The 69,164-nt window shown below is 44.8% G+C and overlaps 8 protein-coding genes across 14 annotated transcripts in view; 5 read left to right on the top strand and 3 right to left on the bottom strand.

The window, feature by feature from the left end:
- The first annotated feature begins 3,473 nt into the window (after positions 1–3,473).
- Positions 3,474–5,435, top strand: LOC133888730 (uncharacterized). Of its 2 annotated transcripts, XM_062329073.1 has the most exons (2): positions 3,474–4,955; positions 5,057–5,435. In XM_062329073.1, the coding sequence occupies exons 1-2, from the start codon at positions 3,572–3,574 to the stop codon at positions 5,158–5,160; spliced, it is 1,488 nt and encodes a 495-aa protein (XP_062185057.1). In that variant the 5' UTR covers positions 3,474–3,571; the 3' UTR covers positions 5,161–5,435. The 2 variants fall into 2 exon arrangements, with proteins under 2 accessions (XP_062185057.1, XP_062185056.1); XM_062329072.1 differs by having other exon boundaries at positions 3,474–5,435.
- A 1,672-nt stretch (positions 5,436–7,107) lies between these two features.
- Positions 7,108–8,339, top strand: LOC133889169 (RING-H2 finger protein ATL43-like). Its single transcript, XM_062329643.1, has one exon. It carries the CDS (start codon positions 7,292–7,294, stop codon positions 8,135–8,137), a length of 846 nt encoding a protein of 281 aa, XP_062185627.1. The 5' UTR covers positions 7,108–7,291; the 3' UTR covers positions 8,138–8,339.
- An 844-nt stretch (positions 8,340–9,183) lies between these two features.
- LOC133888356 (ribulose bisphosphate carboxylase/oxygenase activase, chloroplastic) lies at positions 9,184–14,333 on the top strand. 2 transcript variants are annotated; one of them, XM_062328563.1, is made up of 12 exons: positions 9,184–9,607; positions 9,759–9,844; positions 9,944–9,953; positions 10,528–10,590; positions 10,681–10,794; positions 11,383–11,444; positions 11,875–11,929; positions 12,212–12,413; positions 12,679–12,785; positions 13,213–13,268; positions 13,755–13,847; positions 14,035–14,333. In XM_062328563.1, exons 1-12 carry the CDS (start codon positions 9,265–9,267, stop codon positions 14,140–14,142), a joined length of 1,299 nt encoding a protein of 432 aa, XP_062184547.1. In that variant the 5' UTR covers positions 9,184–9,264; the 3' UTR covers positions 14,143–14,333. The 2 variants fall into 2 exon arrangements, with proteins under 2 accessions (XP_062184547.1, XP_062184548.1); XM_062328564.1 differs by lacking the exons at positions 9,759–9,844; positions 9,944–9,953.
- Positions 14,334–20,723: 6,390 nt separating this feature from the next.
- On the bottom strand, positions 20,724–23,484 carry LOC133887898 (uncharacterized). Its single transcript, XM_062327914.1, has 2 exons — positions 22,890–23,484; positions 20,724–22,777 (listed from the first exon to the last, which is right to left on the bottom strand). The coding sequence occupies exon 2, from the start codon at positions 22,409–22,411 to the stop codon at positions 21,200–21,202; it is 1,212 nt and encodes a 403-aa protein (XP_062183898.1). The 5' UTR covers positions 22,412–22,777; positions 22,890–23,484; the 3' UTR covers positions 20,724–21,199.
- Positions 23,485–24,527: 1,043 nt separating this feature from the next.
- On the bottom strand, positions 24,528–30,438 carry LOC133887897 (putative glucose-6-phosphate 1-epimerase). Its single transcript, XM_062327913.1, has 9 exons — positions 30,071–30,438; positions 27,504–27,578; positions 26,839–26,895; positions 26,598–26,758; positions 26,299–26,439; positions 25,955–26,057; positions 25,767–25,866; positions 25,400–25,660; positions 24,528–24,873 (listed from the first exon to the last, which is right to left on the bottom strand). Exons 1-8 carry the CDS (start codon positions 30,197–30,199, stop codon positions 25,422–25,424), a joined length of 1,005 nt encoding a protein of 334 aa, XP_062183897.1. The 5' UTR covers positions 30,200–30,438; the 3' UTR covers positions 24,528–24,873; positions 25,400–25,421.
- Positions 30,439–37,823: 7,385 nt separating this feature from the next.
- Positions 37,824–40,905, bottom strand: LOC133889342 (triacylglycerol lipase OBL1-like). Of its 3 annotated transcripts, none has more exons than XM_062329864.1 (6): positions 40,388–40,900; positions 40,106–40,299; positions 39,991–40,024; positions 39,655–39,905; positions 39,207–39,575; positions 37,824–38,360 (listed from the first exon to the last, which is right to left on the bottom strand). In XM_062329864.1, the coding sequence occupies exons 1-6, from the start codon at positions 40,665–40,667 to the stop codon at positions 38,109–38,111; spliced, it is 1,380 nt and encodes a 459-aa protein (XP_062185848.1). In that variant the 5' UTR covers positions 40,668–40,900; the 3' UTR covers positions 37,824–38,108. The 3 variants fall into 3 exon arrangements, with proteins under 3 accessions (XP_062185848.1, XP_062185850.1, XP_062185849.1); XM_062329866.1 differs by lacking the exon at positions 37,824–38,360 and adding an exon at positions 38,734–39,078 and having other exon boundaries at positions 40,388–40,905; XM_062329865.1 differs by lacking the exon at positions 37,824–38,360 and adding an exon at positions 38,734–39,070 and having other exon boundaries at positions 40,388–40,905.
- A 2,856-nt stretch (positions 40,906–43,761) lies between these two features.
- Positions 43,762–46,195, top strand: LOC133887780 (farnesyl pyrophosphate synthase-like). Of its 3 annotated transcripts, none has more exons than XM_062327759.1 (5): positions 43,762–44,203; positions 45,043–45,087; positions 45,329–45,418; positions 45,533–45,604; positions 45,847–46,195. In XM_062327759.1, the coding sequence occupies exons 1-5, from the start codon at positions 43,799–43,801 to the stop codon at positions 45,973–45,975; spliced, it is 741 nt and encodes a 246-aa protein (XP_062183743.1). In that variant the 5' UTR covers positions 43,762–43,798; the 3' UTR covers positions 45,976–46,195. The 3 variants fall into 3 exon arrangements, with proteins under 3 accessions (XP_062183743.1, XP_062183742.1, XP_062183744.1); XM_062327758.1 differs by having other exon boundaries at positions 45,043–45,159; XM_062327760.1 differs by lacking the exon at positions 45,043–45,087.
- A 19,202-nt stretch (positions 46,196–65,397) lies between these two features.
- Positions 65,398–69,164, top strand: part of LOC133887795 (peroxidase 16-like) — a 4,076-nt gene continuing 309 nt past the window's right edge. The window contains exons 1-4 of the mRNA XM_062327778.1: positions 65,398–66,182; positions 66,265–66,462; positions 67,526–67,691; positions 68,876–69,164. The exon at positions 68,876–69,164 is cut by the window's right edge and continues 309 nt beyond it. Of these exons, the coding sequence (XP_062183762.1) occupies positions 65,946–66,182; positions 66,265–66,462; positions 67,526–67,691; positions 68,876–69,164 (890 nt within the window). The 5' untranslated portion in view covers positions 65,398–65,945. The remainder of the gene's footprint in view (positions 66,183–66,264; positions 66,463–67,525; positions 67,692–68,875) is intronic.

Genomic DNA, 69,164 nt, shown 5'->3' with positions numbered 1-69,164 from the left:
CGTGATCTTGGATCAATACTAGGTCTTCCCGTGCCCGCTTCCTGTGTTATCCATCCCTTCCTTTTATACACACGCCGACCTCGACTTACCCCAAATGGGAAAGAGGGGGCGCGAGTTCCAAGACGCCACGGAGAAAGACGTCATCATTCCCTCCGGGCGAAGTGACAGGGGCGGTGGAAAAAATACGGCGCACATCCGACCACCCGCCACTGTGGACGTCCTGGCGCCGTTGAGAGGGCCCACCGGGCGGCCACAGAGGCACCCGGTGCGCCCACCCTATCTTGTTCTTCTGTCAGGGCAGGGCGGCAGGCGGAACGCTTTGGTCCTGGCAACGTTATCCCGAAATACCCCGGATGATACGGGACGGGACCCGTGCAATTAATGGACCCACGCCCCTCTGTCAAAGCATGACAGGGACTGACACTGCGGCGTGGGCAGTTGGGAATGTCAGGATGTCAGGATGTCAGGCCGCGCATGCCCATTAAATGCGGCTTCGGACTTTTAACTGGTTGACACCTCGCCGATGGATCCTTCCGGGTTGTCGGGACGTCGGGTGATCTTGCGCGAACCTTCGGGGAACCGAGTGCTCGGGGGCTGCCACGTGCAGCCCCGAGCACTCTCTCCCGAGCACTTCTGTAGGATCTTCGGGGAACCGAGTCCTCGGGGGCCGCCACGTGCAGCCCCGAGCACTCTCTCCCGAGAACTTGAGTAGATCCTTCGGATAACCGAGTGCTCGGGGGCTGCCACGTGCAGCCCCGAGCACTCTCTCCCGAGCACTTGAGTAGATCCTTCGGGGAACCGAGTGTTCGGGGGCCGCCACGTGCAGCCCCGAGCACTCTCTCCCGAGCACTTTAGTAGATCCGTCGGGGAACCGAGTGCTCGGGGGCCGCCACGTGCCGCCCCGAGCACTCTCTCCCGAGCACTTGGCTGTTCGGCCCATCGGGGGACTATGGTACTCGGGGCCGAGCGGGCATCTCCCCGAGCACTTTCTTCCCGGTACTTGGACTCTGTGGGTCATCGGGGAACTGGGGTGCTCGGGGACCAGAGGCTGTGACCCCGAGCACCTTCTCCCGAAACTTAGATTTTCCTCATCCTGCAGGGGGGACCTCGCGGGATGGTGACACGTGGCGGACGGCCGGTCTGGTCTCGGGACTCAGGGACCCCCGGTTCCTGATACACCGACAATGGCATATCGATAAAGTCAAGTGAAAGGGGATGCCATTGCAAGTGAAAAGATGGTCTGATGGATCAGGAGCGTGAGAGACTTGCTGGCAGTCAAAAATCACAAGATGGAGGATACTCGTCATCATCGGGGCGCTTGAGAAGCGTGCTAGGATTTTATGATTTGGTCTCAAAATCGTGAGAGGATTGGAATAGTACGTAGCACTATTATGAAGCTTGCGTCAAGGCAAAGCTAAGTCGTAAAAGACATCGTGGCCGGTCGATGAATAGAGAAAAAATTTGACTAAAATATCCTTGACGGTAGGTAGAATTGTATTACAAGATAGGGATATTTTAGAAACAAGCTAGAAAACTTGGAGTCAAGTTTACTAGACCTATAAATAGAGAGGTAAGGCAGGAGAGGATGTATAAGTCATTTGAGCTTATTGTACCACCCATATAAGAGCATTGTGCTAGGGTTTTAATAGAGATGATGATTAGTGCTTAGTATATGTAATAGTTGAGAGTTTTAAGAGAAATTTTTTTATAATATGTCTAAAATATAGTTGACATCTCTGAGTAATGAAGTTTATTTTATTTTATACGTTTAAATTTTCCTCCTTCTAGTTTCACTCTCTTATTTCTCTTGCCTTGTGTGCAAGTTTTTTCTTTCCGATTTTTATTTTTGTTTTGATTTTTGATTAAAATTTTAGCATTTTGTAAGGTCATTCTTCTTGTTGTTAGAGACATACAATTCGTATATACACGCTTATGTGACGTAGTTTTGAATTCACTTGTCTTTATACAATCGACTTAAAGAGTTTCGTTTTTTGTTGTTCATTTTTTCTTGTTACTTTGCTAGTTATGATTTTTTGAGTGCTAAGACATATTGATTGATTTTAAATAGAACTTATGTTTTATATATCATCCGTATAGTCGTGTTATCTTGATTTTTTTATGTCAAATTTTTCTTGATTTTTGCTTCAACTTAAATTTTAAGGTACGTTAGAATCTAAATAGAAAAATATTATCAATTTAAATAAAAATATTAAAGAGTTTATTAGTGGTCCTTGAGGATCTTCCTGTCCAGCAACGCCGGCTTCATCGGCGCCGGGATGGACTGCTCGCTCTTTATGATCAGCATCAGCACGATCTCCCGACATCGCCGGCCGCTGGTTCGGGTACGGCTGCACGCACAACAGAATTATCTGGCACAACTGCTGGACCTCCTTCTCGTCGAACCCGTTGGCCTGCACCTTCGGGTCAACGAGCTCGAGGATCTTGGACTGTTCGTAGAGCCTCCACGCCCACCGACTACCGCGCGCGCATCTCCCTGCTTCTTCGCCTAGGCCTACTCCTGTCTGTGGATGGCGAGCGAGCAAGCGACGGGGGCAGAGGGGAGGCTTCCAATGCCGAGTAATCGGTTTCTCCGAGGGAGGGAGCCCGCGTGGCGTGTGAGTGTCCGGTCCGATCCGTCGTCGGGTTGGAGCGGGCCGGCGCTGGCACTGCCGGCCGCGCGAGCTAGCTACTGGCCTTCTGCTAGCTTGCGAGCAAGGAGCAAACTTGCGAATAGATTAGTCGGGCGGGCAATTTTCCTGGGCGACAGCGACGTGGCGAAGCTCATTTTTAACTGTAGATTTTGTCGCGGAACACGTCCCCGGATTGACTCCGACTGGTCGGCGCCCAGCGGCTACTGCATGACGCGGGAGGAGTGCGTGCACGGGATGTGGCAGACGGACGGATAGGGGCCGGCACGGTGACGACTGAGCGACGCGGCGTTTGCGACGGCGGGCAAGGTTTGTGCGGCGGTGTCAAAACGCAGACTGGGTAATGGGCCGTCGTTCTCGCCGAGGTCGTCCAAATGGGCTTTTGCGATGCTGCGATGGTGGCCCAGTTCCATCGGACCATGCAAGGGGCATCTCGCCGTGGTCCGGGACCTTCTTCCGGCCCTCTTCCTCATCGCCTCTGGTCTTTCGTCACACCATTCCTAACCATTTTTTTATTTTATTCTATTGTTTTTATTTTTCTTTATCTATAACAGTTTTTATTTAAAGGGATTCATAAAAGAAAAAAGAGAATTTCGTTCTGAAAGAAATGAATTTAAAAATCTTTTTGTAAAAAAAATTATAAAGAGAAACTATTAAAATGTTGAAGAAAATGAAAATCGAATATGATGGACATGATATCGGGGGACGCATGTGGGAGCCAGTTGGGCCTCCGCTGCAACTGCGAATAAAGACCATTAGATTCTTAGATTGACGATCCACAACGAATCCCTCTCCAACGCAGCAGCCTGTCAGACAGACTCAAACCCCGACCGGAAAAAGCAAAAAATCGCAAGGGCATTTCAAACACCGAACGAATCCCTCTCCACGGATCAAATCAAACGCTAGGGTTTCCACCTTTCCCCATGGCCGCCGCCGCCTCCGCCGAGGCCACCGCCATCGCGCGGCGCCTGGCCTCCTGCAACGCCGGCGCCCGGGAGCGCGCGGTCCGGTACCTCCTCTCCGACTTCCTGCCCGCCTACGCGCCGCGCCTCTCCGCCTCCGACCTCCTCAAGCTCTGGAAGGGTATCTTCTTCTGCTTCTGGCACGCCGACAAGCCGCCCTACCAGTCTTCCGTCGCCACGCGCCTCGCCTCCGCCGTCTCGGCCGCGCCCTCACCCGACGCTGGCGCCGCCTTCCTCGCCGCATACCTCTCCACCCTCCGCCGGGAGTGGGCCCACATCGACGTCCACCGCCTCGACAAGTTCTACCTCCTCAACCGCCGGTTCCTCCACCACACCTTCCTCCTCCTCAGCGCCAACTCTTTCGCCCCCGACATCACCTCCCAGATCATATCCATCCTATCAGATAATGCGCTGCTCCCGGAAGCCGACAACGTCGCCGCCGGCTCCTCCCGAGGCCTAGGGTACCATGTCGCCGAGGCGTTTCTTGACGAGCTCTTGCCTGTGCTCCCGGTGAGCTTGCAGACAATGGGCACACTGTTGGCTCCGTTCTTCACTGTCTTGGAGAAGTCGTCCGATCGGGTGATGGTGAATAAGGTCAAGGCTGGCATATTTGAGAGGTTTCTAGAGAGTGGCAAGCAGTTGCTTGAGATGGTGAAGAAAGGGGATGCGGCGGAGAAGGGGAGTGCTGAGGAGAAGCTCGGGAAAGTTGGGCTGTTGTTTGGATTTGGCAAGAGGTTCCTGGATATTGGGGCGAAGGCAGAGACGGTGCAAGCGAACCGTAAGGTGGTGTTTGGGTTGAGAGATGCATTTGTGAAGGTCGAAAAGGGGTTGCAGCTGTCTGCTCTTGAGATTCCCATGACAGAGTTTGAGGCTACTGAGGTGCAAGTGGTGGCGAATGCGGATTGTGACATGGATTTGGGTGAGGCAAAGGTGGAAAAGAAGAAGAAAAAGGCCAAGAAGGCTGAATTGGTTGAAGGTGAGAAGGAGCGGGGCAAGGCTCTGAAGCGTGAGAAGAAGGTAAAGAAGGACAAGAAGGAGAAGAAGAAAAAGAAGAAAGTGGAGGTTGCTGATGGAGGGGATGTCGTGGAGCAGAGTGTAGATGCTCTTGCAGAGGACCAGCAGGTAGGTGGTGGTACTGATGGCATTACATTTGACGAGAAATTAATGTCCAATCTTCAGAAGCAGTTTGAGAAGGCTGCCGCAGAAGCTGGGATGGTCAGTGGAGGCAACAGCTCAAGTGCTTCACCAGCGACGCCGGTCAATGGGAAATTGGCAAAAAAGAGGAAGCGGTCAAAATCTGCAGATAGGTTGTCCGAAGCTTTAGACGGGGATGATGGCAGCGAAGGTAATGTTCTAACCCATGACGGAGAGAAGAGTGGTAAGAAAGTGAGGTTCTCGATGAAGAACAATATAGTTTGGAAACCTCACAATCCTTTGCCACCGCAGTGTTTGAGGCTGCCACCATCTGCTACTCCAAGAGGAAGTGCACTAAAAAAGGGAGTTCAGCCTGGGCCCATAAAAGAAACCCCCACGCCATTGAAGAAGGCTAAGCCAAAAGCAAAATCTGCGAAGAAGATCTTGAAGAAGAAACCTTCGTCTGCTGTGAAGCACTTGCGGAAGTTGCAAAGCTTCTCAGCATGAACTCGTTAATGTATGACACCATGATGGTCGTACATTTGTGTCTTTTAAGTTCTGTTTTATCATTACATAATTCTTGTTCACTTTGTAGGTTAGTCTTATACTGTGTTGACTTTGCTGCCATTTAATATTTGATGGATTGTTTAATGATGTGTTTTGTGATAAATGCAACCTGATAATCTTGTGATGATCGCTATGATAATAGCAGTAGCTCTTATGATTTCTCAAGTGACACGATGGACCGTTTTCTGCTCTTAACATCCATCTTGCTACCACGTTTGCAGCCTAGCATACTGTAGGGGTCTGTAAATATTAGTTGCTTCCTATAAACTGAATGCACATGGCATAGTGTTAGTGATGAAGTAATGCATATGCTTTTCAGTGATGAGATGTTCCCTTTGATGAACCTATACTTAAGGCCATTGGTGTGTGTCATGAAGAAATCCATATGAATAGCCCTCGATATGTTTCTGTTTCAACTGTTCTGTTTGGTATGGCTGTTGAGATTTTGTGGTTAGTAATTAAATTACCTTCTTAGATATATACGGTCTGGAACATTGCTACTACTACTGATAGGTTTTTTAGATTTGGTGCAATTTAAGGGTAAATTGCATAAAATTTATCCTGCATTTAGAATTCTCCAGTAGATAAAGATACAGGTTGTTTAATAGTTTGTTCAACTGTCCTGGCCTATGTCTCCACAGCTTTGGTAATTGACATATAAAACCTCCTGTACTGTGGAAATTTATAGCAGATAAATTACTTGTGGGTTGTAGTCAGTTTTTTTATTGGATAATACCGTGTATCTTTATGGTGCTTTAATTTACCTTCTGGCCTAACTTTGTTATTTTGTTCAACTCCTATGAGCCCAGGATGTACCTATATAAAGTCTTGCAGTTCGCAAGCTTCTTTTAAAATTTAGTGACTAAACTATCTCGGTTTACTTTTATCTGCTGAGCGATTTGATAATTGTATTGTGCTAAAAACCCTTCGCTGAAATTTTAATAATATTGCGTCAAGTTACTTCGTTCCTGTTTGCTGAACTCTCTATCGGTAATGAATCGAACTGTGTGCAGTGTGCCCGTGTGCCTGTATCTGTATTTTGCACCTGCACTGAAAGAATTTTGTTCAGGAACCGCAACAGGTCCAGTAGCTCCGTTATTGTTCTGCTTCCTCCACTTCCCGAAACATGAGACCCTGCACGACAACTTTGCTAATTTTGTCGGTGCTAAACTGGTAATGCTGCTAGCATTTGAGCTCACTGCAACAGCAGCAACAACAATGCCTTCATCGCCCGCTGGGCTGACGGTAGCCACGCGCGTTTCTCTGTTGTTAATTGTTCACGCCACGGCGTGCCGGCGAGGCGGTTCAAGAACCTAGCCGCGATGCTGCGCTGGGTATGCCTGAAAGACGCGTGCGCCACTGGCTTCCCGGCTGCGGCGGGAACTGGAGGTGGCACAGCCAGCGCCTGGGCACCGCCGGGCTGCAGAAGCTCTGGTGGTCTGGATCACATGATCAGACTACGACAACTCTGCAAGCGCAAGGACAGGCACCCCAATGGCAAATGGCTTCCTCTCCCGAATCTTGACCGTCGTGATAGAGGCGTCATGATTAATTTGGTTGGCTGCTATACTAGGAAAATTCTTCTCTCGTGCCTGTACCCATCCATCATTGAAAACCACAGCACGACAAGTGCGATTCACATCAGCTGTGAATTATGATTGTGATGCATGTATTATGACTTGAACTATTGACTCCACCATTCCTCCAAACTTGAGTAATGAATTGCATAAAACAATCTGAAATCGAAAAACATTAACAAAAAATTGCCCCGATCAAAGATAGCTTCCTGCCTTCCTCTATCTTAAGCCGTACTATATCTAAGAGGGAAGCCCCGGCTTACCTCCTGCTTTTCATTCCACCCCATCCCAGCTCGCCAGCTCGTCTCGTCACGAACGCCGCCTATATTTCATTCCCACGCCTTGCAATGCAAATCTTTTTCCACGAACAGATCAATGGAGTGCCGTCCCTGACCGAGACAGGATGACCCCGTCGTTGGCACCCTCCCCGCCGGCGCCGTTGTCTGCGCACCACGACATGCGCTCGCCGAGGGTGGCGCCACCCCCATTGCCTCCGCCGCTGGCCGTGGATGTGGCCGTCATCGTGGGCGTCCTCACGGCCGTGCTCCTGGGCCTCTTCCTCTTCCTCATCTACGCCAAGCACTGCAAGCACCGCGCTGGCCCCGGCGGCGGGCTCGGCGTGCCCGGGCTTGGACTCGGGTTCGCGTCCTCCTCGTGCGAGCGGTGCCGCTCCGGGCTGAGCAGCTCCGTGCTGGGCGCGCTCCCGGCCGTCCGGTTCGGCGACATGGGCGCCGCGGCGGCGGGCCGCGCGACCGAGTGCGCAGTGTGCCTGGTCGCGTTCGACGCGGCCGAGCTTCTCTGTGTCCTGCCCTGGTGCCGGCACGCGTTCCACGCGGAGTGCGTCGACACGTGGCTGCAGGAGCATTCAACGTGCCCGGTCTGCCGCCGGCGCGTGGGCAAGGAGGGCGTCTCCGTCGCGCTCCCCGAGCTGGAGCTGACAACACGTCTGGACGCCGGCGAGGGCTCCGGTGACCCGGCTCCAGTCACAGGGAGGGTGCCCGGCCGGCACTCGGCCGGCGAGGCCGAGGTGCAGGTAGTTGTGCACCGGCCGTGTGACCAGCCGAGAGAGCGGTGGTCGACGGACGGCTTGGTGGATCGGGTCGCGTATCTCAAGGCGGCGGGGCATCGGCGGGACATGCTCTTTCTAGCAGAGAGCGCGCACGGATCGCGTGGCTCCCGCGGCATTATCGCGCGCCTCGCGCCACACTGTCTAGCTAGCTCGACGCTGCATTTATCTGCTCCTCCTTGATCTTGCATTACTGCTTGTGTACAGAGAACGTTCTTGGGCAAGCTCTTTGATAGCTAGGCTGATGCTCGTTCATCGATCGCGTGCATGTTTATACTAGACTAGTCGGTGACAACGTCGGTAGGATACGAAACAGCCATAGGGTAAATAATGGAAAATGCGTGTAATCTTGATGTGCCAATGATATCATGTAGACCACTGATGGTTGAGGTCTCGATACAGAAATTGCAAGTTTTTTTTTTTTGTGTGTGTGTGTGGTCAAGAACGCTTTGGTCCTGCGATATAGCGATGGCAAATGAGGAATGATCCATCGCTCGAACCAGCTGAATTGCGTGCCTGTAGATTGTGTGATGATTCTTGTTTCTTCAAACTTTTATCAGTCATCAACATAGCTAGCTACTCCCCTCTCTGATCGACAAGCATCCTAAAATTAGAAAAATGAAAGACAATTATAACTGCAAATGTAACTATGCTAAGGGTCTGTTGGTATAACTTTAACTCTAATTTTTTTTGAAAGTTAGTCATCTCTACCTCTATTTTTTTTTTGAGTTGGAGCTAGGAACATATTGATGGTTTTTTAGCCACATTATTTTTATTGTAGACTAAAAACAAATATTTAAACTATATTATTTCATCCTACAAACTCAAAATCATACGTGGATCTCGGAGTTAGAGTACTAATTAAATAGGTCTTAAGACCTTGTTTGATGGCTCCTAGTTTGATCTTAGATATGATGTTTGTAGGTGAATATAAAGTGATTTAAGTATACATTTTTAATATAGAATGTAAAAAAGATGACTTACCAAAACACCTCAATATATACTTAATTTCAGCTCAGGAATTTCAAGAGCTACGGATATCTTGCTCTAAGAATTCTAAAAACTCTACTAAACAAATCCTAATTCTTCTGCTCCAAACATTTTGACGACAAAAATCATTCTTCAAACATGTGAATTATGATGATAAGATATATACATTATACGGTTGATGATTAATTTTGTATTTGAGGTGTTCCTGAACGACCGTTACAGATAAGGCCCTCAGTGTCGTACGAGCCCCACCAAGCCTCCCAACGGCCGCCGATCACACAAACACACCGCAGAGCGGCACCGGGCGACCACCCCCCGCCATGGCCACCACCTCCCTCGCCTGCTCCTCCCAGCACCACCACCCCCTCCTATTCCGCTCCCGTCCGAACCCTAACCCCACCTTTAGAACCCCGAATCGAGGCCGCCTCCCGCCCCTCCGGTGCTCGTCCGCCTCATCCTCTTCTCAGTCGGCCAGCGGCGGCGAGGAGGACGAATCAGCGCGGCGGCGGCTATCGAAGCAGTCCTCGTGGGAGGCGACGGACGCGGAGGGGGACGACTACCTCTACCGCCTCGGGAAGGAGGCTGACAACATGAATATCGCCGTCGGCGCCCGTGCAGGCATCGTCGACGACCTCTTCGTCGGGAATTTCCTCGGCAAAGACTGTACGCACTCCGCAGCCCGATAGGCTCACTCCACTCCAACAAAACGTTGTGATTTATAAATCCTGATAGCTAAATGTGATAAGAACAATGCTTGGAATTGGCTTGCTTGATAGTAATAAAAAAAGAGGAACTTTCTGCAATGTGGTTGTAGCGGATATCGTATTCGATTACCGGCAGAAGGCAACAAGAACATTTCAGTACCTGCAAGGGGATTACTACATCGCGCCCCTCTTCCTTGTGAGTTTATTTTTAGTTCATATAGTTGTTTTATTTTTATCTGTTCCTTCTTATATCAGACTGGCAAATATTTGACACTGCAGATTCATTTTATTGTAGGATAAAGTTGGTAAGCATTCTCATGTGAAAAGGAACTCAGCAAATATTCTTGCCATAAGGTATCACAATAACAGCTAACAAAAAGTTTTTTTTCACTTGCATCGGTAAATTTGCACCTATACATACAGTGGCTATTGGAGTGTTCTTTTAGATATGAAACGTGAAAGTGAAAAACTGCAGAAGGTGTATCTATTGAGTTGTCACACCATTTTACTTTTGCTCTTGTACCTAGATGCAGTAATTACTGTATGTGATTCTACTGAGAAATGTTACATGGGAATGATCTGCATAAACCATCCGAATCATTAGACTGAATATGTTTTAGTCAAATAACATATATGCTGCCATCTGCATATGAAATATGAGTTAGTAGGATGCTGTGTGCATATGTTAATAGATAATATTTTTTCTAAACTCATCCTTTATTACATTCTGGGTGTTGAGAGTCAATTTTTTCGAAGTACAAAAACACCATATGTTAATTCTTCAGGATACAGGGGAAGCTGTGGCGTGCTTGACATATTTCTTGATCTTTTTCTCCAGGTTCACATACTAAGGTCTAAAGGACTGTTTGTTGTTTGCAGCATGCCACATTGTAAAGAACTACATTGCACACCTTCTTGATATCAAGATTCCCCTTATACTTGGTAGAATATCCTACTTTTATTTCCGTATCTGAATGTTGATAAATAAGTACTCTATAACTGTAAACGAGACTGATTGACTGCACTATGCAGGGATCTGGGGCGGAAAAGGCCAAGGAAAAACATTCCAAACTGAACTTATTTTTAGAGCAATGGATGTTGAGCCGGTTATTATGTCTGCTGGAGAACTAGAATCCGAAAGAGCAGGTTAAGAAGCACTTGAACTATATATGCCTAAATATTTTATTATTCTGCTATAATTTGCCAAACTGCTGTTCAGGTGCAACTGACTTTGTTATTTTTTCGTGCTCATATGTATTCCAAACGTTGAAAAACCTATTTCATGTTTTCTTTCCTTCATAAACAAAGAAAAATTTGATGCTGGGAATACTTGACATCAAAGGCCTACAGCCTGTAGCATTACGATCCTCTAGGTAACAAGGTTGTACCTTAGTTGCATGTACTGTTCAGTACATATAAAGGCTCTGTTATATTTGACTCAAGTTCGACTAGTTGAGAAAGATGAACTCCCAAAATAGTTCTTTGACTTTTCTTCTGTTAATCCCCATCTTCATGTGGATAAAGTTCGGTATTGTTCAGAACTACCAATTTTAGGAATATGCTCGAGAAAGGTCTGCTCATATTAGTTATGAAGGAAAAATAGTCGCCATTATGTTTCACAAAAAATCATGGAAATAGCAGCGATTGATTGTTCTTTCACATTCGCTATGGTTGCATGGTCTGAGAATGTAGCTGTTTGTTGGTTGCTCAGGTGTCTGTCTGCCCTGTTTACAGGAGAACCAGGGAGGCTAATACGTGACCGATACAGAACTGCCTCCCAAGTAATTCAAAACCAAGTAAGAAGGAGTTTGCAGCTACTCGGTCTCAGATATGAGCATTTCATATTCAGGTTTCTCATTTCTGAATAGTGAGCGTGAAAGAAAACAGTGTTTCCATTTTGCATACTTACAAGTTCAATCACAGAAGTAATTCATCTGCATACATTGGAGAAACGTTATTTAATCATATGGGATTCTTGAGTATGTTAGACTATCTTATTGACTTCTATGAAATAATTTCAAAATTTTGACATGGTAACAGTGTTCCTGAATTACCCTAAGTTGGTGCACTTTTAGTCTTCCGTATTCAGGATTGTGTTCTGAATACTACAGTGTCCATAGTGATTCTGCTCCTGGAGATGTTACCAGACTAAAGATGCAGTGAATTTCGTTCATTTTTCTTTTCATTACAAGCCACACAATTTTCACAAGGTTTTGGATGATACAGGGGAAACTGAGTTGTTTGATGATCAACGACCTAGATGCTGGTGTTGGAAGATTTGGTGGGTTATTTTCCTAACATATTTATTTGTTTATGGTATTGCGGATTGTGCTGAAGGGAGATTTGTTCAAGAGCTTGACAGTTTGGTTTGTTATTTTATCAGTTCTGAGCCATTTGGCAAGCATTATTTGCAAGGATCAAACCCTAATTTATGTATATTCTATGAATATTTTCTTGTTTAGATCAAGAGTATATACAGTCCTTGAATCTTCTTTGAGTTTGCTGTTCAAGCATATAGTTGTTGGAAACAAAGTTAATTGCTATGTGTCTCTCTTGTTGCCAGGAAACACGCAGATGACGGTCAATAATCAAATAGTTGCTGGAACTTTGATGAATTTGGCAGATAATCCTACCAGGGTGAGCATCGGCCAGAAATGGAGAGAATCTGATATTACGCACAGAGTGCCAATAATAGTAACTGGAAATGATTTTTCAACTCTATATGCCCCTTTGATTCGTGATGGGAGAATGGAAAAATTCTACTGGTATGTTTGTCCTTCTATCTGAAGCAATTCTGTAAAATGATGCACTACCAACTGAAACTTCTGGACTGGAGTATGTCTATTTCTTTCAAGCCTTGCATATTGTTTGGTGTTCACTTGTTTTCTTGACACTGACATTTTGTACAGTACAAAATGTTAAGGTGCTGATTTCATGAGACAACTTTTTTCCTTTTTCTGGTAATTGATCATTTACAATTTTGTTTTGCTTATTTGCAACAAATAATGACAATCATTTGTGGCTTAACAGGCAGCCTGACCGTGAAGATATAGTTAATATTGTTCACGGCATGTATACAAAGGATGGGTTATCTGTTGAGGAAGTATCAAGAATTGTAGACACATTTCCAAACCAAGGTATTTATTTCACCATAATTGGTACTTCCATTTTGTAGTCTGTGAAACTTGTGTGGTTTCTGGATGGTACAGTACAAAAGTTATCTGTGTATTATGCTGTCAGAATACAATTCTTGCTCATTGCAAAGATGCTGCTTAGGATTTGATGCATACAACTCTAGTTTCAGCTTTACATTTGAGTGACATGTTTGCATGAAACTTTGAGTGATTGGTGTCTAACTTCATCAGTAAATGTTTTATTTCTATTTGGTTATCCATGAGCTATAGCAAAATTATCTAAAGATGAGCAATATAAAAAAATTGGTACTGTTGGAAAACTGGACTTCGCAGTTTGCATGTAAATGCATACAATATAGTAGCCCAAGCTAATAAGCAGTCCACTTTTATGTTGAATCATTTATTCAAGAACTAAATGAACTTTCTGCAGCTCTGGACTTTTATGGAGCTTTGAGATCCAGGACATATGATCAGGCTATCTTGAAGGTACTTATTTTTCTAATTTAAAAAGGGGTTCTCTTCAAAGAAAAATTGGTGCAGCCTTTTTTTTCTTTGAAAGAAATCGGCAGGAGCTCTGCTTCAGTTCAGCACCCAAATCAAAAGGCTATTGTCCAGATGCAGATTTTGAAAATTTTGTTGAGACAAAGTCTAAGGTCCTGTTTGTTTCCTGCTTCTGTTTCTACTTCTACTGCTGCCAGAAGCCAGAACAAATAGGGTTCTGGAGAAGTGGTTTCTGGAGAAATCAGAAGACTGCTTCTGATAAAAATAAATTAAAGTTGGGAAGCTTGCTGAGAGACGTTTTTTTAGAAGCTATATGCTGAAAAGCTAAAAATTTGTTGTAGAAGTCAACAATCTATTTTCAAAAGTAGCTTTTCAGACAAGACAAAAGCACAGCTTTTCAGAAAAATCTAAAAACAGAAAACTAAACAAACAAACCCTAAGTAACATATCATTGTTTCACTTGCACTGCAGTGGGTCGATGAAATTGGTGGACATGAACAGCTAAGTGAAAAGCTTCTTAAGCAAAAGAAAGGAGAGAAGCTTCCAACATTTATACCCCCCAAGGTATTCAAATTTCCAAGCACCAAATCTGGCCTGCATATATAGCCTAGTAGAATTTCAGCAAGTTAGTTATGTCTGTCATTGATTCTAGCAGTTCTTCAGTAGTAAAATAGTTGAACTGGTTATTCTTTCATCCACTTTGAGAAACCAGTACTATGACTAACACCCTGATATCACTTTTTTCGATCAGCAAACACTAGAAGCATTGATCGAGTCAGGGCACTCGTTGGTGAGGGAGCAAGAGTTAATAATGAACTCAAAATTGTCAAAAGAATACATGAAGAACTTAGATGATTAGTTCAAAATACAAAAGTGTAACTTCTTTTCAATTTGGAGCAATGCGTACACCATCCATTTTGCTTCAGTTGCATGTGCAAGTATATAACTGTACAAAAAGCACATGAAAGATATATCTGGGGATTTTTTTTTTCTTGTATGTTAATTGCAGATGTAGCTACATAATAAATATATCCGAACGTTAGAAAAAAGGTGTAATTTCTCCTCTTTTCTTGTTTGCTTCCAACCACTGGAGTCCGTGCGATGCTTCGGTTTGAGAAATCTCCCAGATATTGTGGTTCAGATATGTACTACTGAACGGATGCATATCGACGTCTTCTCATCATTGTCAAAAGTCGTCCGGTTTACTTTTTTAAAACTGAACTGATAGACTTGTGAACTGTGGCACAAACTGGTCCATATATGGAGCGAAAGCGTCCAAAGAACACCACAAATGATGAATCCCTCTACCTAAATTATACGGTGAAAGAGCAATACAATGCCATTCCCAGTGGTATATGTAGGATTATATGAATATCTATACGTTTCAACAAATATGAATATCGTGTATCTTAATGTCATCCTCCTCCACGTCTGTAGATTATGTGAATACCTTGTTACGTGTCAACAAATATGAATATCTTGTGTGACATGAGGTGTTTCCTTCCTTCTAGATATCTGGGTAAAGGTGTGGTTAACAAAGAAAAAAAAGAGGAAATTGCCCTTATACTATTATGAAGATTTGCATCATGTGTAACAAGAAATATATGCGATTTTCAAAGATTTTTCTTTGTTAACCACATTTTTTTAAAAGATTTTCTCAAAAAAGGGGAAATTGCCACTGTACCAATCTAATTAGAAAAAAGGTCGCGCTCTCTTTGCTTGTAGAAGAGGGAGACAAACAGGTTAATCCATCATAAATTGCCACTATAACAGAAGCATTCTGACGTCTTGGAGCATTTGGATAGTGAGAAATGATTGTATTTTTAATAAGGTTGATCTCACGATTGCAGTATGCCGAACAAAGTTCATTCATGATTTTACCTTAGTTATCCATAAAGCTAAACCGAAATACATCCCTAGAATATCAGAATGGCTAGTTTCCTTGTAATTTGTTGTATTTTTTTTCCTTCCAATTTTCCTTTTCCCTTTTTGCCTTTTATATACAGTGGTGCTTTCCTTTTTTTTAATATATGCTAATTAGTAGGGTGGTGCCCCTCCTATTCTTTAAAAAAATCCATCACAAACTGGCGATCCATGGGATTGCTTAGCTTAATCAAGTTTGATGGAGGTAGAGACGATGAGTCATGAGCCTCGAGAGGGGCGTATTAGGACATGTATAATGCAAGGATGTTTAAATAGATGTTTAAAGAGAGAGAATGATGCCATATCACGAAGTATTTTCATAAGAGCCTTAAGCTGCTATGAAAAGATCTATTTAATAGATGCTTAGCAGCTTGAGAAACGCAAGAGACCGTTTAAAGCGTTCATTCATCCCAATGCACTTTTCATGCTAATCACGATAATTGACGGTGGAAACCGCTCACTTCGCCAAAAAAACTCGTTTCACGCATTATATTTGTTTTAGGCGTCGAACGCCTCAGCAAGCGGCGACGCGCTCGCGAGTGCCCAAGCTAAGTTCCACCGTGGCAAAAAAACTGACACAACTGCCTTGAAGCGTCTGCCAGGTACCAGCGTTGTGCATGGCCTAAGGAATGGGCGCCTGCGCCGGCCCCGAGGCGACGTGTAAGGTATCCAACAAGGTAGGTGGCATCACCCGGGTACATATAAGCCGGCCCCTTCTGTTCACAGTCCCTCTCCTCCCGCTCTCTCTTTCTCTCTCTCTAAGAATGTATACAGTCGCCGTCGCCGGAGATTGTACAGCGGGACATATGGAGTGGTGGCTTAAGGCGGTCGTCGTGCCGGTGAAGCGCGCGTGGATCGTCGTCACCGCCCGGCTGCGTCGCAAGGAAGATGGTACTAGATCTTCATCATTCACACACCACCATATGCAGATTAAACCTTGCGATTTCTGATCGATTTGCGATTTATCTATAGGCCTAGTTTATGTGCGTAGCTCATTTGATCGCTGAAATATATGCGCGAGCAATCGTTGAACTAGTTCAGATCCATTTCTTGTCTGGTCCAGCGTTAAATAGAGCATTATTTCAGGAAGATTGCAATGTAGAAAAGTTTCGGAGCATCTCAGTTTGCTCGTTCCGTGATTAGCAAGAACCACCCGCGCGTTTCTTCACCTTAAACACACGTCACATATATTTAAAACTGATCATGCGTGCATGCATAGTATAGTGAAGAGAGGATATACACAGCATGATGCATGCGTACGTACGTGGCCGTCGTTTTCTTTCCGTGCTACAGGACAAGCAATGCAAGCTTCATATAAGATCACTACGCATGCACCGCGTGGAAGTCTGTAAGGTTTTATTTTTTGTGTGTACGTGGCTGCATGTCGGGCGTCGTACATCTCACTTGGTTCGATAATCTATATCACAGCAATGCACTCTATCCTTTTATCTAGCAAATTTAAACTCTAATGGTAGAGTCACATCCTCACGTTTGCATCACCATATCAAGAGGTAACTCCCGGTCATGAATTAATTGACTTTTATTGTCTCTGTGCGCCTCCCCTCGATTGTCTTGCTCCTTTAGGATCCTGGCTTTTCTTCAAACATTCGTTTGCTTGAATTGCTAGTAGTGCATGTTACGAAAATATAGCTACAGCTGAACAAATTTCTCGATAACCAGCAGGTCCTATATCGAGAGAAGCCCACCAATATATATATAGTAGTTGCTGGCTTGCCGCCAAGTACAAACCTCTGCCTGTCGGTTTATGTTGCAGCATCATGGCCTACCTACTACTATACTCTTTGCATTGTAAAGTCCTATTATTATATATATATATATATATATATATATATATATATATCCACGTCACTATAGCTAGTATAAAGATATTCATAGAGCGGGTTCTAACCGTATAATTGCATTTTTTACGAATATAGAGAGTTAGATAAATAAATGACTTTTTAATAAAAATATACATAAGAATAAAACTGTAATACTCCTTAATACTGACAAACAAACACACTCCAAGTTTTGTGCTAGATCGTCTAGGATACGTGGATACATGTGCCTCTCATGATTCTGTATAGCCCGTACAGATGTCAACCTAGGGGACAGTAGTTAAGCAATTGGCTTCCAGTACGTTCGGTCGAGTGATTGATTAGTCTTATGAGCCGGCCAACGTCACACCCACACCCGTGCATGCATAGTTTACTAAGTGGGTCATATTTTTATAAATATTAGATGCAATAGGTAAATAGCTAAAATATATCATATGTTAATAAGTCTTTTCGGTGTGAAATTGTGTGGCACGTACCGGCCAAACATTCACACTGAATAACCGATACTGTACTGATACCGTAGCACTAGTACCGATACCGTTTTGATTTTATTGTGTCACATGTACTGTAACGGTACTGTATCACTAAATCTGTACTGTCAATTTTTAATCTAACGGATCTCAGCGAGAGCAAAGTCACGATATTTAAGTCAGAGGAGCTGGTTCCTATGCGCTGGCGCTGCTGATTGAGCGCGGAGGCCATGGGCTATTGCAGCTTTGTCACGTGAGGAGCGAATATAGTTTCTGCTAGCTATATATAGCTCTGTGCCTTCCTTTGTCAGATCCGAATGTAAATATTTACAGTTTCAGTTTTTAAGAAAGAAGAGACCAGTTTTGATGTGCCTTTTGGGTATAATCAGAACTACATGCGACATGCCATCCCGCTCAGGCAGCCTTACAGGCACCAGAAAACAACGAAATCTATTCAGCTCAGGATGACCATCGACCACCGCTGACCGATCTCATCTCCAGTGGACGCCCGTCCCAGCAAGAACACGCAACAAAACTTAATTATCAATATGAATGATGAAAATACCCAGAAAAAGTACTAATATTGCATCGTTAATGATATTAGTGAGATCTAGAACAGAGAATTTTTTGGGGAGGGACAGGAAGGTCAGACGGTCTGAATTTTGGTTCAAACTTGGACTAGTAGTTTGGTTAACACAGAAAAACGTATATTCTTTGAGCAGCAACTCTACATCAATTCCCACAGATTTGGCTCATATAAAAATATAACAGCGGATACAGAACATCATAGACTTATAAACACTTCCATCGACAACAGAGGATTGCAAAAGGTGACCCACATGTTCGATTAGTTCTCTATTTCCTGGGGGATGCAACATTATAAGACTAGGTGTACAAAACATTCAATCTTTTGAACTTTTTAGCAAAATGCCTCATTCTAGCTCTAAATTTTTATTTTTCTAAAAATTCACAGCATCACAAACAAAATAATTTACAAGCTGTTTTGTTAGACAAGCATCTCAGAATAACTAGGGCCCTCATAAGGCCATATCCAAAACTTATAATCTAGGTTAGTCATTGCATCATTGCCATATTATAAGAAATCAATCTCTTTTCCTCTTAGATATCTTTAATCTAGAAACATCACATAAAAATATCAAAATTAAATAATTTTGGCCACTCCATGTTTCTGGTGGCTTTTGTTTCACTTTAACTGCAAGTCTTCTAAGTTGTTTGCTAGGTGTGTGTGTTACTCTTTACTGCCGTGATCACACTACTTGCTCTATGGCAGTTGCTTAAACGGATATAGTTGTTAGTATTTGGAGGTGCTGTTTCCCCATTCCTTCTTAAGGATGTATGAGTAGACTTATTTTAGCTATACAGTATGTGAGAGGTTGGCTTGTTGGCGTCAATTGAGTGAATTTTGGAAGTGGTAGTTGTATGGAGTTAGTTGAAATGATTCGAGTTACAACCAAATTATTCTTTTGAGCTACATTTTGACTATTTGCGCATATCGTGAGTATTTTGTGAAAGTGCTTGGTGTACATATGTACACTAATGTCCTTTGATAGGTTCACCCTTGGTATCAGGAACTTGGGTTGAAAGTATTCCATATCTTGCTTTACAAGTGAGGATTGGATGATTCTGTCTTTCAGTGGTCATTCAAATGTTGTATTGTCTAAGAATTATAAATCAAATCACTACTGGACTTTTAATGTACTATTGTGTAGAGAATCTATACAGAGTTTTATCATAATTGGTTTCGTCTAAATTACTATGTGTTTATTTGGTTCACCCAAGGCTACATGTTTATATTGATAAGATTATTTTTAGATGTTTCGAAATTGGTATCGTTTGGTGTTATGTAGACTATGATGCCAGATTTTATACTATGGTTAAGTTCTGATAGAACATATATGTATGGAATATAAAAATAAGACAAGAACCCTTTGATGCTTCTATTCGCTCGACTTGGAGCACTGAACTCATCGACATCGTGGTTCCACGTGTGTGCAGTAGTGCACTTGGGCCAACAACCAATGAGAAGGAGGAAGTCGGCACAATAAGAGAAGGGTGGGAAGGAGACCACAACCTCCTTGGGAACTTGGGATGATGTGGGCAATTTAGCGAGTTTGTGCTGAAATATATGCCATCTGGCTCAATTACATGTTTATGCATGAATTATACCTACTAACCGTGAATGCTTATGCAAAAAATATTGGATGTACATCTGTACACGTATATCCCTGTACTAGGTTCGCCCCTGCTAATGGCAATAACCTTGAATTTACTGGATTTGCACGCCAACGAGGTCGATGACTAATTTGATGGTCATTCCTACCTTTTTTCCCTGCACATGCCGATCAAACAAATGAAGCTGAAGACAGGCATGGAAATGAGTAGCAAAATCTGTTACATGACTTCCAGGCTTACTGCTACTTGTCTGAAAAGAGAGCTCAGAAACCACCGAACACTGAAAAGAGCTTAGTTAGACATTTCAAATTGCATTAAAGGTTGCTCAAATATTGTTTCCCCTTCACAAGTATCCCTGCAGATTAAAGACAAATCCTTTTCACAAATGTGGGACCTTCCTGATAAAAAGAAAAGGAAATAGCCAGAATGCCCCAGGCTCCCAGCAACGAACCTAATCGGCAGTCCTACACATCATATTAAAACACCAGAAGAGAAGGTTGAACAATAGCACATCGAAAGCATCAAAAGTATCCCGTGTTCTGGTCAAACCAGAATGTATTGGACTACCAGTAAGCCTCTTCACATTGCAGACGTAAAATTCAGGGAGACTACAGAGTTCAGACGGCTCATGTAGTAACGCAGTCATCATCTAGTGTCCTCCCCTACTTTAGATAGAGGAAAAGATAAGTTCAGATACAACATACATGCAGTGCGTAACTATGAACATAGAAAAAAATGCTTCTCTCAGCCTTATAATATCACCATACATCCTTAATCCTTTCCAAAAGAAAATATGAAACCTGTTCAAAAGAAAAACTTTTCTTCAAAATAAAAGTTCGATAAAAGAAAGCATCAAGTACCACAGTTTTCAAAAGGGTATCCATCTATTTCAGACAAGTGAAGATCAGAATCACAGCTCTCTCTCTCTTTTATCTGGGGTCCCAAAGACAGACATGTGCACATCCAGGGAGAAAGGTAAAATATTAGAGATATAAAATATCACTTTCAAAACACAGTTACAAAAAGAATTGAATAAACATTCAAGATTCCTGAAATTAGTACTGAAGATACCTAGAAAAAATTGCAATCAATAATGTACATCCTGACCTAGAAACTTACAGAACATTTTCCTATAAGTTACAAGACAGCACTTGCATTTTGCTGTCTACAGTCCCCTTTATGCCAGATGTTACATAGAATTTGGGACTTTTTGGATGTAACACTATCCACCTCGTAAGTGCTAATGAGGCCTAAGCTAACGGACAGACGATGTTTTCCTTTATTGGGGCATCATTTATCAGGACAAAAAAAATGGCTTTCTTTCACTACAAATCTGACTGTTGAACCTGAAAGCAGAATTCTGCCTTGATCCCAAATGTGCATCTCCTGTGATGTGCCTGCATTATTGCCACTTCAAGCTCAAATGTACATCGGATGGGCACCAAGAAGCACATTGGTACAAAACTTCATGTGAAGTAGAAAGCACCATCTGTCAGTCATTTTCCTCTGAAGAACATAGACATATCTTCTCGAGAAGGACTGGCCAGTCCTCCCCAAGCTGTTGAGGGTTTAGCTGCATAGCTACCTTGAAATCATTGATGGAGACCAAGTGGTTACTTCTGATCTCATTTGTGGCTCCTGATGGTCCGCTGCCTGATTGCATGTTAACATGATTTGCCAACCAGACACCATTAATCTGCTTTCCATAAGCTTGCTGCTTGTATGGTGTCCCTTTCCTTGCATCCCTCTGAACACTAGCTCCTATTAACTCAACAGACGACCTAATCAGGTTCTTCAAGTACTTGTCCAGACCACTATTCAGAAGCTCAGCACAATCCATTGTGAGGCCCGCTAAGCCCAGTGTTTCTGCTGTTTTCTCCATCCGCCTATGCAGCAGCTCACTGCTGAACAGCCCACCATGCTCAAGACAGCTGTTAAAGTGATCCTCACCTGCGCTTATTGTTGGTGGTGGCAATTTCCTTGCCCCACCCACACTTGCTGAACAGTAAGGAATTCCGAGAGGAGCCCGTACAGGACTTTTCAGCATTTCCGCAGAACGATCTGCACCGCTGCTCATACTTCTTCGCCGCAAGAGCATATTATCAGGTGGCAACTTCTCCACACGGGGGCGCTTTGCCAACGGCTCTGCAGGTTCACATTGTTCAAAATGCACCGATCTCTTCAACTCAAGTGAACTTAGAGAACCATTCTCAGCAGCTGCAGAAACACCATGAGTAACCTTGATGTGATTGACAGCAGCCTCCACCCTACCATTTGAACCCATGTTATATAACAACCTGGCATCCCCATTGCAAGTATTGAACACTTCAGCAGCCTGAGAAACCTTCTTTGCCGATGCTACCACAGGCCTCCCCACATCTGCTGATGGAGGCGGGCACTTTGCCTGGTAGACATTGTAGAGAATTGAGCGGGTTAGCCGGTTGTGCAGCTGGAGGTTCTCCCGCCCCAGTGTCTGCAGGCACAGCTTGTCAAAGTCTGGCTTGCTGAGCCTCTGCGACAAGTAGCCATTCAAGTAGCCAAAGTACAGTCGCGAACGGTCTGGACCAAGCCGCTTCTCTATCTGAGCCTTCAACACCCGGAGATCAATACGGCCATTCTGCTGCTGCTGCTGCTGCTGGGGCAGTGGTGGCTGCTGCCGCTGCTGTGCGGCCACTGGCCAGGCCTCCTCCCTTATAGTTTCCATTCAATTACCACCACAGCGAACCCAATGTCTTATTCAGACTGGAGAAACCACCAATTGTGGATAGCACACCGTACCCAGCTCGGATCAAACCATTAGGGCTTGCGCCGCTTCCTGCAGAGCGTGAGCCCGTACCCCAATCCCCAGCTCGCCGGCCATGGAGGGGATCTCATCTCCACTGGCGCCACACCAATTTCCGCGAAATCAAGGAGCCGCCCCGGGAGAGGTGCAGCAGGCCTAAATCAAGCATAGTGGCTGGGGCTGGGCGAGCCAGTTGGATTACCGGCCCAAACCCTAGAGCAATGGAAGCATGATCCCGACCCCGCCGAGCTCCTACCGCCTGGATCTCCGGCGAGGATGACAACGCACCTGGACGTACCGAATCAAATCTGAGAAACAGCAGGAATTGAGCTGACCTCCGAGGGGAGCAATTGGGATTGGTGGAACCGGGTCGGGGACCAGACGAAGAAGAATTGCGCACCCGCTGCTCAGAGGCCGCCGGGGTCTCTCGGCGGGAGGGCGGGCGGTTCCGCGGCGTTGCTCGGGCGCGCGGCGAGGCTGCTGCTGCTGCTGCTGCTGCTTCGTGGGTGGGATGGGCTCGCTCGTGGCTGCTTCGCTCCTTGCTTCTTCGTGTTCCTCTCGGCTTGGGCTCTCTCAGTTTTTTTTCCTTTTCCTTTTTTGGTTTCTACTTGGAGGGTTTTTTTCGGCCGTTGAATCGGATTTGATCGCGCAGGGGAGCCGAAAGGAGAAGGGGAGGGTGGGAGTGGACACCTGCTCGGCGTCAGCGAAGAGGCCTTTTGCTTCGCGGCCTCTGTCCCCGGTACGAAGTGTCATCTGATTCTGCTTCTCATCATTTGATGATCCTGATTCTGGCTGTAGCATCATCATGTGACGAAATCTTGGTTTTCCTGTTTGATTCATTCGAGAACTCATGGGCTCTCGAGCTGAGATGGATTGCACCTTGTTAGTTCAAGTATCAAAATATGATCACAGAGGAGTCTTCTCCGGAAATTCTATAGGCGCATTACAACAACACTGTCTCATCAACAATAGTCATTACTCTCGACTAGGGCTGTTAACGAGCCGAGTTCGAGCAAACTTGTCTTGTTAGAGTCAAGCTCGACAAAAGATCGTGCCGAGCTCGAGCGAGCGGATAGGTTACGAAAGAAACCTAAAAAAAGCTCGAGTAGATCTTACCGTCTTGGTTGTTTGTTGTGACGTGATCATCAATGTAAGTTTGAGAATAGTCTGTCACTTTCGATCTGTGCAATGTCTCGTTGACCTTGAAAATACATAAAGAAAATTAAGACCGTATAAACTAGATATGATATTAAACTCAAATAAAAATCGTAATACTCATTATCTCGAGTCTTATCGAGCTTGAGCTTGCAAGACTCACGAGTCTTGATCAGACTCAAGTTTAGCTCGTTTTGAGATAGAACCAAACTTAAATCGAGCTTAAAACAAGTCAAACTCAAATAGCTCATAAACTTCAAGCTTTTTTTTACCGCCTGAGTCTCAACAAAAGCTGAGAGGTAGCTGAATCATCTGACCGGAAAGGGTTATTTCTGTCCACTTCAGCTGTCAGTTCATATCATACAAACCATTGATCCAAACTGTGTCAACTTCGACGGGAACGTAGCTCAATGACTCCTTACCGTGCTATAGAAATTGCATACTCACTCCCCTTCACTCCAAACTAATTGATATATGTGCAGCCATACAGTTTAGGTTTTTACAATTGGTATCCGTATGAATATTTAAAATTGATGCAAGTGGAGCGGAGACTAACCTCGAAAATATATATCCCAGTAATAATCTTACTAGATTTCGTATATTATTTTACTAGATACTGTTACATGATTCATCAATGATGGCAGCGACCCGAAAACACCACCCCTTGATTCTTAAACCAGTCCAATTTGGAAGACCAAGCAAACCGTACCTCATCAGTCCGTTATACGAAACTACCACCAGAATCAAGATGATATTTTACAATAAGGAGCAAGCCTCCAGTAAGGACTAGATAATCAGTAAAATGCATATGTAAGTGGAGCGTCTAGATAAGTTTTTTGTCCTGCAATCACACAAGAAGCAATGCAGCCTCAGCTTCAGAATGTTTACACAATATGCGTGTTCATTTCCGCACCATCTCCGTTTTCTAGGTCCAGTATAGAACTTACACATCTGAAGGCAAAAAGAATGGATGAAAATAAAATAGAAATTTTCTTTTATTTTACAATCCATTGAAGATGTTTCTCGCTTCAAACATCCCTGTACAGGGTATGAACACTGATTTGTCCCTTATATCACGTAGACCCCAAAAAAGAAACCAATTTGATGTTCCTCAGTCCGGATATGCATTCCGAATGGAAAACAACAAATATTTGAATAGAATCGAAGAAACATGTCGACATTCCTTGTTGGCAGTGTCCCTTATGCATATGATATAATTAATGGTCTACCTGAAACGTTCGAAACATATCAGTGTGAACCCAACACAAGAATTCACAGCAAAATATTGATCCATGATATATCGGTATCTATCGCTGCAAACATCTGAAACAACAATGTGCACATTAGCTAGTCTTCCTCAATGTGGTTGCCATTTTCACTGTAAATTCTGATGATTTCCTAGTACTCTCCACTGATATCCTTATCCTGGTATAATGCCAAGTATCCTTCTTTAATGAGCTCATTACTGTCGTAATTCTTGGCAATGTATTTCATATGCTGATCAACAAGTATGGACACTTGGGTTGCTCCAGAAATAAGGATGTCAAACACATGTTCTGACACAACACATCACGTAAAAACTTAAGCACTTCTACAAAAACAAAATGTGTACATGCACCAAAAAAATGTATTTGTCTGATTATATTTTAAAAAGAAAAAACTCCAATATAATATGAAGTGTGCATAGTACTGTGTTTCATTTGTATTTGACGTTCACAACCTTTATGCGGGGCATATTACTACTAGAAATGTTACCTGCAAAGAAACACAGCAAGGACTAGCCAATCGAATCCTCTGGGACACTTGATTCCTGAATCACACGGTCAGGGTCTAGCTGACCACTGTAATAACTAGATGGCACAGCAGAAAGTTCCAACTTCCCAGTCCACTCCTCACCAGGCTTCAGAGTAATCTGCTTTTCAATGGCAGCTGCCTCCACACAAACCATGCGTTTATATTCATCATCCCCAAAATCTGACATAGCCTTAGCCTTTTTGTCCCAGGGGTTCCAAACAACTGTAACATAGAATATACAAAACCTCATCAACTTCATTTTTGAATGGTTTCAATGACAATAGTTTAGTGCAGTAGTAAGCAAAGGAAAGATCAGCATTCACAAGACCAGCATCAGGAAGGCCTCCTTTCCTCACAACAAATGTTCTTTTCTTCTCATGGTCAATAATGGCAATTTTTGACGGTGTACCCAGATATATTCTGTCCAGCTGTAAAAAAAATATGTATGCTTTCTTGAGTAAGAATGCAAAGAAAAGTGGATAAAGGTGTATAACTAAATTGCCATTGTTAACGCACTTCAGATTCAAAAACAATCGCATCGCCTTGTTCAGTGAAACGGGATCTATCTTGTAAGTTGTCTAGGTAATCCAGAGTTTCCAGGCCTTCTACTCGTACCTCACTGAAATATTAGCATGGAATCATGCAGAGAAGAAAGGACTTCTATATACTTAAGAATAAACATAGTTTTACACCGTAAAGGATTTCAGAGTTAGAACAATTATAGTGAGTTAATACCAGAGTTGGGTCAAACAAATTTAGATTGGGGATAAACATGCTGCTACAAGGTTACTTCCAATACTATGCTGACATATTGAATATTTCAAAGATGATGGCCATGATCAAGAGTTGAACAAACATACCTGATATCTGAAATCGAAAAGTATGTGTGGTATGCAAAGGTAAAAGAGAACGACTTTCCATCTGCATTAGCATTTCTTATACGTGAAGTTAGCATCAGATCACCACCAGGACCAAGTGCAACCCTCAGACGGTATTCAAAACTGCAATATAACGATTTGCTCTTACTGATACATGTGAACATGCGGGCGGATATGCTTGCCTTACATTGCAACAAATACAAAGAAATATAACAAAAATAAGCATTTCGGATTTCCTACGATGGCATTAAATCACTATCAGCATGTAATGATATACTCACCTATGAGGCCAGATCTTCAAATCCTCTTCAGTGGATGTAAGGATTAAGTCAACATATGCTCTATTGGAAGTTGGTACTGGAAATGGTGGCGGATCAGTATCAACGCTCCAGGATCTATTCCTCGCAAATCCATGTTGTTCCAGATTTCCAAAGTTGGAAAACTACATCAGGATGTACTAAGAAAATTAACATTCGCAAGGCATTAGAGAAGCAAAAAGGTGTTGAAAGGACAATGGCATACCTGTGGAAAGCATATTGGTATTCCTCCACGTATAGCTTTGGGAGGTTTGAAAATAGCCTGATAGAACAGTGATAGCAGCAACCAAATGTTAAACAATCAATAATAAGATGCAAGTAATGCTCCAGTGATATTCAAGTTCACATATTATTCCATGTCAATAAGCACAAAAGAGCAGTAGAGTCTGGCGAATGATAATAAGAGGTATAAGGTGTATGAGAAAGACTACAATGAACTTTGATGTAGAGATTGTTTGAATTACTGAATTAAACAGTCAACGATAACTCAAGATAAAACTTTTTGGCTGCAGAATCCCCCCCCCCCCCCCCACCCAAAAAAAAACTAGTATTGAACTGGTAAAAGTGGTAGATTGCCTTTCATAATAGGTATGTGTTAGCATGTATGCAATGGTTCTTAGATCATTACAGGGTAAATATCGTACTGAGGTTGGACGGACAGAACAGCTACAGAGCAAGAACTCTAGGAGGACTGACTATAGATTGGATGAAATGAAGTAAGGGCATTTACAGTCATTTCGAGAATAATACTCTAATTTAAACAGTTCAATCAGTCCAATCTCAAACAAGCGTTCACTATAATTGATATATTGCTGAAAGATTTAAGGCACTTGCACGCATTCATATGTAAGAAAGAAAAAAAAATAGCACCTTATTGCTAACAAAAAGCAACTCCTCTCCATGCTCATCTTTCCATGATGTCACATGCCCACCATACAGGTACACCTAAAAGCAATGAAATACATGATTATTAAATGACCGTATGTTTGTATTAGGTTGCAAGCAAAAAAACAAAACAAAACAGTTCTTAAAAGGAGATCAGGACAGCATAGAGGAAAATAATGCAAATAATTGCACATGCAGTTTAACACATTGTTCTGTTTTTTTGTTTCAAGCCAGCAGAAGAGCTGCCCATCATTATATTAAGAAGGAATAAAACACTATTACAACAAACAAGCGCGCGCAAGTCCCATTTTAAGCGTACAGATGCACCACTGAGTTATGAAAAAAACAACCTGACCAAACTAGCTCAAGGCATTAGAGAGCCCAGACTGGAGGCCCCCGCCAAGCACCAAAGCGAGGCCTCTTCAAAATGCCTGCAGACCACAAGCTGAAACGTATTGTTCTATTTCAGTGCTGTTCTTTTCCTATGTCCATCTACTGGAAATCATGTTGCTGATTATTCCATGAATGATAGTGTCCATTATAACAGCTTTCTTCATAGCCCAAAATTCAAATATGAGTACTATATAATCTTGTTAAATTTAGTGGGAATATATAAGATTATTATAGTTGACTTGGTGTTGAGCTTATAATTATGCAACAGCATGTTAGTCTGTGGTTACTTAGCCCCAAGCACCTTCTTGTTATTCATTTGACTCGACAAGGATACTACAGCTGTGCTTGTTAGTTAATGTCAAGTCAAGATGATCACCCAGATGGTGCGACTAAAAGCATGTTTAAGTGGATTATGTAATGACAAGTACAATAATAGGCATGGCAAGATTAAGAAGGTTAATGCTACAGCAAGGCTGGATGCCTGGCCAACAACCCAAAAGGGTAGTGCACTGTGCACAAGCTTGCCCTCTCTCCATCAGCTCGAATTATCTTATGGCATTTTCACCAATGTTCTGCCGGTTTTGACTTCATGATTATCTCTATACTTGAGCAGAAAGTGCACCATGGCAGAGCATCAGCCCAAATAACTACTCATCAATTATCATCAGTGCCAAGGCATAGAGACTAAAGTCAGCAACAAGTATATTGAATGAAGCTCCACGAGAATTTATTGATGAGTGATAATAAGGCTCGATAGTCCACAAGTAGGCCTTTACAGAAACAGTTAAGTTGTTCCTTGGTGTCCCAAAGAGGCAAAGATTGTGTTCATAATGCCTCTGATCCGCCCCCATACTATTGACTCAGACACTTGGGGAAATTGTTCACATATTTGGACAATTAGGAGCAAAGAGATGTCCAATTGAAGTAGGAAAATTATGAAGAACAATTATCACTATGGGATTGGTCCATTAGGATTTAGTAGAAAGCAGAAAGAAATTTATCACAAGATCACAAGCAACAAGGTTTGAAACAACGGGACATCCTAAAATAGATAATAGACTGAAGCAGCAAAACAAAACGACATTTTCAGGTAAATATCCCACCTGTAGTATTGTATGGTTGTCTTTAGCTGAATGCACTAGAAGTAGCTGCATATGAACCTAAATCCCAAAAGTTATGGGATTTCATATGGTGTGGAAGTATTGATCGAATCTTCAAATTTATTTTTTCATGGAGTTGCCTCGAGATCAACCAAAATTCTATGTCAATGTAACAAACCACTCATATTAATCCTAGCATAAAAAGAATAGTCTTTAGGACGGCTGGCCCTATGAATTCCTATCCGTTCACCATTGCACAACACATATTTACATTCCTCCAATACAAAAGTGCATCATATGGCACCGTTGACGTTATTCCACAATTCTATTGGCTAGCCAAATAAAGAACCCTCTTGGTGAGCTCTATTTCATCCTTAACAGAGCTTACCTAATCCAATCATCAACTAACCAAAGTCTGTTGTGTCCCCAGTTCCCCACAGTTTTAGACCAGTAGAACGATATGGTGTGAGCAATAGGAGGCATTGTACTGCAACAATGGGTAATGGTGGTCAGAAGAGTGACTTAGCTCCAGTCGAAAATACTCCTTGGCTTCTTCCCCAGTACAAGGAAATCTGGAAATGGTTGTATTAACGTAACAAAGCCTCATGTTCAGAAATTACAGAAACACCATGATTTATCACATTAGCCATTGATTTTAGTTCTCTGCTAATTTCGGATAACCATTCTTCAGTAACGGCTTCTTAGAAGCCAAAGGATCAAAACTGAATACGTGGGACAGACTCAGACTGGGATCAGAACACTCGTCTGCTACACCGAGTCACTTGGAAACGAGTCCCGTGACGAAGCCAATCTGATCTCACATAGGAAAACCCACCGCACGAGGACTAATACCAAGCACCAACCAGTTTCATGGAGAACAACTACACGCGACGGGAGCAGCAACCACATCCGACCCCGCTCCGTAACGCACACCACTATGGCAAGCGACGCGGAGATCTGCGCTGGGATCTAGCCGCCGGAGCACTTGCCAGGTGGAACGAAGCGATCAGAAGAGACAGGGAGAGGGGGGTGGGGGTGGACGCAGCAGCAGCATACTACCTCGGCGGAGCTGCCCCGGACCTCGCGTAGGACGACCTTGTCGAGGCCGTTCACGCCCTTGCACTGCTCCACCTGCGGCGGCGGAGCGGCGCCCTTCTCCTCGCCGGCCAACGACGACGAGGACGACATGTGCGTGCGCGAACAGTGGTAGCGAGCAGAGCAGTAGAGGGAGGGAGAGATCTCCAGTGCTAGCTTAGTTGGGGGGAATTTCCACTCTGGAGCTTAAATAGTTAAGCTCGAGATGCCTTTGTGAATTGTGATCGCGATCTATTGCAATTTTTTTTGGTTTTCTAGCCTGGCAGAGTGTGTACGTGTTCTTGCCTTGTTTCGGCTCAGCTCGGCCAAGCATTGGGTTGCTGGTACATTCTGATGCGCTTTACTGATAAAAAAAGGTCCCGGACGGTGATACACCCACTTGCTTTCTCAAAGTATTTGTCGGTGTACGTACATTTTTGGTATTTTCCATGCACCTAACAAGCTCGTCCTGTAAAAACGCATCGGCTTGGATGGTTGGTGAAGGTGACTGTAACTCTATCTACAGAGATCAAACTTTAGATATTAAGATAGAAAAGTTTTTAGTAGTAGGTGATATATTCATTAATAATGAGATATATATATATAGTGACTTTATCAATCTTTAAATTTCTTATTTCTGGTCTTCGTTTTACGTTGTGTGAGTGGTAGTGTAAATGTGTTAGTGCGCGTATTTATGAGTTATACTGGTGTTTAAAAAAACTTATCATGTATGTATGGGTAGATGTATATTCTGAAATTCTGGAAATACACATGGAGATAAAACAAAAGCACGTGCTTGTATTTAGCGTTGGAAATACTTCGCTAGTGGTCACCGGTCAGTGCTACAACTTGTAAACTCGTTAGAACAATCTGTATGGAGCTAGGCGACATTCAATAGTGAAAAAAGTTGCTGGAGAAAGATGCCACCGTGTGAGTTGATTTGCTGTGACAAGACAAAACAGGGTAGCGATGGCAAATTCTTCCTCAAATAAAAAAGTAAAGGGTTTTAGACCACTGGTTTCTCTTTTTAAAACGGACTAGACCACTAGATTTGACGGAGCAGCTGTACGCTTAGAGGTGCAGTCATGCTCCATCGATTATTTATTCTGAGAAAACTGATGAGTATCCCAAGTTCCAAATCTATCAACTTGCCGAGAATTAGTACCTTGGTGCATAGTACTAGGCAAGAAAAGCAAAAGCAAAAGATAAAGATGATTGGAGTTGACATCACAGGTACTAATGGTGAAACGTGTTTACTTAGCTTCGAGTTCTAGATTTTGTATAAACCTTTGCGTTTTTTTAGAATTAAATTTCAAAAAAATAGTAAATATATATTTGAATATGTTTAGTGACCAAAGCATATATTCATACTATATAAAGTTATACCATATTTGAATATATTTAATGATCAAAACATATATCCGTAACTATATAATAATCGTGCAGATATGAACGGTGCGTGGGTCGGTGCGCGTGTGCTAGAAAGCACCACCTGTACGATCATGGCGACACGACACGACACAACGGCTAGGTGCGCGCTGACGTAGCCTAACTCGCGCCACACCATCAGATGTTAAATCCAATGCAACCAGCGGGATGCTGACGTCGACCCTCGATCTGGACCATGCGTATGGTATGGGCCGCCGCATTTGCAGACGTGGTGCTTGGTGAGTGGCAACGTTCACATCGGTAGTGCGCGGTCAAAGCCGTAGAAATCGCGAGCCACCGTCCTTTGTGTGAGAGTGAAGCCTACGTGACGTGAGAAGGGAAATATGAAACGATTTTGACCTTACAGCCGGTATGCGGTGATCATATACGATCATGAAACGAGGCCATATAAAGCGACAATGCAACTCATCATCGAGTACCATTGCAGCTTATCGTGTATGTATCATAACTTAACGTATAAAACATGAGTTGATTTTTATATCATATCTTATCCTACTTTTCTCTTATTTAATAAAAATTCTAAAATTTAAATAATTTATTTATTTTTACTATTCATCATCCTCCTTCAGCTTTTTCAACCAGTTATCGGCTAAAAATATGTGACCAATTTTACTAATATAAATAAATAAATTAGGAGGAAAATTAGTGTATAATCTATTTCTCATTTTTCAGATACCATCTGAAATCAAACTACGATATCACTCCGACGTATTTGTTCGGCGGTACACTCATGATGTATCCATATCCCCATACAAGTTTATGATTGATTTTATCACATCTAATATTTATATTTTTATTATAATTTACCAGCACTTAGCTAATTCTCACTTATTTTTATCAATAGTACATGACATACCAGGTAAGTTTGAGGTCGACAACTTGGACCATGCCAGGTTTTCATTTTGTATCCTTGACTTCACGGAGCTGGTAATAACTAATAAGGATGTGTTTGATTTGATATCCACGGAGATAAACCAGTAAGGTGGTCGTATTGCACGGCTAGATACGTTATAACTCTTTTTTCTTATATGTCATCTCTATAATGGGATTATAAGTCTCTCTAAACTCGGTCCTGGCTATAATGTAGGTTAAAAATGGCTGCAGAAAGGCTATTTAACTTTGACCAACGATGTCTTTTAAAGTATATTTATATTGTATATATGGTGGGTTTCAAATTCATTACAATTAGAACGTGCCGTGATTTTTTTCTAGATCACGAATATTAGAGAAGAACTAATAACTACAAAATATTAAGAATATCCTCAACTCTACTTCCAGCCTCGATTCCTCGACACATCTTCCCAGGAGTAAACCACCAATACTACAGAGCATCTGGCCACTCTCTTACCTCTAGATCCTATGGCAGTATGGCTGATGCTCCTCACAAACTGCACCTGCTTCTGCTCCTCATCCACTATGGCTTCTTCTTCACCAACGATGGCGGCTTCGCCATGCTGCTCCTCTACTCCAACATCTGAATACTTCTTATTCCAGTTCAATCCAATACAATTGGTTTAGTTTTTAGTTCATTCTCTTCTGCATTCGGATGCAACCAGTGAGCCAGCATTAGTTGGGACAAATCAAGGAGCAGCACACGCCACGGAGACACAGGCCCTTCAACATACCATCACCTCAGATGTGTTCTTCTCCGTTGGCTGTCTCCACGGCGACGGAGGCCTTGCAGCAACAGAAGAACAGTAGGAAATTCATGTCGCCAGCTCTCCTGCTCTCTTACGGCGCCGCCAGCGTCGCAGCCGCGCGCCATCCTTGTCCAGCCATAGCACCGCACGGCTGCACCTCCTCGCACCGCACGCGTTTGCTCCCCTGAACAGCCAGGTCAGTGGACACGTTTTGCTTGCAGAATATCTCACCGTCACCGTCACAGCGTCGCTCCTCTAGCCGCCTTTGTGGTAACCTAACTCGACCTTCACGCCGTCATGCTAGATGCGGGTTCCTCAACTCCACTGAGCACATCGTCTTCACTACAAGAAAAAGGCCTTCTAGGCCAAGCGTATGTGGTATCATCTTTATAAGGGCCTTTATGTCGGCACGTACGTGAAGACACTTTTTAACACGATACTAAGAACGTCTTACGTCTCAAAGTGATACGATACTACATCGGTTTTTAAATAAATGTCGTTCTAAAATATGTAGTTAAACTTTAAAAACTTTGATCAATAATATAATAAAAAATATTAGAATTTGGCACATGGAAATGATAGTAGTAAATTTATCATGAAAAATATTTTGACATCATCTAATTTTTATTAACTTTTATTAAGAGGCAGTTATAAAAAATAATAGTCAAATATGTTTATTAGAGACCGTATCAATATCCTAAACGATAAGTAAAAGAGAACGGATGTGGTATTAGACACACTTCGAGCGTTAGTATCATGTAGAGATGTCATAAAACGTGTTAGAAAAGCGTTAGTAGCCATATATGGATGCTTTTTTACACGATATTGATAGCGTCTCTAATTTGATATGATATTAGACACGCTTTGACCGTTAATAGCATCTACCGACGCTCTAAAATGTATCTAGTGACATTATATTTAGACATTTAATACACATTTTGAGTTAATATTAAAGAGAGGAAGAAAATGGGAGAGAAGGAATAGTTTAGCAGCAGCTTTTAGCTTGTCTCTCTTACATACGGGGCCCATCTTGAGCTGACCCACACCCCCTCCCTCTCTCTCAGTTGCAGCCCCACCCCCTCCTTTCTCCCCCACGCCTCCTCACTCTCTCTTGCTCTCTCCAGCAGCCAAAGAGCAAAAGAACACAGCAGGAGCTCTCTTTCCCTCTCTCAAATCCTCTCATTTTCCACTAAAATCCCACTCAAGAATAAGAATTCGAGGTATGCATGTTATACCACTGCATTTCTTTCCTCTTTAGTTTTCCATTCATCTGATTCTTGTTCATATGCATGAAGGTTTGGAGGTTTTCCAATTAAAATTCATCACCTCTCTTTTCTCTGAAATTTCAGCAGCTGAGTCATCCTCTCCGCCGAGCTTTTCCTTCGATTTCTCCTTCACCAAAGGTCACAAACTTGGGCAAGGGACTTTGGGTAGGTACCCTAGGGTTTCCTTGATAACATTGCACATTTTAGCTCAATTTTGGTTGGATTTGTGAGCTGCAACTCGAGATTTAGCGAAGCAACATGCGTTCTTGAGGCTATGGAGCTGCCCCCACATGCACAAGAAATGGGGAGGAGGGGGCTGGTGTGAGCGGTGCATGCCGCGGGGCAGGGGTGGTGTGTGCACATGCGTGTGGGGGGCTGGGGGCGCTGGTTCAGTTGTGAGACCAGATCCAGGCAAAAAGACAGAAAAATGTGAAGCATTGCGGTGGGGGGAGGGGACACTGTTGGATTCAATCTCGAGAGGTTGGATGGGGTGCTCGACACCAAATGCATTCGCAACTTTATAGTTTAGATTTGTGTTACTTCGTACCATATATTTTATGCTTATCTTTCAGTTTACACTGTGTCTAAGAATTAAGCTTTTGATCGTGCTCACGTTGCGAGCAGTTCCATCCATCTCAGCTTCACGAATTCAACTAGGAGGATGGATTGTTGTTATCAACCTAAGCTTTCTTCATATCGACTCATTCTTCATTACCTACTTCCCATTTGACCTCAATTTACTAGAGTCATCTCTCCATATCGTGCCTTCAGAGTCCATATGTCATTGCTCTCAGACTTCATCATCTGCTTATATTCCTTGCTGACGGCGCTATTTTAAGTTGTCACATGCATGGCCACACCATCCTAACCGTATCTACCTCATTATCGACATGACGTCTATCTCTATAATGCTAATGAACAAGTAATTAGAAAGTCAGATTATATATAGTATATTGACTTTTTTTAATGGTTGATAGCACCATAAATTCTATATCATACTACGCGATATGGAGAGGTAGCTATAGCAACTTTGCCCCAAAGGAGAAGCAGGCAACAAAGAATGAATTGAGAGGAAGAAAGTTTGGTCTGGAATTGTTCGTCATGTGAGCATGGTAAAATGTCGATTCCTTAAACATGATGCAAATTAAAATATTATCATCAAATATATTATTTGAAGTGAAAATTATTATTAAAGATGATTTTAAGTGCACCAAATATGCTAATACATGATTTAAACTCTTTGTAAAAATCGGGATCACGATTATAGGGTCTTAACTGAAAACCATAAGGGCTCATATAATAATTGTGATCTGTTTAGAGGCTTGCATGAAAATTCAAAGCGCCTATTTTACAAAAGGTTAGATCGCGATCCATTTAGGGGGCCAATTTGTACCATTATTGACCGTGGTCCATCCTGAGGCAGGCTATCTGCAGCCGTTGGATCTAATCTGTGTGGGTCAGATTGAGGTAGGTACGATAAGTCAACGAACCTCGAACTTGGCGGCGGCAGCGATGGCTTCCGCTGCCCGCGCCTCGGCCGGCGACGTCCTCCCCAGCACGGCTACGTCGTGGCGCAACGCCCTAAGACATCTTCTCTTCACCGCCAACTTTTCCTCTCCAGTCCCGAGTCCCAACCTCACCGTGGACCCCGAGCCCCGCGCCTCGTCGGCCAGAACACCCGTCTCAAAGCAGAAGGTAGGAGAAGGTAAGGAGGAGAAGAGAGAGACGAAGGCCGCCGGCCACGGCCTCACACGCCCAGTGGTGCCGCGAGCTCCGAACGCTGTGCAGCCAGCGCAGAAGCGTAGGTGCCAGGCTGCCAGCATGACCAACGTTGCCATGGCCGAGACCCCTCCACGCTCCAACTCCTAGCCTCGGTGGACGGTCTCGACGAGGTTGGCACCAGAATGACCGTCTGCCTCACGTGTCACGACGCCGGATTGCAGCTGAAAGACTCTCACGAGCCACGACATGTTGCGGTTCTCTTCTTTGATGCAGATCAAGGCGTTGTTTCGTTTGTGCTACTATTTTACAAAGGCACGGTGAGGAAGCTGTGCAATCCTCTGCACTTTCCCTGCTATTATTGTTTGTTCAGAATCCGCAGGTACAAAGAAAGGTGAGAACGTACCATAACATTGTTTGCAAATGCAAGGGAAGTTTTTTTGGAAGTCCTGCTAGAACTGAAGAACAGTGGAGGGTAGAATCATTTAAGCACGTCATCGACGCAACAGGGAAACAGAGATCGTCGTTTCGGCTGTTCCAGTAAGTAATTAAGTAGCAAAGGCATCTTCATCTTCTTTTCTCTCACTCAGGTAGAACATGGGGGTGTGGTCAGCCATTTCGCTTCTTCCTCTCGCGCTCGGCCCTCCGGCGCGCCCGGCGCTGCCGTCCGCTGGACTCCTCAAACTCCGAGTACTTGTCGTCGAGTTCCTCGAAATATTTCTGCATCATCCGACATGGATACGCATGCGTATTAGTGTGTAACAGAAGTTTGTTAACCAGCATATAGCAATGAAGAAAAATAACACGATCCAGCATGGGAGAGTGAAGGAACAGCAAACGCACATCTCGGAGCTCCATGAAGCTGACGGTGTAGAAGGTCACGGCGGCCGCGGCGACGATGCCGAGAATCGGCACGGCGATCTGGGCAGCTGCACCTTCCATGAGTTGCCGGCTTTCTGTTGCGAATTGTTCGTTCTCGACAGACTGAAGGACCGCCACGCTCCTCTCCCGAGCCAATCAGTACCAGCCCTATCCAAATACACATCGCGGTTTTGTTTTATTACACTTACACCCCGGCCAAACAAGTGATTTGTGTATCAACCCGAAGAACGTAAGGTCCAGGCCAGACACAGTCAGGCCTAGTAGCCCATCGAGGTGGAATTTGTAGATTTTGGTTTTTATCAAAAACTTTTTCTGGGCAGGGATCTATGAAAAACAATGTCTAAAAATATACTTTTTTCTACGATGTTATGACTATTCTCATCGTTGTTAAATAGTACATTGTCATGACAATTGGAGCCGTGATAAGCCTTATGCCGATGGGAATCTGGCATGTGACGGGAAGTGGGCTTTGGAAAGGCCGCAGGCGACAGCTTCCATACGGACTGAGCTTGGGGCACGGTTTTCTGGGTCATTGGCTACCTCACTTGCACCTCCAGTTGCACAGCGCAGTGCACAGGTGCTGCCCTGCACCAAACCATGACTGTACTTACACTGAGCTCAGCCAGTTTCACGATTGTCTGCCACCGAAGCAGAATGATACTCAAATGCTCTCTCTCAATTTTCTTGTACTAGTATCAACCAACTCACCTAAAAATTTATGCTTGGAAGGAAAAATGGGCAATATACTTGGACACTCCTACTCAAGTTTAGACTCACAAGACATACATAAGAGTTAGTTATGCTTACATTCTTTATTTAAGAGCTGCATTATCTTGTTCATAGTTCAGTACAGCAAGCGCTCACATGCACGACGGACCGTCGTTGGCTCTCGGTGTAATGTTACAAGTACGTTAAAACATTAAATGTCATAGGTCACTCGATGCAGGTCATGTCATTGTAGTTGCAGGCCCCTGCAATCCAAGTTGGACGACCTCAGCATATATGACTGGAATTTTCTGCATACTGTATATGCATGGATCAGCTGATTATAAGCAGGGCTCTGACGGCTCAGTTATCCTTGGGAATGTACGCGCCGAGTACGATGGCGTTGATGTAGTCCTGTACCCTGTGGAACGGCAGGCCGGGCAGCGCCAGCGCCAGGACCCGCATCAGCAGCAGCAGCCACCCTTCTCGGAAGTACGCGCCCCGGCGGTAGCCCAGGTGCACGCTGCGTCCGAGCTCCCATGCCGAGTTGATGCGGCTCGTCACGAAGTCCAGTGGCGAAGAGGAGCTCGCCTCGCCAGGTATGTCCCTCAGCACCTGCATGCAAGGAAATGAAAATGCAGAGGTAGCTCAGTGGTCACATTTCATGGAAACAGAGTCATATGATTGCCGATTCATTGATCCGTTTCATACGTCATGCCAATCTGAAATACACCGGAATATTCTGTTTGGTATTTCTTTTTCTTTCGTTTCGAGGAAGGAAGTTTTGGTGGACTTGAACAGTTTGGTGGCTCTGGTAGAATTCGTGTACCTCTGTTCGTTTCCTCCACGAATCATTTATCTTGTCATTTCTAGAAGCATGAAATAAAAAATTGGTGACCTTACAGTCTTACAAAGCCAATGACACTTGGCTACTAGTAGCATAAGAATTGAAAAAAAAAATCCCATTTCAATCGATGTCCTCTTCCGCGGCGGAGCTTGAACCGAAATTTAGTGAGGACCAGTAAAACTAAATGAGTTTTAACTGAGTCATAGAGGGACTCGAATCAATAAAATATTAGAGACCTAAATTATACTACAAAATAACGCCTAGCCATAACAATGCTCCGCTCCTGTCCTCTTGATCGTACGTTCCCTAATGCCTCCCGTTCGGCGTAAAATGACCAAAGCAGCGCCAATTATAAAACAGTTCCTTTCCTCTGTTTCGAGAAAAGCACTGTGATTGTGAAGCAGCGATCGTCAGAAGAGAACAGGAGAAATCATTGTATTTTGGCTCTTCGTCTAATCAATTAGCGCTGCTTCACATCCTGAAAAACTGTGGTAATATGACTTTTCTACTTGATAGATAGAGTGGTGAAAACTGAATTTGCCAAAGGCACATGCTGTTCACTGAACATAAACATCAGGCAGATGCATGGGAAGAGAAAAGCAAGCATCGATCACCTTTAGCTTGTATGATTTGTCGAAGTGGAGGCCAAGCCCGAAGTGCAGGAAATGGACGGCGAAGCTCTCGTTGGGAAGCCGCGGCAGCGGGTCGTTGCCGTAGGTGATCCGGAAGTAACGCTTCTTGGGCCTGTCCAGGTTCCTCTCCACGAACATGGCGAGCATGGCGTCCCCGACCCGCGGCTGCCCGAACGTGTACACCCCGGCCAGACGGTCCAGCACCACCTTCTCCTTGTGGTACGCCAGGATCGCCGGGAACAGCACCGCCAGCGCGCCGCCGGACCCGTGCCCGGTCACCAGCAGCCTCGCCTTCTTGTTCGCCTCCAGCAGCTCCTTCACCGAGTCGCGGATCGTGTAGTACGCGAACACCTGCAGAACGTTCAGTCAGGAGCATGTTCTGGCGATCGGTGCAGCTGCGGTATGCATTGAGGCGCGAAGAAGTGAAGACCTTTTGGGGTTTGCCCTTGACGTGCTCCACCCACTTGGGCCAGCCGATGTTGCGCTGCGCGCCGAGCGCGTGGGTGTAGGCGGCGTGCGCGCGCCCGAGCCGGGGGATCTTGTACCACGACGGGTCCAGATCGGCGCACCACCCCGCCGCGTCGAACGGCCTCGTCCCGCGGAACGCCACCACGATCAGGTCCGCGTCCACCGGCTTGTCGCAGAACACGAACGCCTGCGCCGTGTACGCGTTCTGGAACTCTGAGCAGCACCAAAAATATCCGAGCGGATTACAAGTGCATATGCATAACATGCACGCTAGCTGTGTGAAGTTCTTGAGTCTTACCGTTCCAGCAGTTGTAGAAACGCACGAACTCCATCTGCACCGAAGTGTGGCCGGTTCAACTCTCCTAGTTTTAATGCATCTATGCGAAGAGAAACTGACAATGGAAAGTGAGCACCTGCCAGTGGCGCATGACTACGTTGCGGATAAAGGCCTCGTTCTCGTAGGCCAGTTTGGACGCCATGACGCAGAGCGCGGCGTCGTACCGGTTGTCCGTCGGCTTGATGCTCCTGTCCAGATCGACTCTCCGGTCGATGAGCCCGGTCATAGACCGGTACGTGGGCGACGATTTATCAGGATACTCCATCCTCCCTGTGCAACCACGACGAACTATCAACACACAAGTTCTTTGCGCTGTCGTGGTACGCGTCGTTTACGCAGAGGAGTTACATGCACTGACCGTGGAGGATGTTGTCGACGAGGTTGAGCATGAACTCGACGGCCGCGCCGAGGGCGGCCATTGGGCCCGCTAGCGCGAGGAGGGCGATCTGCAGGAGAAGGTTGAAGAAGATGGCCAGGCGCCGGCCGAAGCTGCGGATCTCGGTGCTGGTGAAGCAGTCGACGGCCCTGTTCCGGCCGACCTTGGGCGAGAAGAGGAGGTGCAGGAGCTCAGCCGGGCCGGCCCTGTCCGGCCGCAGCACCATGTAGTCATTGCTGAAGCAGTAGTCGAGCTTGCTCATGCTGTGCACTCGCTGTGACGACTGACGACGACGTAGTAAGCTAAGCTAGGAGGCGCGCGCAAGCTACTGTATATGTGGGAGGGCCGGGGAAACGGTTCGTGTGTGTTATAATTCGATGAGTAACAACCATAAATTCTGAATGGCGTCATGAAGGAGGGTGTACACGAACAGAAATAGAGATCGGACTATCGGAGGATGTCGCATCAGCATCGGATCAAATCCATTGAAATGTACGAGAGTAGCCAGAACCAGAACAGGGCAGTTTATGATCTCATATATTACTGGCTTGGGTGCATCTCTTTCTACGATTGGTATCTGACTAGTATTTTTTGTAGCCTTTTTTTGTGGTTCTGTTCTGTGATATAGCAGTGGTGGCACCGTCTTAGCTTCTAGTCTATCTTCCTTTCCAATTTTTGTAGTTTTGTTCGAGTGCTGCTGGTCTGAAGTTTGAACCACATAAAAAGGTAGGTTGTAGAAATTTTTTCCGTGCCGAACTTCCTGCAATGAGCCACAAAAAAACTATCCAGGGAAGTTCATAGAGAATTTGATTCGTGAAACCTTCATGTGGCTTTCAGACGAAGAAGTGTTGCCATCGAATCAGTGCAACATCTGGTGTCCTAGATTTTATCTAGAGGCATCGTTGCTTCAGAGGTGCGCATAAATTTCCTACGAGGATTTTATGACATACTTTTACAAAGTATTTTTCCCTTTTGAGAACTGACAAAAACAAACTTCGAGATGAGCATTTTCCATCTCTAAAAAAACACGAGCATAATCCAATATAAAACAAAAAGACTTTGCTGTGTACAATTCCATGCGATTGCAGAGGTTGTAAACTCCTTTTCACTATTATAAACAACTCCATGCAATTGGGAGAAGTCTTATAGTGGAGATGTCGTTTAACCTCCCCCGTGCACCCGAGGTCAAATCATGGACCAACTTGGTATCCACTCTCCTATGTGAGTACTAGAGCTATCACAATAATTTCAAAATGTTGTCATTTGAGGGATAATTCTGGCTACATCTTATTATTACTAACTGGAGGCTTCTTTTTAGAGCCTTGATGTTAATTCTCAAATGAGACGAAAAGAGAGAAAAATTATATAAAAAAGCAAATATCCGATAATCGATTTGGTGGACTCTAATAATAATAAACAATAATAGACATTGAATCTAACATGCTTCTAAATTATCCACATCTGCTATTATAAAAAATCATACTTCTAAATTATCTACATATGCCATTATGAAAAAATTAACCCAAAGTATAACAATATCTGCTTTTAAATTACCCACCTCTTCCATTATGAACAAACTAACCGAAAGAATCTAAATTACCCACATCTAACATTATAACAAACTAACCCAAAGTGACATTGTCTTGTAAGGTTTTGTATGCTTTTCACCTAAATATTAATTTAGGTCCCTCTCAATTATGTCATAGAGTCTGAAGACAAACTAAAAAAGAAAATATTATACCATGGATAGCCACACATATTAACAAATATCATGAACGTGAGGGCAAAAATAACTTTGTGCAAGACTCTGATCCAATAGATGAATATAGTAAGGAAATGTAGTCAATGTATGCACATCAGCCACCTTATGAAACTTCTATGATTAATGTATTTTCTAAAAATATTTCTGACCCGTGCAGGCACTCGTTCTTATTTAGACATAATCAGAAGTCATAGTCATCTTGAAACAAAAGTCATGGTCAATTTGCAATCTAGAACTGCACAACATTGGGCTAGAATGCAGGTGAAGCCTCTTTTCTTTTTGTGCTAGCTTCGCTCCTATGACATGCAGCCGGCAGAACGTACCTGAGCCTCGTACCACGTCTACAATCTTCATGCAGCGAATTAATTGGTTGGACTTGGGTCAAGGCAAAACGTGTTCCTCGATTGATCACAGTGTTTGCATTCGTCGGTGATGCCACATGTATTTGTCTTAAGAAGTTCAATGCAGAGGTCGATGCAGTACTACTGTATTAGTACGTTCCTAGGATTGACGGGACAGAGCTGCTGTTGTGCACGTAGATTTGTCACGCGATTTCATCGTTCAAACGCAGGCAGGGCGACATGCATGTAGCCGTGAAGGTTCAGAAACTCGATCTTGAGAGGTTACATATGGGACGTCTTGCATCTGAAAACAGCCCAAAGTTGTGGTGTTGGACAGACCAGTGACTAACCAATGAGAATTCGCATTCTCTGATATTGCTAAATTAACGTCACTATGAACAGTAATTATGACATTAACCTCGTCAACCACCAGATCTGAAACATGCGTTCCTGACTGTCTGCTACAGTAAAGTAATATTCAGTAAATGATACAGTAAATAATGTTACGGTATTATTCATCCAAACTCAAATAAATAACGTTACAGTATTTTCATCCAGACTCAAAATCACTGTTCATTCCGGTGATATTGCTTCGTAATGTTAGAGGATACAAATCCAACCAATGAATCGTCACATTAGAGACTTGTAAACTATAATTTATTTTAGCCGTCTATCTATCTAATCAGATATTCATATATCTATTGATTTTTTTAACTAACTTATGATTTTATCATCTATCTCTCTGATACTAATTTTAATATAAATGAATGATCTTAATAAATCATGTGTAAGTGCTGGTGGAAGTTTCACATTCTCTCTTCGTATGCGCTCGCAGCGTGAACCACTCGGTAATTAACAGACGCTTCTCGCCACATGTTAAAACCCTTGTTCGCTAGTAACCTGCGTCCAACGCCAAGCCACTCGAGTGGTAGAGCTAGCCCTGGACATTATCCACTGAGTCACTGAGCTATCTACTCTAGTAGTCGTAGTTAGATCAAGCTCAAAGGAATTCCTTCACGGACAGATTCCCGTCGTGAATGGATTCTCGTTCTCTTCAGCGCTCTCAACGGTTTTTCTTTACGGTTTCTTTCACGACAGGATTCTCAGGATCATTCTCTTTAGGACGGGATTCTCTCTCCATTTCCCTCGAAGGGAAGCTGTTGGGGATGAGAGAAAATAAAGGGAATGAGAACCGAGAAGAGAATCGAGAAGGAAACGAAATGAAGGAAATATGGTTGGAGATAGTCTTACACACATCTAAGAACCAAACCTGCAGTGCGTGCAGCCTCGATGTACGACGTGCTCGCGTCGACGTACGTTCACCCCACACATCGACACCTGATACACACGTCGCTCGTCGATCGGATTACCACGCGGATCGAACACGACCGGCGGACCGGGAAAGAGATGGGTTCCCTGGCCGCGTCGCACGTGCCGTCGGGGCTGCTGAGCGCGGGGCTGGCGGCCCTGGCGAACCCCGGAGAGGTCATCCGGCGGGCGTCGCGGCTGGAGGACGAGCTCAAGCAGCTTCTCCGGACGCACGGCGGCCGGGCGGGGTCGGCGGCGCCGGAGCAGGGCGCGGACGGGCAGCGGACGAAGGAGAGGTTCCTGCGCGCGTACGAGCGGCTCAAGAGCGAGCTGCTCAACGACCGCGCCTTCGGCTTCACCGAGGAGGCCAGGCAGTGGGTCGCCAAGGTACGTACATGCCCGCCGTGTTGCTCTAGATCCTCCAAAATAATTCAAACGCACACGGCACATCTACGTGTTTTTGAACGCGCTCATGGTCGTGTACTTTGCAGCACCGAGTGATCTGAACCTACGCGGCGGTCACATCTTTTCTCTGAGGCGCACATGATCATGTTTGATAATCCATGTGATTGGATATGTTCGCCTGTTTGGGATATCTTGTAGCATGATCTGGATTAGTTAGAGCGTCTTTAATTTCACAAAATATTTTCCGGTTCTACTTGGACTCTGTTTCATATTTTGATAAGGTAGGTTAAAATAAAATAATTTAAATTATTATTTTTAGTTTAAAATAGAAATAAAATAGCTCACCTAAATACCTTTAATATATATACAACTTTAGGTCCATGACTTTGTAGAGTTAGAAATATCCACCTTAATTTTTTTTAAGTCGGTGCTCTGCTAAACAAGTCGTATTTTGGTCTCTGGGTACATCTGCTTATTATACATACAAGTTCATTTTAGTGTGCTCCCTTTAGTTTCGTTTTTTCAGTGCGTTTGCCCCTAAATTGTAAAATTCACGTATTACGAAGCACCAGGTGACTAGGTCCAAAGAAATGCAACGACATGCCACTCGGTCACTGATCTAGCTTGCGATTTGTATCAGCGATCCGGGACGAAACGTATGCTGCGAGTCTGTAAAATTCTCCAAGCTCTGATGTCCACGTCGTCCCGTTTTGTCAGACATATCATCACAAGTAAACCAATATACATTTCAACTTAGTTTATCACTATGTAATATTGTCATCTACTTCAGCTAGTATACATGATCAAAATGTAATTTTCAGGATGACTACCTGGACTGCTTTGGTGACCCTGAAGTGATTGGCAAGGTACAAAAGATTGATCCATCTCACGGCCTTACAATTGTTATGTTGATGGCTTCAGTCCGACCTATAGAGCTGGTAATAAGAACGAGAGATACGGTCTTCTGTATCGACCGCTGCCTTATTTCATAGAAAGGAGAGTATACAAGCACCAACCCAAGATGACAGGGGCCAATTCAGCTGCAGTCTTCTGCATCTCATTTTTTGAATAAAATAGGCTCAATTTCATTGTCTCAATATGATGCAGATTGGAACGGACATAGAAGATTACAAGTGTTCATGGCTAATTGTCCAAGCTATGGAACTGGCTAATGAGAATGAGATGAAAATATTATATGTAAGAAAACTTCCATTTGAATTTTTATACACGATCTCTTCGATGAAAACATCCACGAACTTGCTAGTACTAATTAATTGCCGCATGTTTGCATGCACCGTATCAATTTGCCAGGAGAACTATGGCAAGTCTGACCCAAAACGTGTTGCAGCAGTGAAGAATGTGTATAAGGAGCTTGATCTTCAGGTATAACTCTTATGCAACAGCTTGAAATAGAGTTGTTATCTAAGGTCGAAATAAATCAGAATAGGGTTTCCGGAACTTCAGTCAGTGTAACAATCTTTTTAAAAACTCTTCAGAACTTGTCTTATTTCCAAATACAATCCCTGAGGGATGCTTACCAGTCCTGTTCCATGACTTGCTGGTGCAATAAACTATACACTAATCTGATGAACTCTCTGTAAAACTTTGATTTGCCCCTTGTGCAGGACATATTTTTGGAGTACGAGTCAAGAGTTTACAAGCACCTGGTTTCCACCATTGACGCCGAACCGGACCGTGCGATTCGAGAGATTCTGAAGTCCTTTTGGAAGAAGATCTACAGGAGGAAGAAGTAGACAATCCTTTTCTCCTGTTGTGTGCTTTACGAGGTCAACCTGAACAACATTAAGGGTTGGGGTTGTGATGAGCAGCAGCTTCACCGTATGACATATTAACATATACGGTTCGTTCCTGCCAAATTATAAGGACTAATATATGTATGATCTAGACTGTGGAAGTCACAAGAACGAGTTACTGAAATATGTGTACAATAAAGATCACATAGTACACGCAGAAGTTTTGGAGTGTTGCTGATTAACCATGTCCAGATGTGGCAGCTAGACACTAAACCACTTTGCCGTCTGACTCGATTATCTCACGTACCGTGCGACGGCCCAGTATAACATGAACCATGCAGTGATCCCTTCTTCGCCATGAGACTCCATTGTTAGAGGTGAGACCAGTGGCGGACGCAACATTATAAGAATGAGTGTACAAAAATTTCATCTTTAACATTTTCTACTAAAATGCCTCATTGTAGCTCTACATTTCTATTTTCCCAAAAATTCATGACATCACAAAGAAAATAATCCAGAAGCTCGTCTTGCTATACCAACGTCTCAGAATAACTAGCTAGGGCCTCGTGATGCCATACACAAACTTAATTATAACATAGATTAGATGTTGCATCATTGCCATATATTAATATATCAATTCCCTTTCCTCTTAGATATCTTGTATCTAAAAATATCAAACTTAAATAGCTTTGGCTATCCCTGTTTCTGATTAGGTGCTGGTACCTTAACTGCAAGTCTGCTAAGTTGTTTGCTAGGTGTGTACTGGTTTTTACTGTCTTGATCACACCGCTTCTACGATAATTGCTTAAACAGATAAATTGTTAGTACTTGAAGACACGATTTCTCTTTTCCTTCTTAAGGATGCATGAGTTGTGACTTATTTTGGCTATATGGTAGGTGAGAGGATGGATTGTTAGCGTCAATTGAGTGAATTGAGAAAGTGATAGTTGTATGAAGTTAGTCGAAATGATTTGAGTTACAAGCCAAATTATTTTTTGAGCTACTATTTTGTCTATTTTCACAAATTGTGAGTATTTTATAAAAATGCTCGGTGTACGTATGTACACTAATGTCCTTTGCTATGGATCAAGAACGTGGGGTTGGAAGCATTCTATATCTTGCTTTACATGTGATGATTGCATGCTTCTACCTTTCGGTGGTTATTGTACTGTTATTTTGTCTAAATATTATAAATTAGATCACTATTGAACTTTTAATGCATTATTGTGTGGTTAGAGAATCTATATTGGGGTTTTATCAAAATTGGCTTTGTCTAAAGTACTATGTGTTTATTTGATTCATCTAGGACTATATGTTTGGCTTGATAAGATTATTTTTTTAGATGTTTCAAAATTGATATCTTTTTGTTGTTTTGTATATTGTGATACCATGTTGTATAACTTGGTTAATTTCTGATAGAAGATATGTGTATGAAATATAGGAACAAGATAAGAACCTTTCGATGTTGTTACCGTGATTGTTTGTGTTGAATATATAGGACCGAAAGTGGTGACTAAAAGAGAGTGAATAGATGTCTCAACAATTTCTTACGAAATAGATGATCTTCTTCTATTTTTAATCACTCAACGTACCTCAAACCTTGAGCGGAAGCAAAATACTCAGAGAGACAAAATAAGATGAAAAGTTTCAAAGCAATATGACTCCACAGATGTAATATGAACCATAGATTCTATTTAAAATCATTCTATGTGTCTTTGTGTCCAAAAGCTCTCAACTTTAAAGATGAACGAGATAGAGACAAGATCAACAGGCAAGTAGACTCTCCAAGATGATGATCTAGAGGCAAGAGAATTCAAGATTCCATCACATATGCATATGTATATGAATTATATGCCTCTAACATCAAGAAAAATAACTTCCCAAGATGTTGAAATTTCAGCTCAAAAAGAAAAACGAAAATCAACAACAAAACATCAAGAACTTGCAAATTTGCAAAGGAGCCAATAGAAGAAAACTAAAAGAAGGAGAAATCAAGCATATGTAAAAACTTGAGGTCAGCTCTATTTTAGGTGAATTACAAAGATTTATCTCTCAAAACTCTCACCTATTACATAGGCTAAGTACTCATCTCTCTTTTCTAAAATCCTAGCACAAGACTCTCATATAGATGGCTCAAGAGGGTGGCTTCCCAACCAGCCATACCCCTCTATTTATAGCCTAGAAAACTTAACCCCCAAGTTTCTTTGACTATTATCAAAATACTACTCTCTTGTAGTACATTCCTACCTACTACTAGAGGCATTTTGGTACATTTTCTCTTCCATCTATCGTGCGACCGTAGCGCCTTCATGATTTAGCTTCGTCTCGACGCAAGCTTTATGATGATGCCACGTGCACTCTATCCGCCTACGGTTTTGTGGCCAAATCGGAAAACCGACTCGCACGCTTCTTAAGGCGTGACTCACAACTGCTTGCTTTGACCTCAAGCAAGTCTTCCGATGTTGACGCGTGTCCTCCATCTTGCGATCTTCACCACCGACAAGTCTCTCCCGCTCCCGATCCCTCGGGTCGTCTTATCACTTGCACTAGTATCCCCTTCGTTTGACTTTGTCAATATATCGTCTTCATCAACCTTCATCTCTTGCCTTGCTTGATCTCCACGTGTACTGTTAGGATCATCCTTGACTCCGTTTGGCTTCCTTGCTCGTCTAGCACCAAGCACCCCGCTTAGCCCCGATCACCCACCGTCGACCATCAAGTTGCATCCATCACCTGCACACCATAATTTAGTTCTCAGTCCCCTTCTCCTATACCTTCCCTAATATTCTATATCTCCTTAATCTATAGTCCAATCCCTCCCCTAGCAGCCGACACCGCTTGAATATCCTCTCGGCGGGTGTTACCCTAACAGTTATAGTGTTTGAAAGGAACCTCCGGCACCTCCCATTTAAAAAGAGATCTCAGAAAAATCATAGATGTAGAGCATGCAAGAATATTTGAAATCACAACACTTTATATAAAAAAATTGATTGTTTGCGCACAGTGCGAAAATAGGTAAGATAAGAGGGCTTATAGTGCAAAAACACCAACTTGACTCTTTTTTTACAGTAGGTGAATGAATATATATGGATTGCTTAGTTCTTCTTTTAGAACATATATTCTAAAGTATACTGTATGCATGATTTCTTTTATGAGATTTTTTCAGTGTGCCAGCGCACTTTTACCAAAAAAAGTATGGATGGCAATGAACCTGGTGGGTGCGGGTCCCTGACAGGTTTTGCACCTAGTGGGGTAGGTGCGGGTATAAAATTGCACCAGTGGGTCTGGTGGGTCAGGGTCCGATAAGTTATAGGTCAAGAACGGGTTTATGTTTTTGCCTGGGGATACCCATCGGAGACCCAAAACAAAGCAATATCCGGTGACCCATGTTACAATTGTAGCCCAACAGCTCACCTCAATAAAAAAGGCAACCGACCATCTCAATCCCACTACCCCTAAGCCCCTCTGTGCCGCCCTTCCGCTTTGCCCTACACGCTGGCGCCGTCCCCTTCACGCTGGCCTCGCCCTCCGCCCTTCCACTCCTTGCATCAGCACGTCACCCCCTCTGCCCTTTCGTGTCGACGCCACCTCTTCAGCGCCTAGGCGCACCTCAGCCTCCTCTGATAAGACTTGACGGGTCTTCGTTGGGTTTTGGGTCTCCACCGGGTTCGAGTGTAGGGGCAAATTTTAACCCGATTAACAATTCGGGTGTGGAACAGGTTTTGAATTTCAGGTTTCATGGCGGATGTATTTTGGTTGAACCTACACCCAACCTGATCTGTTGCCCTCCCTAAAAAAGGGCGTGGATACACCCATGGGCACTTTTGCTGCATAATTTTGTTTTTGAACCAATTGACTGCATAAATGTCCATGTGTGTTTGGCGTTGCTGCAGTCTTTTCTTCAACATTTGATTTGATACTGCTTGTTCTGATGTCGATGTGTCTCACCGTGAATCTTCTCATGTCCCAGGATATCTTCTCCGAGTTTGAAGATCGAGCTTACAAACACTTGGCATCATCAATTGAAGATCAGCAAGACCGTGCGGTGCATGGGATCCTGAAATCCTTTCTGAAGAAAATCCACAGAAGGAAAAAGTAGGAATAAAAAAACTCATTTGTGTGGACTCTGCTGGCATCAAAAGGAGTTTTATCATCTATCAACAATCATAGCTTATATATAGTATCTGTAGCCATATCCTTTAGAACATTTAGAAATCTGAAGAAAAGGCTGATGAAGACGACGAGGCTTGAGTTCCGAGTGACTTGTTTCCTGAGATACATTTCTCTTGTCTTATCGATCAGTTCCGAATGGTTGATATTTCTGAATGTTAGTTATACAGCTAGCTAATCGCTATATGCATGCGTTGTTCACATGAGTTAGGAGTATATCGTATGCTAGTGCATGTTTTCCTCCGTGAATGAAGGGAGCCAACCAGCTCGCCGCAAATGGATGGATATTCTGGTTCTTCTTCTGTTCCACTTTGCCATCCATGCAATTTTAAATTGCTGTAGTGTTGTGCTTGCTTGTTGTTGGCTTCCCTTGATGATTTAGGCTCGTCCTGGGAGTTGGGGTCGCATTACCAGACTCCTCTCTTTCAAATAACAGCTTAGCATCAGCACGCAAGATCCGTGCGTTCCAGATATACTAGATCGATCAACGCGAAGGTGCAACCGATATTACCAAGCAATTTGCTGAAATCATCCTGCGACATAGAATTGGGTGCCGCAATAATTGGTCTTTGGAAATGGTTGAGTCAGCTAACTGACTACACCTTTCCTAGGAGCTCGGTGTGGAGTACCTTATTTCTCCCCTGCATATTCCTAATCAACACGGACGCTGCATTATCTCCGTGATTGAAGGATCATACGTACCTTTGCCCACTTTCAAGGAAGTGACCTGGGTAAGAGCTAGTCATCATGGAATGTTCCTTTTCGTTTCTGAATCTTGAACTGTGTATACACAATACAGTTCTAGTGCAATAAACAGTGGCAAGGTCGCACAGAGCATATGCACAGGGCACGATCAAGAGAAATATAGTGTCCTATCCTAGTCTACAGATAATACTAAGAGGACATCGTTAAGAGCTTCTAGGCTTTGAACTCCTTGCAAAAACTAAGGCTTTCGGAGTGTCGGAGGGTGAACTCCATAAACCGGGATCCGGAAGGATCCCATTTGAGATTCGGTCGGGGAGGTGATTCTGAATCTACCTCGTACGTGAAATAAATGGGAGTAAATGAGATACATGTGAGTTGGATGATCGGATGCAGGAGGAAATAAATGCTCTGGGGATTTTAGACAGGTTCGGGCTGCACGGAGCGTAATACCCTACTCATGTGTGTCTAGTGTGCTATTAATGCTTTTGAAATGCCTTTCTCTGGATCTCTATGTTACAAGATTTTCTGGTCTCTTGTTGGCTTGTTCGCCTCAGCTTGAAGTCTCTAACTCCAGTGAAGGTGTGTCTGAACTTGTCTTTCTATGAAGTGCTCCCCCCCTTTATCTACCGAGGGAGGCCCTCTGGGGTGTGCCCAGAACGGGGGACAAGTTCCCGTAAACCATAAATATAAAACAACCATCGTGGGTCTACAGTTTGATATTATAGAGGTTGAAAATACGCCCCTCGGACGGTCCCGTCGGTCTTTACGCCCCAACTTTAGCAGGTGCAAGGGGGGCCCACCGGCCAGCCACTGAGTATCCTCTCATGCCTGTCTGGTCAGAGTTGGTCTGACACGATCTGGCGTAGCAGGGTAACAGACGATACGCCTCGAGCCCATCGACGATATCTTCAAGTCGTCTCTCTCCTTGGGCCCCTCAAAGGGACATGCGATGGGACCTGTCGTATTAATTGTGCCCACGCCTCCTTGCCAAGCGGTGGTAGGGGCTGGCGTAATCAATACGGCAGGCGTATGGGAGAGTGGTTGGATGTGACCATCCACGCTCCCATTAAATACAGCATCTGGCCTCCCACCTATTGACACCTCACCGCGGGGTCCTTGTGAGGTCTACCAGCAAGGGACTCTTCAGGTCCTCGAGGAACTCTGGGTACTCGGGGACCAACTGTTCTTGGCCCCGAGCACCCCCCTCCCGGACTTGGCTCTTCTCGGGCTCTCGGGGAGATGGTCCCCCAGGAAGGGCGCTATGTGGCACTGCGCTGTCCTGGCCTTGGGACTCGGGAACCCCTGGTTCCCATATCACCGACAGCTCTGGATAGCCCTACCTCTGGAGCCTCGCCACGGCTAAGGGCTGGGGGTCACAAACTACCTTCATCGACCTAGACATTGGTTTCACCTCTGGCAACCCTTACTGGGCTCCGGATGGCCCTGCCTCTGGAGCTTCACCACGGCTAAGGACCGACGGGCTCATGGACTATTTTCCTCGGTCTAGCCATTGGCTTCACTTTCGGTATCTGCCGCTGGACTCTGAATGGACCTACCTCTGGAGCCTCGCCACGGCTAAGAGCCGAGGGGGGCCGTGGACTGCTTCTCTCGGCCTAGCTATCGACTTCACCTCCAGCAATCGCTGTTGGGCTCCGGATGACCTTGCCTCCGGAGCCTCCCTACAGCTAAAGGCTGAGGGGGATGTAGACTGCCTCCCTCAGCCTAGCTATCGGCTTCACCTTCGACAACCACCGCTGGGCCATCCATAGCCTCGCCATGGCTAAGGGCCGAGAGGGTCGCAGATCGCCTCCCTCATTCTAGCCACATCGGCTTCACCTTCGGCAACCGCTGCTGGGCTTCGGATGGCCCTGCCTCCGAAGCCTCGCCACGACTAAGGGCCAAGGGGGTCGTGGACTGTCTCCGTCAATCTAGCCACCGGCTTCACCTCCAGTAACCACCGCTGGGCTCTGGATGATCCTGCCTCCAGAGCCTTACCACCGCTAAAGTCCGAGGGGGTCACGGACTGCCTCCCTCGGCCTAGCCATCGGCTTCACCTCTGGCAATCACCCCATCCGGAGCCTCTCCACGACTAAGGGCCAAGGGGGTCGTAAATTGCCTCCCACGGCCTAGCCATCGGCTTCACCTCCTCCAACTGTCGTCGGGCTCTGAATAGATTGAGTAAAAAATTTGGAACAAATTTGGAGAGGAGATTGTACCGGCATCGGATAGAAGAATGTTTTTATCATGCTGGAATTAGTGGAGGCCAAAGCTGAGAGGGTCACAAACTATCTCCCTCGGTGTTAATCGTCAGCTCTGCCTCCATCCACCGCCACTAGGCTCCGAAACTATCTCGCCTCTATTAATGAACTCATCCCATAGCCCTACTATCGGCTACACCTCCTCCACCAGGAACGATGAGGTAAATATCCCCTGCCAAAGGCGTCAGGGTCCAAACCCTCCGCATCTTGATGACACCTACCTTAGTTGCGTTGAGGCCTAAACCTATATAAGACTTTGTTGCTCCAGTCGCCCCTAAAACACTTACAAAAATACCTACAATCATACTCTTCGGCCGTTAACAACCGCTGCATGCGAGGGGGCCGAGGAAGGTGAGGCACTAGAGCTTAGGTGCACTAAAAAAAACATGTCTGGTGCATGCATGAAGGATCGCCATGCACTTCGATCATAGAAAAGAAATAAACACTAAACAGATCCAAAGACTTAGTTATATTAATAAATTTCACATAAAAAAAAATGGTTACATGCCTTCCCGAGTTCCTAGTTTGGACTACTCAGAACCAAAAGCACTAACAAAGGATGGGGAAGAAAACTAGAAGTCCTAGCAGCAGCGCATGAAGCGGCGTATGCACTTCATCTGCAGTCTACCACTGTGGAAGCTGATGTAGTAGCCAGCCCCGCGCTATCGGAGGACGAGAATGAGGACGAAGAGGAATCCTACACTGCCTACTCTCCTTCCTCCTTGGCCATCTTCTTCTCCACCTGGGCTGCCTCCTTCTTCGTTCTCGGCTTCTCTTTCTTGTCGATCTCCTTCTCTAAAAAAATTCCAATCAAAATTCTCTTCATCATAAAAGATATCGATAATCTCGACTAGAGCGACCAATTGGACTGGAGATCGAGACGGAGTAGTGGGGGTCAACTCTCTCTGTAAGGATGGAAGCAAGATTGTTGTCGGCTCCAACCTTGCAAGCATGCCTGTGGGACCACTCGCCCTTGGAGGCACCACGACAACCAGAACTGGTGCCAACACCAGAGGTGACCCCACCCCAGTTAAGCTAGTTGAAATCATCTACATCTCCGATAATGAGGAGGAGGAGGATGCCATGATCAAGCCAAAGAAGAATTGCTCCCTTACACAGTAAGGAAGGATCAACTGAGGAGACCCTAGCTTTTATAGCTGGGTCAATCATTTGCATACGTCTAGGGAATGAAAAGGAACTACCACGGGTGTTGTCCCGTGGCCTTCCCAATTATTATTCTGAGGGGTTGTGGCCACATCCCGATCGAATCTGCGCACATGTGGCAACTCCCTGCAACAACACCCTAGTTTTTTTGCATACACATCATGTCACATTTATTATTTGAATCCCTTTTGGCGCAAGCAAGGGCAGCCAACCAAAGACCCTAGGAGAACCGGCATATTACTCCGTCAGACGCACTAACGTTACCACACGTCATTACGTACTTGTGCCAAAAAATGAAGAACATATCTTGCCTCTACATACGATCTCCATTATGACAGTTCAAATGGCGAAAAGGCTCGCCATTAGAGAAGCTAAAGAGCTTTCTTTGACCACCATAGGGCTTCAAATGGCCTTCGGCTCCACTTCCTCCATGCCTTCGTCCTCAGCATGGGCTCTAGAGCGCATTGCCTCCGTTCAAACCTCGACGGCCTTCGGCTCGGATGCCTCTACGCCTCCAGCCTCAGCATAGGCTTTGGAGCGCATTACCTCCATTTGAACCTCGATGACCTTTGGCTTTGATGCCTCTATGCCTCTGTCCTCAGCATGGGCTCCGGAGAGCATTGCCTCTGTTGGAATCTCAACGGCCTTCGGCTCCTACGCCTCCAGCCTCAGTATGGGCTTCGTAGCATATTGCCTCCATTCTAACCTCGACGGCCTTCGGCTCTGATGCCTCTATGACTTCAACCTCAGCATAAGCTCAGGAGAGTGTTGCCTTTGTTCGAACCTCAATGACCTTCGGCTCTAACGCCTCTACGCCTCCGGCCACAACATGGGCTCCGGAGGGCATTGCCTCCGTTCGAACCACGACGGCCTTCGGCTCCAACAGCTACTATGCTTACGATCATCACTGCGAGGCTCTTTAAACGGCTAGAAGCAAAGATGACCAAATGGGCCACTCAGATCAGCCCGGCACGGGCCCAGCTCGGCACGGCTCGAAAACGGCACGACCCAATAGGCTCGTTTACTGTAACGGTCCGTGCCGTGCCGGCCCGCGTGCCGAGTCATCAGCCCACGACACGGCCCAGCTTTCACCGTGTCGTGCCGGGCCGGCCCACGGCACGGTCGGCACGACGGGCTCGGCCGGCATGGTGGAGGAATGACGGTCCTGGCCGGCACGGTGGAGGCACGCTCGGCCCGCCAACACTCCAAAAATAGGAAAAAATAAAAAATAATAGTTAAAAAATTCAAAAAAATCAAAACAATTATAGAAAATAAATAAATAAGAGCTTTATTGATTGGTTGCCTCGTTAAAAACCTTTCTACTAGAAGGAAAAAAGAGTAAACCTATGATTATGCTCCGAAAATTACATGGTTTCATTAGAAACCCTAGAATTTTGCTTGCAATATTTAATATGCTTCCTCAAGTGTCCCGTTTCATTTGGAGATCTGGCACCTAATTTATTACTGCATATATTACACTTAGCAAATCTTACATGTTCCCCGTTAATTTCTCTAAAGACATTTTCAAAATGTTGCCACACCCATGATCATGCACGCGAGTTCTTGGCTTCTTGATCCAAGAATTGAAATATGGAATTGATTTTTTGATGTGAAGTGGCTACTGGCTACTTGGCTAGCAACTAGGAAAAGAGAGATGGGTGGCCGATGAGATCACATGGAGTTTGAGATGGTATTTATAGGCCAAGACGAGAGGTGGGTGGGGGTGGGGCCATGGGGGCCGTTTTAAAAAAAATAAAGAAAAAACATTAATAAAATAAAAAACTTAGAAATAATAGGGACATATAATTAATTTAAAAATGAGCTTTATTGATAGGTTGCCTCATTAAAAACCTTTCTAGCAAAGAAAAAAAGAGTACAACCTAGCTCAGAAAATTTAAAATTACACGTTCTCATCAGCATCTAGATACAAATTTTGGAATGATTCTTCAAGCTCAGTGTTCTCTGCAGTGTGTTACATTCGTGCTTCAACTTGTTCCCAATCTTTTACTTTGGTGAGTATTTCAACCATATTACTTGACAGATTTGTTCTACTCTCTTCGATTATCCTTCCAGTAAGAATGAAAGTAGTCTCAGAAGAAACTGTAGATACAGGAACTGTTAATAAATCTCGCGCTAACAGTGAAAGCACTGGATAATTCATCTTGTGCTCATGCCACCATTGCAGTATGTTGAAATTTTCTTGTTCATGACTGATAACGTCACTGTTGATGAAGGTAGTTATCTCCCCTTCAGATGTTGGAATTCCTGTGCTCGTAGACGATCGTGACGAAGAGTCTGAACTTATTGATGAAGAACCTGCACCAAATATTTCCCCCCACGTTGTCATCTTCTTACTTGTTGTGGGTGCTAGTGGAGGTCGTTGCAGGCGAACTCCACCGTACTTTGTTTCATATTTACTATAAACTTTGAATAACTTAGAACAAACATTAGTATAATAATTAAAATAATCGTGGCCAAGAGCATCACCTAGAATTGCGAGAACTCTACAGAAAGCTGCAATTTTAGCTCTAGGATCTAAAATAAAGGCAAACACGTACAACAAAGGAATTTCTTTCCAATACTTTAAGAATTTAGATTGTCATTTTTATTGTTGTTTAAATGAGTAGCGATTTCAACAATATTATGCACTTCTAAACAAGATGTTGGATAATAAACTTCTGATAAACTCACAGTTGAATCATAAAAAAATTAAGAAACTCCAGTATCCTTTCGGTAACATACCAATGCGCTTATGTGAGTAAAGTTTGACCCCATGCTGATGGTAATGTGTATGAATAAACGCACCAAATGTGCTCTTATATGGTATAATATTTTTAAGCATCAAGAAAGTAGAGTTCCATCTTACCGGTATGTCCATAGCAAATTTACGTGGACGCACACCTATTGCAACACAATACTGTTTATATGCTGCAATTCGTTGGTTAGAGGAGTTCACAAAAGATATTGTAATACGATATCGTCTAGGTATTGTGACAACCTCTTCAAACCAGATTTTACTATAAGATTGATAATATGACAAGCACAACATTGATATAACAAGAAAGATTCAGCATAGGTACTAAACAACGGAGTAAGAATATCCATTGCTCTAGAATTTGCACCGACATTATCTAAAGTGATAGAAAATATTTTATTCGTGAGACCAAAGTCTGCAACTACTTGAGATATTTTTTCAGCAATATTTTCACCGGTATGCGCGTTATCAATCAACCAAAAACCTATTATTCTCTTTTCTAATTCTCAATCATTATTAACAAAATGAGCAACCACACTAAGATAATCCTCTCTAGCCCAACCTGCCCATATGTCCGAGGTCAAAGCAACTGAAAATGTACATGTTTGCAACATTTCTTTAAGCTTGCTACGACACACATTGTAGTATTTTACCATATCCCTACTAGTTGTCTGTCTAGAAACATGCGTGAACCTAAAATTATGAGCTTGCTTAATGTAATCTTCAAATGCAACAGACTCACCGATATTGAGTGGTAGATCCGCTCTTGCAATGAAGCGACATAGCTCTTTTCGAGCATTGGTAGAATCATACTCCCAATGACGAATAAAGTCATCGGGGTTGTACTGCAACACCGTCTGCTTCATGGCTACTCCACTCTTTCGCTTGCAACTTGTGGCGTGCCTCTTCAAGTGCCCCGTTCCACCCGAGGGCTTTACAGATAATTCATGTTTGCAAATATAACACATAGCATACCTAACACTTACCCCATCTTCCTCTTTGTAGAACTTTTTAAAGTCTTGCAAAACTTCGGAAGTATCAGCTCTTGATCTTTTAGACCCGGTGCTTGCTAATGTGTGCGCACTTGTAGAGCCTGGCGATGGAGGTGCTGCTGCATCACCTGCATGTGAACCAACCGGAGGTTCACCGTGGGGTCCATCATCACCTGCAACACTGGTATCAAAGGGGACGTAGTCCCTTGTGAGTCCTTGGAGAAAAAATCATGATCTATGGATGTATCATGATCTCCGGCATCCATGATCAATGTCGAATGACACTACAAAAATTGCAAATATTCAGAGTTATAAATAATCAAGTAATAAAACTAATAATAAAATAAGACTGAACAACGATACAAAAAAATCACCAAGATTTCTTCAACTTCAAGACAACAGGTCAGCACGATGACGGTTTTGGAATTGCTCGGATTTTTTTTGCAACAATTCAAATTAATTTTAACAAATTATCGCTAATTCTCAAGAACTTTGAGATAAGAATGAGAGGAGAAAATAAGAGAGAAAATGGTGTTGCTGGTGTGGAATGGAAGGGCAGGGTGCTCCTCTATTTATACGTGAAAAATGGTGATTTTTGTAATTTTTTTCAAATTTTTTGGAGCTCAAACGGTCACAAAACGGCTATAAAATTCAAAAATATCGGGTTAACGGGTTAAACGGGCCGTACTGGGCCATCGCGTGCCCGGTCCGTGCCGTGCCGGCCCGGCCATGCTTACTGGCCCACCGCGTGTCGTGCCAACTGGCCCACCGCCGTGTGCCGTGCCCGTGCCAGCTCGAAATAGCCGGGCGGGGCCGTGCCAGCCTGCCGTGCCGCACACTCAGCCTAGGCATGCCTGAGGCTTCGTGCCGTGCCGGCCCGGCCCATCTACGCTCGGATCGGACCAGGCTTGGGTCGTGCCAACAATGTCGTGCCTCGGGCCGGCCCATGTTGTACGGCCCATTTGGACATCTTTAGCTAGAAGTTATATTACGATATCCTGACTATGAGGCTGAGCTGAAGCTAGTTTCTTCTACATCTGCTCGCCCTTTCACACCTCAGGGCCAGCGAATGAGAGAATACTATTGGAAAACATATCCAATCCCACAGATAATATTAAGGGGACACCGTCAAAAGCTTTTCTAAAGCTCTTGGGCTCCAGACTCCATGCATAAACTAAGGCTTTCGAAGGTCGTGAACCCCTTAGGACACCATCTCTTGAGACAAGGGAAGAAGCTGGCCTCTGGAGAGAATATCAACAAAAGGAGAACACCAAAGGCAATTGGTCTGACACGAAGAGAGCGACAGTTAATGCCGGTGTAAGTGGTGGTCACCCTGACCTCCCAGCGCAAGTGGGAGCCGGACTGGCACATTGGACAGTGCAGCACCACAATAGGCGGCCAACTGAGTATTACGCTCTTAGGGCCACTTGCACCACTGTATTGTCATGGTAGATAATATCTTCTGATTAGTGGTAAATGCATCATACTTAGACCCATGCTATGTGATTCGATCGGTCCTAGAGCCCTGTGGTATAGCGATAATTTGTATCGCTATCTCTGTAAGGGCATATTTGTATATTTACATTCTGAACGACACTATAAATACAAATTCATAATCATGAGACCAGAGGACGAACCTTTTTTACTATCAACATATTCTTCTTCCTCTCCATTCTTCTCAAAGCTTGAGTCTACTCGTAGAAGAAACTCTCATCACACTTTGTTTATGAAAAACATATTTTCTTCCGCCAACACATAATGAATAAGAGATTTACCGAGCAGTAACTATCAAGGCATTGAGTTGGTCAAACTGTGCAGAGAGATATAATACGGAGTAATTTTGCTATGCTACTACTTTCTCCGTTTACAAATACTTTTCACTGTCTTTTTACTATAGCAAATTTTATCATATGGTTTTTTAAAAAAGAATTATAGATACTTAAAACTTTTATATTATTAGATTCTTATGAAACAAATTTTACTTAGTTTTATATATTTTAAAGTATTTATAAACCTTTTTAAGAAAAAACTCACGATAAAATTTGTCAATGATAAGTATTTGTAAACAAAGGAAGTACGAAACAATCTCACAGTTTCAGAAAACGTCACTCAAATAAAGAGCGAAGAATAATTCCGAGGAGCAGGACTACCGAATAGTACTGACCACAGGGCATGGATGGATACCAGCTGCCGCGAGATGATTCAGGCAGAAATGTCCAAAATCCTTCGTATTCTGCTGGGTGCAATAAACAAAGCTTTTCTTTTGCTTTTTCCTGATGATGGATCAAACGGTAGACGCGCCTTCTCATAACATTACAAAACAGCATGCCCCCAATGCACTCCACTACTCCATAAGAGGGGTGAGATCATCAACCGTTTCCCCTCATTTCATTTTCTTCCGACCCAAAATTTCTTCATAGAGGAATTCTCTTCTCAGACTCATTTCTTTCAGATTTCTGCACTCCAATAACATTATCTTCCTCAACAGACTTTCAATATTCTAGTATTTTCCAATAACTATCACGACGCATACCATACAACTATAATGCATGGTACGTATATATTGTATATATATTTTGTACAGGGAGAAGAACGCTCACTTCGTCTCCAACCCAAACTTTTTCTGGCACCAGTCTCTCTACAACTATCTTCTCTATTTCATTGTTTTCGCAAATCCAAAGAGCAGAGCTACACGCACGCTACCCATTTTATGGCACCGAACACTAATAAACCAACAATATGTACATGTGTTTTACAGGTAAATGGTCTTATACAGGCAAACAAATTCCCCTGCTAGTTTTATGTGCAAGATTCTTCTCGTGGAAGTCAGAAACCATATGACTGGTTCCTTCATAGTAATGAGTCTTTCCGTAGAAGCCGGGAAGCACATGTGTGGTAGATTGCATGGGAAGCCAGTTTCAAACAACTAAGTAATAAACATTGTCGGAGGGTGAACTCCTCAAGCGGGGATCTGGAGGGACCCCCTTTGAGATTCGGCCGGGGGATGATACTAAACCCGCCTCGTATGTGAAATAAATAGGAGTAAATGAGATGCAGGTGGGGGTGGAATGATCGGATGCAGGAGGAAGTAAATGCTCAGGGGATTTTTAGACAGGTTCGGGCCGCTCTGAGTGTAATACCTTACTCCTGTGTGTATGCTATAAATGCTCTGAGAATGTCTCTCTGAGGATCTGCTGTGTTACAAGAATATTTGTCTAAGTCTAGAGCTTTGTGCTTCTTCCGTCGTCGTCAACGGAGTTCGTTCGATGTGCTATGTCCGATCTTCCTTCGCCATCTTCTCCGGAGAGCCCGCCCCGCTTATATACCCGTCGGGGCGGTAGCGTGCCCAGAAAGGATGGCGCAAGTTCCAAGGCGCTATAAATAGAAAGCAACCATCATGGGCTATAGCTCGAGGTGACGGGGAGGGTTGAAAACGCGCCCCCGTCTGGTCTTGTTCGTCATCATTCCGCTTTTCGGCGAGTTCTCCAGGGAGGGCCCACCGGGCAGCCACCGAGCAGCCCCTCGTGCCCGCCCGGTCAGAGCAAGCCTGACACAGCAGGGCGGCAGGCGGTGTGCCTCGAGTTCTGCGACGTTATTCCGAGGCACGCCGGATGACGCGCGATGGGACCTGTGCATTAAATGTCCCCACGCCTCTCTGCCAGACCGTGACAGGAACTGACAGCAGGCGTGGGGGAGTGGTTGGAAGTGACAGGCCACGCGCCCTCTTAAATGCAGGATTGGGTCTCTCACCAGTTGACACCTCACCGCTGAGCCCCCGTGGGGAGCACCGGCGAAGGAATTCTCAGGCCATCGGGGAACGGTGAGTGCTCAGAGACTACTGTTTACAGCCCCGAGCACTCTCTCCCGGATATGACCTCTCATGGTCCTCAGGGAACCGGGTGCTCGGGAGCCACTATTCACGGCCCCGATCACTCTCTCCCGGAATTTGACTGCTCGGGTCCTCGGGGAATCGGGTGCTCGGAGGCCACTGTTCACGGTCCCGAGCTCTCTCTCCCGGAACTGACTTCTCTTGTCATCGGGGAACTCGGGTGCTCGGGGGTCACTGTTCATGACCCCGAGCACCCTCTCCCGGAACTCGACCTTCTCGGGTCATCGGGGAACTTGGGTACTGGGGGACCACTATTCAGGGCCCTGAGCACCCTCTTCCCAGACCTCGGGGAGATAACCCCTGAGGGAGAGCGCCACGTGGCACTCTGCTGTTCTGGCCTCAGGACTCAGGGACCCCTGGTTCCCGTGTCACCGACAAACACCCTTCCCGACTAAAGCCTCCACGAACAATTGGATTCAATGGACATGCCATCATCCAAATCAGAACACATAAGGTGATCAGAGCTCTAGTCAGCGGGAAGGATGTCGTCGTCGTCAATGTCCTTGGATCCCGATGCTTCCTCTTGCACTGCTACGCTGCTATTATCAGCTAAACCAATAGGGTTCTGCGCGACACCATCGCTCAGAGCATCCTCAACTTGGAACACGAGCTACTCCAACTCCGCCACAATGGTGTTGGTCTCCAGAAGTGCTCTGTTGAGATCCACGGTAATAGGGGTGCTGTCTGAACTCAAGTTGTCGTTTGCCACCTTGTTCAATGCGGCAACCACCTCCTGCACATGATCCTGCATCTTTGACTGGACACAAACAAGCGCAACAACGTCCATCTACAAGTAGGGAGCAAGCTTATCAGAGGCGTCACAATGTGCCAATAAACTTACAGACTCAATCAAGAACCTTACAAATATATCAACAAGGCTACGAGATGCTAAGATAAAATGGCTCCATGAAACATAATAAAAAATCTACCCTACAGTTCTACCAGAAATTCACAGATTAGCAACAATCATAGTTGCAAGCTCGAAACCCCCAGAACTTAGAGTGCTCAATATGTTGACTTAGAGTGATCATTCGATCTGGATCTATGTATGCATTTTTTTGCGTGTACTTGAAACCTGAATGAAGGGAAATGACACCTATATATGCATTTTACTAGAAACTCGTAGATTTTCAAGGGCTTCAAGAAGGTGGCCAATGACACCTTTCGTTCCCTTCAATCGATCTGAATCTATGTTTGCATTTACGTGCAGCCTATTATAGCAAATTTTCTATTCATCCCTCTCTTTAGTTTACAAAATTTATAAACAAAATTAAAATTTTCCCATTTTGGCTATTAAAATGTTCCATTTATTCCGGATGCAATGGATCTAAAAGCAGACCTTGATTGGCTTGGGCTTGATCTTGCAAAGAATGGCTACCTGTGCAACCACCTGGGCTTGGGAATGTGCTCACGCTCCAGAGCCTCCAACTCCCACCGGAACCCTCCCTTGCCCCCCACCGGCGGAGCCACCAGCTACCATGCTTGTACACCCAATTGGCGATTCTACCGTAACATTCACAAATCCGAAATGATTTGGGGTTGAATGTTTCATACCTCCCATCACCGCTCCTCATTGCCGGCACGCCGCCTCCAGTGACATCACCGCTTCCCTCCACATGTGCACCTGGATCAAGCCTCTAGGATCCCCTCGTCGCCGCCGCCAACCTACCTCCGCCATCTCGTGCACCGCCGTTGCCGCCCCTCACTTCCGCCTCTTCCGCCCGAGCGTGCGCCCGTAACTGCCAGCTCCAGCCCCGCGACGCATATCCACGAAGGGATAGGAGAGAGGTTCTCACATCTACAGGAACCTCTCTCATATCCCGCCCATCGCTAGCCCATGATAGGAAGCCCTTGGAGCTCGTGTTTCGTTCCTATCGTGGTCTTTTTCCCATTGTGAGGGGAATGGGAACCACGACAGGAATCCATTAGAGATGGCCTTATATGGCAACAATCTAAATTGTCAAGTTGCTTCATGGGCAGGACCGGCCCTGGGCAAGGGCAGCAGGGGCGATGGCCTATGACCCTCAAAAGTTAGGGACCCTGATCCAGATATGTGTGTAATATATAACCCGATACATATATAGGCCCAAAAGTAATTACAAAAAGAGAGGTTATTGATTAACCCAAGCCCCAGTAGAAGGAGTTGATGCTCTTACTTGAGCTCTTCACTTGTCATGCCATCACAACAAGATGATAGATAGCCCATACGGCTATGCCCAAATCCCCTTTAAATTCCTCTTCTCTTATTCTCAAAATCGAAAGTCACAACAATCAGCTTAATTCTCCACCTTATATTGTCATGACATTTGCTTCTCCAACGTAGTAGCTGCAAACACGCATCCATATCTTCCGATGCATGGGCTGAAGGTAAAGTAGCCCTATGTAGTAATCCCTCCGGTGATAAATACCCATAGTTTTAAAACTTTGATAGTTGATAGCTTTTAAAATGTTTAGTTTGAAAATATAAAAATCACAGTGTAGATTTATCATGAAAAAACTTTCATAATATTATATTTTATTATATATTATAACTATATTTTAATAAAAAATAATAGTTAAAGTTGCACATAAAAAATCGTAAAAATTTAAAAGCGATAAGTATTTACGACCGGAGAGAGTAATATGTTAGTGTAACTACTCTTTACTTGTACTACTTCGATTGCTAGATTTACTGCAGCAACTGACCATGAGCCATGGCCACAACTGACAGAGATGGTTTAGGAAGAAATCAACGATCCTAAGTTTTCAACACGCTAACAGTTGATATAGCAATACGTTTTCTGCTATAAAAATTAGTATGTTTGGGGTTTACACTGATCAAATCGGGGAGGCAGGGGAGCAGGCATAGAATTGATGTGGGGGCTCTTCTTGATAGATGCTGATGGCAGTCCTTACCTGAATCTGAATGTGCTTTGTAGTTCCGGTTCCAACTACCAAGTGTGGTTTCAGTCAGTCTCATGCCTCTCTGAAACAGGCACCGCATTTTATCAACCACAATGATGGATGGACGGATTAACCATGCTATAAACAAGTTAATTACCAGAGCAACACTGCATCGAAAATCACCTTGGGACATCGATGGCACGCAGTCGCACCTTGGTCACAGATGATCCTGAGGTCCTGACAAGGTAGCAACGAAAAGCGTCCGTGTTTCTCTGCACCATGTCCGTGAACCTTGTTTTGTCCCGGGGTCGACTGGGGTAGAGCCAGAGCCAAGGCACAGGGAAGCGGAGCACGACCTCGCCACGATACCCATGGGTGCTGGCCACGAGCTGGACGCAACGAGGCCATGTGAGCGAGCTTTGGATGGTTGCTAGCTGCTGGGCACTGACCGACTATGCGTGCATGCCGTCATGCCGAGCTCTGCGCAGCGGACGCAGCAAGCTAGCTAGCTGCTTCGCCACGCTGAAGCGCACGGGCACAGGGGTGCATGCGCACGATGTCACCATCCACTCAGGCTCCCGGCAGTAAGCAAGCATCTCGCTCCTGGTTCAGTAAGAAATAATCTCGCGTTTGTAACGCAACACCGAGGCATATGTAGCCTAGTCTTAGCTCTCGCAATCGTGTTTATTGGGTCAGTAAAACTCCTTGAAAACCAGTAATTGCAGTAGTAGTATCAAGAGATCTCGACTACCAATGAGCTGAATCATCTCTGCACCATGTCTGAACGATCCTGCATAACAGCAATATAAAAATGGTCATCGATAACCGGAAAAGGAAAAAGGTATTCCATCCCTTCTGCATCGAGATTGTGTAACTACTATCTTGATCCCCGCCGCAACGTTCCCGGCCGATTCGTCCTCCCCCACATCGCACTCCCATAGCCCATTGCGCCGCGCCGCGCCGCGCCGTGCCACCCGGCCACCCCTGCTCTTTCCCCCCTGTCTTGCGCGCGCGCATTTGCAACCAGCAGCCCTCCTATATATCCACGGCAATCTCCCGCACTTTTCTCCGCCCACCACGCGCACTACTACGCTAGTGTCAGTCACAATCACCCATACCGAGGAAGGCGACCGAGCTAGCTAGCAAGGCCGGCAATGGCGAGAGCCCACCGCAGCGACGGCCTCCTTTTGCGCGGCGCGGCGCTCCTCACGGTTGCCGTCCTTTCGGGCATTGTCGGCGCTGCGAGGGCGCAGCTGCGGCAGAACTACTACGCCAGCACGTGCCCCAACGCGGAGTCCACCGTCCGCTCCGTCATCTCGCAGCACCTCCAGCAGAGCTTCGCCGTCGGGCCCGGCACCCTCCGCCTCTTCTTCCACGACTGCTTCGTCCGGGTATGCGCGCTACCGTCTCCGGCCGGTCTAGTGATTGATTCCGCCGTGCCCTTGCCTTTGTTAACCTTGCATGTTGTTGAAGGGGTGTGACGCGTCAGTGATGCTGATGGCGCGGAACGGGGACGACGAGAGCCACAGCGGCGCGGACGCCACGCTGTCGCCGGACGCCGTGGACGCCATCAACAAGGCCAAGGCGGCCGTCGAGGCGCTCCCCGGCTGCGCCGGCAAGGTCTCCTGTGCGGACATCCTCGCCATGGCCGCCCGCGACGTCGTCTCTCTGGTAACCGAACGCTCTTGCTCATCATACCGATCGATTTCACTGCAGCGCTATCTCATACACGTACCGCGGCCATACGGTGCATGCGCCCCAATCGACTCGCCTGTCGCCGTAGGGCACACCCTTGTCAGCGGCCAGGCACGCACGGACCCACGTCCCTGGACAAGCCTTCACCTTGCTGGTCATCCCAGTTCGGTCACGGCCGGGTCGCGCCAAGGCCCGCCACGCCATTGCATGAGCCTGCGTGTCAGTGACTTTTCCGACCCGCGCCATTGCATGAGCCAGCCGTTCACGGTCCACGGCCAGGCCTGCGAGACAGCCGTTGGCCCGCTGCCGGATGCTCAGACGCTGGCCCGCTGCGGGACACGTGATGCGTGTCAGCCGCTGGCCCGCTGCCGGATGCTCGGACGGATGCTTCGCGTCGCCAAGGCGAAGCCACCCCCGCGGCAGCGCCTGCGGTGTTTGGTGGTGGTGCTGTGCCTTGCTCGGCGCGGTGGGCTTGGGTAACGACGCCCGACGCCGCTGCATACGCACGGCGCGAGAGGTAGCTAGCATGCGTAGGAGGTCCGGGTCTTTCCCGCCTTTCGAGACGAATTCGGCAGCAGCTTCGACCTGCTACGGACTAGCGGATGTTTGCGCTTTATGCACCATGGATTCTTGCGACAGTGACATGGCATGAGACTAGTCTAAAACTGTAGGTAACTGTACCGCGGCACAGCCAGTACACCTATCTGGGCATGTAGGCCGGGTGTGGGTGTTGTCCGTGACGCCCGGTATAGCCGAGAGCGTCTCGTGGAATAGGTCCATGACGCACTGACGCTGCAAACGCAGCGTCCGTTCTTGCAAGCGTCTCGTCAGAGAGCCCAGCCCAGCAGCGGACAAATTTCCACTGCGTAGACTGTAGCCATGGCATATGGACAAACTACTCTAGAGAAGAAAGAGCCGAGTGACCACGCAATCAGAGTGACAATGCTGATGCTGATCGATCAAGAACTGCACTGATTCCTCTAAACGAAAAGTTCACCCAGCAATGCTAATCTTTTACCATCATTTCCTCTTGTCCCAGACGGGCGGGCCAAGCTACGCCGTTGAGCTCGGGCGGCTGGACGGAAAGTCATTCAACAGAGCCATCGTGAAGCACGCCCTCCCCGGCCCTGGCTTCAATCTGAACCAGCTCAACTCCTTGTTTGCGCAGAATGGGCTCACGCAGACGGACATGATCGCACTCTCAGGTTTGCATTCTTCTTGCATATTGTTTTCTCTAGAATACCGACCTCTGCTGATACGACGTACTCAGAGTGTCCATGCTTGCGAGAACCCTCCTCTTCATAGGGACGAGCACTAGTACAGTACAATGCTACGATGCGTCGAGTCTATTGGGTGAATGTATCTTGAGGTGACAACCTAGGTTGCAAGATAACCATGGGAATTAACAATGTCTCGCTAGTGTTTCTTTATGGAGTAGGTTGATCGCAGTACAAGCATCTTTCATTCTTTCTCGTGGTTTCTGTAGCTCACGTTACTTATCCTCTGTTCACACTTTGCAGCAGAAGACAAAGTGGTTCACTGTTCTATATTGGATTCCTGTGTTCTTTTCGAAAAAATTTAAATACTTCTTCGGTTTTTCTGTTTAGGAGCAGTATAAAAACGCAAGCGCAGAGTACTTTGTAGGAAATTAAGTGCACATCTAGAAGTGAAAACCCGACATAAGGCGCAGATTGTACAGAACAACTGATACAGCTTTCAAAAGGTGGCTAGGTTCATTTGGAGGGGTTTAAATATGTTGTTTTCTGACCGTTTGGGTTGCCCTATTTAGGCTTTTATGATTATTTTATCTTTGATTCTGTATTGGGAAGATTAAAAAATGTCATTTATAGTACGTGGGAACAGAGGATAGTTTGTCCGAATGTTCTTGGTTTACCTGTCAGATCTAAGAGGTGATTATTTCTCTATACTCGTAATGTTTAGAGATATCTTTTGTTTTTTTCTAGCTAGCTTTTTAAGATTTTACTTCAAGTAAGTAAAATTTCTTTTCTTATCAGTTTCATCTTCACACTCATCCATTTCTCTCTCTTAGTAATAAAAGCTAGCTGTTATCTATAAACACTAGAGTTACGCTCAGTTAAATACTACTTACTACTCCTTGGATTCCGATTTGAACACACGAAGCGGTCCCATGTGACAAAATCGAAACAACCGGCTAGTAACTTTTTACTGAACCACCCAGTTCTGTCCATACAAAGTACTAGTAAAAGAAAGAAAGAAAGAAAAGCTGGCACTTTTCAGCTCGATAATAGACGCGAGCTTTTCACCACGAAAGAGAACTAATTATTTGCCACAGAAGCGTTAATAATTCAGTTGTAAGTTGAGTTTGATTTGGTCGCAAAAGTAAAATAAAATCATGCACTGCATGCAGGCGCGCACACGATCGGCGTGACCCACTGCGACAAGTTCGTCCGTCGGATCTACACGTTCAAGCAGCGGCTGCCGTGGAACCCTCCGATGAACCTGGACTTCTTGCGGTCGCTGCGGCGGGTGTGCCCCATCAACTACAGACCCACGGCGTTCGCGATGCTGGACGCCACCACGCCGCGCGTCTTCGACAACGCCTACTTCGACAACCTCCGGTACAACAAGGGCCTGCTGGCCTCCGACCAGGTCCTCTTCACCGACCGCCGCTCCCGCCCCACCGTCAACCTCTTCGC

This window comes from Phragmites australis, chromosome 13 (genome assembly GCF_958298935.1).
Source record: "Phragmites australis chromosome 13, lpPhrAust1.1, whole genome shotgun sequence".
Classification (NCBI taxonomy): Eukaryota; Viridiplantae; Streptophyta; class Magnoliopsida; order Poales; family Poaceae; genus Phragmites; species Phragmites australis.
Note: the sequence above shows the minus strand (reverse complement) of the source record. Positions and strands in the feature narration are given on the sequence as shown.

What these genes read in the sequence shown, in the direction of transcription:
- LOC133888730 (XM_062329072.1), top strand. Translation starts at nt 3,572, where the DNA reads ATGGCCGCCGCCGCCTCCGCCGAGGCCACCGCCATCGCGCGGCGCCTG.
- LOC133889169 (XM_062329643.1), top strand. Translation starts at nt 7,292, where the DNA reads ATGACCCCGTCGTTGGCACCCTCCCCGCCGGCGCCGTTGTCTGCGCAC.
- LOC133888356 (XM_062328563.1), top strand. Translation starts at nt 9,265, where the DNA reads ATGGCCACCACCTCCCTCGCCTGCTCCTCCCAGCACCACCACCCCCTC. An exon ending in TGCTGGTGTTGGAAGATTTG is followed by an intron (nt 11,930 to 12,211) that starts GTGGGTTATTTT and finishes TCTTGTTGCCAG; the next exon opens with GAAACACGCAGATGACGGTC. An exon ending in CAACATTTATACCCCCCAAG is followed by an intron (nt 13,848 to 14,034) that starts GTATTCAAATTT and finishes TTTTTCGATCAG; the next exon opens with CAAACACTAGAAGCATTGAT.
- LOC133887898 (XM_062327914.1), bottom strand. Translation starts at nt 22,411, where the DNA reads ATGGAAACTATAAGGGAGGAGGCCTGGCCAGTGGCCGCACAGCAGCGG.
- LOC133887897 (XM_062327913.1), bottom strand. Translation starts at nt 30,199, where the DNA reads ATGTCGTCCTCGTCGTCGTTGGCCGGCGAGGAGAAGGGCGCCGCTCCG. An exon ending in TCCGGGGCAGCTCCGCCGAG is followed by an intron (nt 27,579 to 30,070) that starts GTAGTATGCTGC and finishes CATTGCTTTTAG; the next exon opens with GTGTACCTGTATGGTGGGCA. An exon ending in TGCTTTTTGTTAGCAATAAG is followed by an intron (nt 26,896 to 27,503) that starts GTGCTATTTTTT and finishes CTGTTCTATCAG; the next exon opens with GCTATTTTCAAACCTCCCAA.
- LOC133889342 (XM_062329864.1), bottom strand. Translation starts at nt 40,667, where the DNA reads ATGAGCAAGCTCGACTACTGCTTCAGCAATGACTACATGGTGCTGCGG. An exon ending in TAGTCATGCGCCACTGGCAG is followed by an intron (nt 40,025 to 40,105) that starts GTGCTCACTTTC and finishes ACTTCGGTGCAG; the next exon opens with ATGGAGTTCGTGCGTTTCTA. An exon ending in TTTCTACAACTGCTGGAACG is followed by an intron (nt 39,906 to 39,990) that starts GTAAGACTCAAG and finishes GGTGCTGCTCAG; the next exon opens with AGTTCCAGAACGCGTACACG.
- LOC133887780 (XM_062327758.1), top strand. Translation starts at nt 43,799, where the DNA reads ATGTACGACGTGCTCGCGTCGACGTACGTTCACCCCACACATCGACAC. An exon ending in CAGTCCGACCTATAGAGCTG is followed by an intron (nt 45,160 to 45,328) that starts GTAATAAGAACG and finishes AATATGATGCAG; the next exon opens with ATTGGAACGGACATAGAAGA. An exon ending in ATGAGATGAAAATATTATAT is followed by an intron (nt 45,419 to 45,532) that starts GTAAGAAAACTT and finishes TCAATTTGCCAG; the next exon opens with GAGAACTATGGCAAGTCTGA.